General features: G+C 55.6%; 1 protein-coding gene and 1 long non-coding RNA gene across 8 annotated transcripts; both read left to right on the forward strand.

The window, feature by feature from the left end:
• The first annotated feature begins 9182 nt into the window (after nt 1-9182).
• Nucleotides 9183-36705, forward strand: SLX9 (SLX9 ribosome biogenesis factor). 5 transcript variants are annotated; one of them, XM_070795941.1, is made up of 9 exons: nt 9196-9716; nt 10184-10606; nt 11837-11894; nt 12527-12746; nt 16027-16135; nt 23136-23204; nt 31083-31233; nt 35247-35315; nt 36382-36705. In XM_070795941.1, exons 4-9 carry the CDS (start codon nt 12609-12611, stop codon nt 36503-36505), a joined length of 660 nt encoding a protein of 219 aa, XP_070652042.1. In that variant the 5' UTR covers nt 9196-9716; nt 10184-10606; nt 11837-11894; nt 12527-12608; the 3' UTR covers nt 36506-36705. The 5 variants fall into 5 exon arrangements, 4 of the variants coding, with proteins under 4 accessions (XP_070652042.1, XP_070652045.1, XP_070652034.1 ...); XR_011568437.1 differs by having other exon boundaries at nt 9183-10606; nt 35128-35315; nt 36382-36461; XM_070795944.1 differs by having other exon boundaries at nt 9196-10606; nt 35250-35315.
• A 10471-nt stretch (nt 36706-47176) lies between these two features.
• LOC109560751 (uncharacterized) lies at nt 47177-60399 on the forward strand. 3 transcript variants are annotated; one of them, XR_011568441.1, is made up of 6 exons: nt 47177-47375; nt 49641-49751; nt 50876-51091; nt 56927-57004; nt 59417-59609; nt 59828-60399. It is a non-coding gene; the product is annotated as an uncharacterized lncRNA (long non-coding RNA). The 3 variants fall into 3 exon arrangements; XR_002180990.2 differs by having other exon boundaries at nt 47180-47375; nt 57655-60399; XR_011568439.1 differs by having other exon boundaries at nt 47180-47375; nt 59417-60399.
• The last annotated feature ends 8362 nt before the right edge of the window (nt 60400-68761 follow it).

Below are 68761 nucleotides of genomic sequence, written 5' to 3' on the forward strand. Positions count from 1 at the left end.
ATTTTGCCTTTTTGCATTTCTTCATCTTGGGAATGGTTTTGATCATTGCCTCCTGTACAATGTTATGAACTTCCTTCCACAGTTCTTCAGGCACTCTATCAGATATAATCCCTTGAATCTATTTCCCCTCTTCATGTCTTTACAATATGTTGATGGTAATAATGATGACATTGTCTGGTGGGGTTTTCAATGTACATGGATGTTAAAATGGACTTCCCTGGAGGTGCGGAGGTAAAGAATCTGCCTGCAATGCAGGAGACACAGGTTCAATCCCTGGGTTGGGAAGATCCCCTCTGGAGAAGGAAATGGTAACTTACTCCAGTATTCTTGCCTGGAGAATTCCATGGACAGGAGCCTGGTGGGCTACAGTCCATGGGGTCACAAAGACTTGTGACTTGATTAGTGACTGACCGTGTACGCAGATGAAAAATAGACACAACTACATCATAAAAGGAGACCAGTGAGGAACACAGTTTTAACATTCCGGTTCATTTCACTTGCAATGGTAGAGTGGCCACTTCAAGTAGACAATGAGGTGTTTAGTATATATATTGTAATCCCTGGAGCAACTGCTGAAAAACTTATATAAAAAGATGTAGTTAAAAGCCTACTAATAAATTAGAATGTAATACTCAAAACCCTGATACAATAAAGGAATGCAGGAAAGTTGAACAGAAAAGTGAAAACCAAAGAGCAAACAGAAAATGAAGATTTGAACAACACCTAAATCCAATGATGTTAATAATTACATTGTGTAAACAACCTAAATACACCAGTTGCAAGACAGATACTGGCACATGGAGTTTCTAAAAATGTGGCCCAACTATATGCTGCCTGTAAGAAACACACTTTATTAATTTTTTAATTGAAGTATATAGTTGACTTACAGTGTTGTGCCAATGTCTGCTGTACAGCAAAGTGACTTGGTTATACGCACATATATTCTTTTTAATATATTCTTTACCATTATGATTTATCATAGGATATTGCATATAGTTTCTTGTGCTATACATTAGGACCTTATTTTTTATTGATTCTAAATTTAATAGAGAAACACACTTTAAATATGATAGTATAGGTAGGTTAATAGAAGATGGATGGGGAAGATATACCATGCACTAATAAAAAGAAAATTAGAATGACTGTGTGAATATCAAGCAAAGTACACTTCACATCAACGCACGTTACCAGGTGCATGGCAGGTCCTGACTTGAAAGGATCTATTTAACAAGACAATACAACAGTTGTAAAATGTGTATACATCTAATGACAGAATGTCAAAATATTAATACAGGAAGCAAAATTTGAAAGAAATAAAAGGAGAAATAGATGATTATAAGAGGAGGCTTCATTACTCCTCTCCCAGTAATCAATTTTTTTAAAAATTAGACACAAGATCAGCAAGTACACAGAAGACCTAAAAAATAGCACTGACCATCAGGACCCAAAGAACATTTCATCCGGAGTAGGAGATGTCCACAGCACGGCCACCAAGGAAGGCTGTGTCCAGGGCCACGGAGCAAAGCAGAGCACACTTAAGAGAACTGGAATCATGTGGGGTATGTTCTCCAGCTGCATGGCATTGCTAATTGGAATTGAACCAGAAAGCAAGCAACAGAAAGACACAGGGCACTCTCGGAAGAAATGATGTACTTCTAAATAATCCATGGATCAACAGAAGCCTCAAGGGAAATTAGAAAACATTTCGGATGGAATGAAACGAAACACAACATATTGTGTTTGTAGGAAGCAGCTAAAGCAACGTGTAGAGGGAAATTCATAGCAGTAAACCTATCCATTAGAGACCCAACAGCATGAATGATTCACAAGCATTGTGCCAAGTGAAGAAAGCCAGGAGGAAACACATAAGGCCGGATAGAGACTCAGTGTGCGCAGGGGAAGTTAACAGCAAAACTGCAGTGAGAACCGCTTTCCAACCATCACGGGGATGGATCTGAAAGACAAAGAGGAAATGGGGTGCAGCATCCTGTGTCTAGTGCACAACACGCACCCTGTTTGGTGCAGCACCCCAGCCTGACGCCCACAGGGTGACTGGAGGGTCTGTGTCTTCATGCGGCAGCATTCGTACGAAGTGTCGTGAAATCCCATCTTCCAGGGATGTGGCCTCAGCAAACCCTGGGCACATCCGTGCTAGGGGATTGAAGTGGTTGAACGGCTGGCAGCAAGAAGGCAGACAGGGAGCTCTGACAACGTGGAGCAGAGGACATCACTGGCTTTGGTGGGGAGCGACCAAGAGGGACAGGGCTTTGCACTACAAGGAAAACTGAAGCCACGGACAAGTGAGCTTCTGCAGCAGGAGTCTGGGAATAATCTTCTCCCCTAGGTCAGCTAAGAAAGTCCATCTGCAGGCACTTCCGCCTTCACCTTCCAGATAGTTGACTTTATTTCATCAGGTGCTCATTGAGGACTCCAGGGCTGGGGCCGGACTCTAAGCACAGAAGGTGCATGGCCGTGCGCTCAGAACATCAGGGCCTGTGAGAAGGCAAGCATGTCATGGTGACATAAAGCAGGATGAGGGGGCCCCCAGTGTTCTAGGCGTGGAGGTGGGCGGGCAGGAGGCAGCCAGGTGAGTATAGAAAGAAGGGAGAGATGCCTTCCCCTTGAGGTCCTGAACATCAGCCTGGGTGCCCCAGCCTCCTTCCCACCCAGTCACGTCCCCACAACACACTCCCCGAGAGCACGAGAAGCAGGCTCCTTTGAGACAGTGTGCAGGTTAAGAAATATTCAATGATGGAGCACCATGAGAAGGGTTCCTGGCTCACTGTGCAGAGGTTCCCGTGGCGGGGCAGCTGGCGTCAGACACTGCAGCCCATGAGGCTGTGCCCGTGGGGTGGACGAGGAGGCATGAGACCTGGAGAAAGAAAGAGCCTGCACCCAGCACCCAGAAGGCAGAATGCAGTCCCTTGAGAACTCGCCCCATGTGACGAGCGGGCATTTAAGTGAACAGCGAGGCTGCCGGCAGCTCTTCTCCAGCCCTCCCTAGTCCCCAGCTCCTGGCAGGCAGTGCCACCATCTTGCCTCCCTCGGCCAACCCCCTCCCAACTGGCCTGCAAGTTCCCCCACCTCCTCCTCCACTCCAAATCGTCTTCTCCAACCCTTCCCCCCATCTTTGCTTTTTTTCTTTTTTAATTTCTTCCCACCAGTAACTTCCTACTGAGTGTTGATTCAGCTGCTGCTCTTTTGTGGGGAGGCGGGGGTGGGAGGCGCTGGCAGAGGCAGCTGTGGAGGGGCGGGTGGAGTAGGCACACGCCACTGGGGGTGGGGGGAGCAGAGCAGGAAATAGAACTAGCCATGCAGGTGCTCTAAACAATTCCCGCTCCCTTGAATCCCCACAAATCCACACCAACAGGCAGAAGTCACCCAGCCAGGGTGATGGAGATGCCCAGCCTAATCCAGGCCATGTGTGTGCGGTGGGATAGCCAAGTGAACCTAGAAAGGAGAAGAGGTCTGAGAGGCGGGGACTGCTTCTAACTCTCCTGTCCTGAACACTGGCCACAGCACCGCCGGCCCCACTTCCCATATCTAAACAGAGGGCCCTTTCTCGGTGCCTTCCTCCTTGTAGCTTTCTCTGTTCGTGGGAGGAAGTTGAAGAGGTGACTCTCTCTCCCTGGCATGCCTGAAAGGAGGGTGTCTGAGCACCCCAGGGAGGCTGGGGTGGGGGCTGGCCTGGGCAGGGGTTGCTGGACCCTCCTCAAAGCACAGAGATGAACTGACAGGTTCGACGGTGTGGAAGGTCACACTGAGAAGAGTCCCTGGTGGACAGAGGAAGACTTGGCTCCAAGTTCAAAGGAGACTGAGCCAGCAGAAACGTTAAGCAACTATCAACTTGAGGGAAAACAAGAAAGCTGTGCCAAGATGAAAATGTAATTATCATGAGTGCACTTGGCTCAGCAGTGCACATTTACACAGTCAGAAGACGGGAAGCACTGAGCCAGGTTAAAAATAAAACTGTGATAACAGCTCCAGCCAGAGGCGAGGGGTGGGTGGGGGTGTGAGGCACTATCACCTCCTCTACCAGAACAGGAAGGACACAGTGCTTTCCCACACCGCTCCCCTCAGCACAAAGGCCGGGCTGATCTGTGGGGCACCCACGGGTCAGGGGAGGGCATCAAATCCTAACCCAGTCCCCTGGGTCGTTCCTCTCCTTCCTGGGACTTGTCACATTGCCATTTCCTGTTCAGTTTGTGTTTCCATTTGAGAACATCTTGGTGGATGCATGGCCATGGAAAGTCTGGGTTGCCTCCATCTAAGCAGGTTTTGTGTCTTCCATCCTGGATGGAGCAGCTCAGTTCCCACATTCGTTGTTTGGGCTCCTCCTTTCCTGGGGGCCCAGCTGCGAGCCTGGAGGCCGAGGCTAGGGCAGCCCTTGTGCTTGGGGTCTAACAGCTGGCCTTGGTTTCCTACAGTCTTCCCCTCCCCCAGGTTGTGAGCATAAGTGAGGACATGGGAAAGAGTCCTGCAGTGGGCCTGGCACACAGCAGGTGCCCAGTAAATGTAAAGATTAAATCATAAAGAGAAGACTGAGACGAGGTCCCAGCCCTCATGTAGCTTTCTTTTTTTTTTTGAAACTTCAGTTCAGTTCAGTCCAGTCGCTCAGTGTGTCCGACTCTTTGCAACCCCATGAATCACAGCACGCCAGGCCTCCCTGTCCATCACCAACTCCCGGAGTTCACTCAGACTCACATCCATCGAGTCAGTGATGCCATCCAGCCATCTCATCCTCTGTTGTCCCCTTCTCCTCTTGCCCCCAATCCCTCCCAGCATCAGAGTCTTTTCCAATGAGTCAACTCTTCTCATGAGGTGGCCAAAGTACTGGAGTTTCAGCTTTAGCATCATTCCTTCCAAAGAAATCCCAGGGCTGATCTCCTTCAGAATGGACTGGTTGGATCTCCTTGCAGTCCAAAGGACTCTCAAGAGTCTTCTCCAACACCACAGTTCAAAAGCATCAATTCTTCGGCGCTCAGCCTTCTTCACAGTCCAACTCTCACATCCATACACGACCACAGGAAAAACCACAGCCTTGACCAGACGGACCTTTGTTGGCAAAGTAATGTCTCTGCTTTTAAATATGCTATCTAGGTTGGTCATAACTTTCCTTCCAAGGAGTAAGCGTCTTTTAATTTCATGGCTGCAGTCACCATCTACAGTGATTTTGGAGCCCCCCAAAATAAAGTCTTAATTAAATAACTTTTGGCTGTGCTGGGTCTTTGCCGCTGTGTGGGCTTTTCTCTAGTCACCGTGAGCAGGGCTACTCTCTAGTTGCTGTACTTGGGCTTCTCAGTGCAAGGTCTTCTCTTGCTGTAGAGCACGGGCTCTAGGGCATGTGAGCTTCTTTAATTGCGGCTCCCGAGCTCTAGGCACACGGGCTTCAGTGGCAGTGGTGCACAGGCTTAGTTGCCCCTTGGTATGGGGGATCTTCCCAGACCAGGGATCGAACCCGTGTCCCCTGCACTTGCAGGCAGATTCTTCTTTTTTTTTTTTTAAATTAACTAATTAATTAATTATTTTTTTTAAGTTAGTTAATTTATTTTCGGCTGTGCTGGGTCTTTGTTGCTATGCGTGGGCTTTCTCTAGTTGCCACAAGTGGGGGATCCTCTTTGTTACTGCGGTACTTGGGCTTCTCATTGAGGTGGCTTCTCTTGTTGCAGAGCACGGGCTCTCGGTTGCAGGGGCTTCAGGAGTTGCAGCACACAGGCTCAGGAGTTGTGGCATGCAGACTTAGTTGCCCCACAGCACGTGTGGAATCTTCGAGGACCAAGGCTTGAACTTGCATCCGCTGCAATGGCAAGTGGATTCTTAACCACTGGACCACCAGGGAAGTCCTAATTTATTTATTTTTAATTGAAGGATAATTGCTTTATGATATGGCAGGCAGATTCTTAACCACTGGACCACCAGGGATGTCCCACTCATGGAGCTTTTGAAAACATTACAGATTTTTTTTGAGGGGAGGGTCTATATCTAGATTTACAGAGCAATTTCTCATTAAATTTCCTGCTTCTACTTCCTAACGTTGAGCTTGGGAGAACAATTTAACTTCTTTGCATTGGTTTCTTTTCATGTAATAACAGGAATCAGATTCTCTACTCCTTCCCTCCCAGAAATGCGGTGCAAAGGTGAACCTGGCTCCATGAGCTGAGAGAATGTATTAAGGAGGAGGCAGAGGAAAGCGTGGCAACTGAGGCCTTCCTGGGCCGGTGGGGGCGGTGGGGGGGGAATGTGGCACCACTGGTTCCTGCCCACCCCCAGGAGATGGTGGGTTTGGGGTTGTGAGATTTCGGGGGAACATCTGAAGAATTCTCTCCCTGCTCCCTGCCAGGATCCCTGGGAAGGTCCGTGAAACCCCACTTTCAACCCATTCTCCGCCACGGGGATCCCAGGCTTCAGCCACATCTCATTACCTGCCACATCCTTGTAGTCATCTATATTGTCACACCTGCATGGTTGGCTATGAGTCCACCGCCCCCCCCCCCCACCCACACATTCCATCCTGAAGGGTCCCACCTAAACCCTGCTGGCCTGTGGACCCCTTGTCCCTGCTGTGTTCCTTACTGGTCAGGAGCTGTCCCTTCCTCTGGCCTCAGGTGGCACTTTAGAGGCAGGTGTTGCATTGGTTGTGCAGAGGTGAAGGGCAATGGCTTGGGTGTGTGGCCTGGGACTCGGACTTGAAGCCAGACCCTTGCCCACCAATGAGAACATTGATCACAGTGCTGTCACCCAGCGTGGGGTTGCGAGCCACATGGTCACAGAGGAAGTGCAGTGGGTCTGGAGGGTGGCAAGAGGCAAACTTTCCTGGGGAAAAGCGTATAGCACCTATTTTTGGCCTGGCTGGCCTTGTGACCTGTGGTGTGACAGCCACAGCCCATCATGCTGTGAAGAAGCAATGGGGTTTAAAAATGGGCAGAGGGTCAGTCTGTGGGTTGGGGTTCCCAGAACTCACTAGAGACCAGCAGTTCTCTGGGAGTGAGGACACCGGGGCGAGGTGCCGGGGAAGGAGCACTTGGGTGCCTGCTGGGAATGCAGTGGGTGCATGTCCAACCCACTGGATCAGACTCACTGTGGGGCTGGGTGTCTGTGTAACACAAGTGGCAGGTCATCAGCAGGGGGGACAAGCCCAAATGGGACCCTGAGCCCCATGCCATGCTGGCCTGCTTGGGAAGGTGCTAGGCACTGGGGAGGAAGGAGAGGTGGGAACAGAGCCTGAGACCACCCGACGCTGAAGCAGACCCTAAGGGTCATTGCTGTCTTGGAAACCTCTCTTGGCTTTCCTTGTCATTTCAAGACTCCTCCTCTTCCACCCAGAATCTCCCAGGGTGCACTAGTGGTAAAGAATCCACCCGCCAATGCAGGAGTCACAGGAAACAAGGGTTTGATCCTTGGGTCAGGAAGATACCCTGGAGGAGGAAACAGCAACCCTCTCCAGTATTCTTCTTGCCTGTAGAATTCCACGGACAGAGGAGCCTGGCGGGCTACCGTCCATAGGGTCACAAGGAGTCGGACACGACTGAGCACACACACAGTTCTTCCTCCACTGCAGCACCTCACTGGCTCCCCAGTTCCCACTGAATCCCGAAGGTGGGTGTTGCTGTGCCTGGCCCACTGGGCTCCCCTGGCACCCTTGTGGGCATCTTCCATGAAGTGGCCATGTGCCCCCTCTGCACATCTGCTCCCTCCTCCTTCCCTCTCCCTCCTCCTCCCTCCCCTCTGGTTCTGGGTGCCAGCCCAGTGGCAGCCTCTTGGCCCAGCAGGACCTCTCCAGAAAGATCTCACATCCTCCATCACTGGGAAGCCCCTGCAGCTCAGGGTGGGGGGGGTGGGAGGGGTGGGGGGGTGAGAGGGGTGGGGGGGTGGCTGGGGGAGGGGTGGGGGGGTGGCTGGGGGATGGGTGGGGGGGTGGGGGATGGGTGGGGGGGAGGGCGGAGTCTGCGTTCTGACTTCTCCCGCTTATGTTTTCTGGCTCCAGGAACTAGCCGCATGGGCTCCATGGGTCAGCCTTGCTGCTGGCACCCAGAGGCGCAGGGTGAGTGAGCAGTCGGGGGCTCGGGGTGGGGGGGGGGTGCTGGGGTGGAGGACCAGGTACACCCCTCCCCCTCAGGGCAAGTAGCTCCAGGGTCTTAGGCCAGTTCCTCGAAGGTGCCCTTTTCTATCTGTAAAATGAGGGTGGGGGGTCCGCCTCTCAGGAAGCTGGGATGAAGTGCAGGAAGCTCTCAGCAGAACCTAGGAACATGGAGGCTGGGCAAGGTCAGGGCCAAGCCAGGTCTAGGTCAGGGCCAAGGCCAGGTCGCAGCCCAGCCAGGCTGCTGAGGGAGGCAGGGCAGAGAGGAGGAGGGGAGAGCGTGACACCCAGAAGGCGGCCACCGCTGGGGTGAGGCAGAGGGCAAGCAGGGAAGGAACATTTGCCTAGATCTGGGTGTGGCACTCCCACAGGGAGTGACCCTAGGAATCACGTGGGTGGGAGGCCGGCCTGGCTGACAGGCCAGCCAGCCGACCCTGGGCTACGTGCTGGGTGGGTACCAGGCAGATATAATCCCTTCAGTTCAGTTCAGTTGCTCAGTCGTGTCCGACTCTTTGTGACCCCATGAATAGCATCACACCAGGCCTCCCTGTCCACCACCAACTCCCGGAGTTCACTCAGACTCATGTCCATCCAGTCGGTGATGCCATCCAGCCATTATTAAAATTCCTATTGACTAAGGCTGCACTACCCCCGTGGGTGGGGGCAGGAGAGGAAAGAGGCTGCAGGCGCCTGGACACTATGGGGCACCTCTGGGAAATGGGATTGAAGGGGTTTTCACCTTAGAAACGGATTTCTGTATTCTCCAAATTGTCTATGAAAGCCATGTATTAATTTTATAATCAGAAAAGCATGCAACTATAAATTAAGTTAATGAAACGTAAACACAGAAATCAAGGGACCCACCCGCTCCCCCATCAGCGGGCTCTCTTCCTAGCTGCGGGAGGGCTGGAAGCAGGAAAATGAGCCTAGCTGGAAGCAGGGGCTGGCGGGCAACGGGCCAGGAATGCGACGGGCCAGGGCCCCCGCGGAGTCAGGTGGGAAGCCTACTGCCAGCCTCATCCTCTCGCCCCTCCCTCTCCACTTCCGATCACCCCGGCGACCACATTTAGGGCTCACTATTTTACCCCAAGAGTTTCTCATCGCAGCAACTCCACCACTCCCATAGTTTGCATTAGACCTTCCTGTCGCGTTGCTGGGCGTGGACGGGCGGAACCCGCTAGCCCCGCGGTGGCCGCCCGCGGAGGCGCACCGGTGGGGCCGCGGCCAAGAGGGATTCGTCCTCTTTCAGGGACGCTCAGACGACAGATGGCCCCACGAAGACCCAAACCGACCGTTTTCAACTCCAATGCCGGCCTCAGTCTAGCAGTCTGTAGCCAGTGGGGGAAGCCACTCCTCCGCAGCCTAGGGGGGTCTCAGTTGCAAGCCCCGGGATCCTGGAGCCTCCTTCCGGAACCCTTTCCTTAGGGGCCCTCGGGGCGGGGCAGGAAGGTCTGCAGTCGCGACTTTTCTTTTCTTTGCCCCCGCCTGGCTCAGGCGTCCCCAGGCCCGCACGCGGAGCCTCCGTCTGCCGCGGGGCGACCTGCCGGGTGCGGACAATCAGATCCTGAGCCTCACGCTCCACCGCGTGCGCTGCGCACCGGCTCGCGGCTCCTGCAATCTGAGCACCGGCCGCCCGCAGGTGCTTCCTGGTGCTTTACCTGTCGGCCTCAAAGAACCCCTACAGCAACTCAGTGTAGTGATGGGGAGACAGGCTCCTACCTTGCTCAGGTCACCTCCGAAACTGGCCAACTCCCCGGGGGTGCGTAAACCGGGCCTCCTCTCGGAGGAGAGGCCAGGCGGGGGCTGAGCGGAGAGGAGTGTGGCGGGGAATGGGGCAGAGAGGACGCATTCCGGGGCTGAGCAGGGCTAAGACAGGCTTATCTGGATTCACGCGGGGAGCTGGTGCAGCAGGACCACCCAGGACGGGCGTCCTGACACGGGGCACGTGGAAACGCGTAGGGACAGGGCAGCGTCCGGATGTATTGGGCCCTCGGGCTCCACATCCCAGCAAGATCGCTGGCCAGGGCGGCGCCCACGCTGCAGGGAGCTGGGCGCTGGGAGGGGCAGCGGGTCAGAGCCTGGCATCTGCAGCCCGGCTGTTCGCAGGTCCCCGTCCGCTCTCACGCGCAGCCCGGTGGGGTTTGGGAAACCCGAGAGCAGAGCTAGGGGCTGGAGATCATCAGGAAGTCCTTGCGGCGGGCCCCGAAGGACCGGGTGGACAAGGATGGACTGCGGGGTGTTTGCCCCGAGGCTTTCCCGGAAGCCATCCTTCCACGACTGCGTGGGACCCCTGGACCCGCTCGGAGGACCGCGTCCTGCGGAGGCTGAAGGCGTTCCGGGGCCGAGGAAGGGCCCGCGCTGGGATCCAACCATCCCCCCACCCCCAGCATCTCCGCATCTGCGCCCTCCGCACCCCAACTCCTCTGCAGAAACCCACGCGGGCCGTGGGCGCCCTCGTGCGACAGAAGAATTAACTAGCGCCGCCAGCACGAGGCGCAGGGTCTGTCCAGGGACCATCAGGACCGCGAGGTACCGCTGGGAGGCCCTCAGAGGGAACAGAGGAGCTGTGGCTCAGCGCTGGGAAGGGCAGAGCTGCTGAGGGAGCGGGGCGGCCGGGAAGGGCAAAGCCGGGGGTAGGCTTTCCAGGGTGACCATGGCCACGACCCCTGGGGAGGCAGGGGCTGCTGTAAAGCTGAAGGGGCTCCATCCTGGCCAGGGGTGGAGGGAGAGGGCAAGAGGCTCCAGTGAGGTGGCCAGGGCAGAAGCCCAGTGGGGGTGGAACCTGATGCTGGGTTGGATGTGACGGGGGACTGCATGCAAGCAAGGTGACATGTAAGCTAAGGTGGCACCCTGGTTTGGGGTTTGGGTGGCTATGTGAGTGCCAGTGCCATTTCTTCTGAAGGGGGATGCACTGCGGGGTGGTGGGGCAGGTTGGGATGGGAACCAAGAAGTACACTTTAAGATTCCCTCAGTTTCAGGTGGAGACCCAGAGAGAGGTGGAGGCTGCAATGAAAGTGTCAGGGTATTGGGATGTGACCTCATTACCCAGGAAGATGAAGGCAGAGACGGAAGGGGCCCCAGGATTAAAAACTAACATATCCATTTTGCAGCAGCTGGACAGTCTTTTCCTTTAATTGAGAAAGCACGGACTGCACAGAAAGGGCAAAAAGCAAACCTGAAGTGCAGGCTGCCTTGCGGGCCTCTGGAGCTGGCCAGGGGCCCAGCCACTGGGAGTCAGGCAAGGAAGCAGGCCTCCAGTCCAGGGGCCAAGCCCGGGCCTCCCTCCCTAGATGGCTCAGGAAACAAGCCTGATTGGATGCAGAGGATCCAAGTGTTGATGATCAGGTCCAGTGATGCTGGGACCCATAGAACAGAGCTGCTCCTGGAATGCATCTCCCAGTGTCTTGGCACTGGCTGCCAGGAGGTTGTTCCTGGATGCCAGCTGGATTAGCGTGGTGTCTGCATGCACCATGGCCCTAAGTGTACCCAACAGTCATTACTTTGTGTCTTCCTTAGATCAGGGCTTCCCTGGTGGCTCAGATGGTAAAGAATCTGCTTGTAATGTGGGAGATTTGGGTTCGATCCCTGGCTCAGACCTCTGGATCAGAAAGATCCCCTGGAGGAGGGAATGGCTACTCAGTCCAGTATTCTTGCCTGGAGAATTCCATGGACAGAGGAGCCTGGCGGGCTGCAGTCCATGGAATCATAAAGAGTTGGACATGACTGAGCAACTAACACTTTTTCACTTTCACTCCTTAGGCCTGGCAGAGCTGCAGAACGAGAGAATGTCTCCTGACACACTTTAAAGAAGTTGCAGGTGCCACCAGATGGGTGGGGATATGACTGGGTGGTGGGCTCGGCCTTTTCCACGCTCCAGGAAGCCTCCCCAGCAGTTCCATTAGGCTTGGTCGCAGGCTGGCAACAGGTTCTAGCCAAAGAAAGCTGGTCTAGCAGGCACTGGTCAGACATCCACCCTGGCCCTGCAGAGGCGGTGATAGCAGGACTACAGACAGGGTGGGAGCGCCGGACCTGAGAGCTGGCTTCTGGGGCTTCCTCCAGGGACATTTCTCTCCAGCCCCAGTCCAGATCCATGTTGTGAAGTCTCCCCTATAAGTCCTGGCATGATGTCTCTGAGGTGCCTGCAGCCTTCAGTCCTCTGCTCTCTTCCTCCCCCGAGGGCACTTTTGACAGGCACAAGCAAACACACTCGTGTACTTCACACTTGATCTCCTCCAGCGTTCTAACTCATCATTCCCCAGATCACACTGAGGGTGGGATTAACCAACCACACCTGCCCTGGGCGGCGGGGCGGGGCCGAAGGCGGGGCCAGGCGCCCCAGGACCCCGCCGTCTGTACCGCAGCCCCGCCCCTCTGTGGCCCCGCCCTACTCCTCTCTGAAGCCTAACAGCCGGCGCGGGCAGGATCGCGACTCCTGTTTCCGCCCGGCAGTCAGAGTGCCGGACCAGCTTCCGGCAGCGTGTGCCGCTTCAGCCCAGCGGCTTCCAGCCGGCTGTGAGTCTTCCCTGGGAAGATGGGGAAAGTGAGGAGCCTGAGGGCCCGGGTGCACCAGGTTGCCGTGAGGCCCACGGGGGAGGCAGCCCCCGGCCTCGCGTCCCCCGCCCGGGAGGTAGCCCCTCTGCAGGCCTCGACTGGTGGAGTCGCGGGGAAGGTAAGCTGAGGATACTGCGGGCGGTAGGGGTGGGAAGGGGGAGCGGGTGGAAGAAGGGGGCCGCGGGCCGGAGTCGGGCGCCACACGGTGCGGCCCTAGGGTACCCTGCCGCCCCCCGAAGCGTCCCTGCGGCCCCAGGACCGTCCTCGGCGGGCTTTGCCGCACGGTCTGTGAGCTTTCCCGGTCCACGAAGTGTCGTGGCCTCCGTGGACCGCCAGGCTCGGAGCAAGAGGTTGATTTGCTCCGCGTCTGGAGTTCTGCGAGGGAGAACCAGAAACCTTCCACCTCGACTTCTAGAAATCTGCGCGAAAAAGGTAAATATTCCTTTACGTCGTAGCTGCGCTCCAAGGAAAGGAAAGGGGATTCCCAGGATTAAGGAAAAAAGGAAGAGCAAACTGAAGAGATCATGCTGTACCCTGGAGCTGTTCCCTCCCCGTCCCCCATCCCCTGCCTCGACGGTCCCCTCAGCCCTCCCGGCCCTGAGCAGCCGCTCGTCTTTGCCTGTGTCTGTACGTTTCACATGGATGGGGTCATGTAGGTTTCCGCCTTTGAGTTTGGTTTTTTGGACTTAGCACAGTGTTTTCAGCTCTCACGCAGGTTGTGTGATGTTTAACAATGCTTCATTCTTTTTTATGGTGGAATCACCTTCCACTGTGTGGTCAGACCGTGTTTTGTTTATCCAGGTGCTGACCCTGGAGCTACCTGGAAGCATTTACTGGTGTTTGTAGTCAAGGGGCCAACACTTGGACAGTGAACACAATCCTCTTGGTTTGTGGGAACCGTGGCTTTGGGTCATTAATGCTGAAGAAAACAACCATGTTTGTTAAGCATTTGCTATGTGCCAGTCACCTTACATCTTTGTAACAGTCCCAGCCCTCATTTTGCAGGGAAAAAAACTGAGAGTTTAAATGAACTACCAAGGGCATTCAGCTGCTGATGGAGGAGCTGATGTGTGATCCCAGGATCTGGCATCAATGCCCTGGCTTTCATAAAACTTTATTGGGATAGAATTCATGCCATAAAATTCATCCATTTAAAGTGTACAATTCATTGGGCATTTTAAAAAGAATATTCACAGATTTGTGCAACCATCACTACCAATTTCTGAACGTTTTTGTCACCGCCAAAGGAAATCCCATACTTAGCATCAGTCATTCTGGCAACCACAAATCTGCTTTCTGTCTCTATATATTTGCCTCTCCTGGGCATTTCATATAAATGGAATTAATACAATATGTGGCCTTTTGTGTCAGGGTTTTTTCACTGAACATGTTTTTGAGGTTTGTTCTTATAGCATTATTTTCCTAGCACTTATTTCTCTGTTGTCCTCATTCTTTTTATGGCTGGAAAATATTCCATTGTCTGAATAAACCAGACCACTCTGCATTTTGTTTATCCATTCATAAGTTGGTGGATAGATTGTTTCTAATTTTTGGCTGTCATGCTGCTGCTCTGCACTAATTTTCCTGTGGATTCATGGGACGGAATTGCTAGGATGTACAGAATTCTAAGTTGAGCTTTTTGATGAATTGCCAGTTTACTTTCCACAATGGTGGCACCATTTTACATTCCCACCAGCAATACATGAGGGCTCCAATTTCTCCACATCCTCACCAGCAATGGTTGTTGTCTGTCTTTTTGATTATATCCATCCTGCTGCATGTCAGGTGGTATTCACTCTTTAGATTTGCATTTCCCTAAAAGAGTCGGACACGGCTGAGCGACTGAACTGAACTGAACTGAAGAGATAATGAATAATGTTGAATTTTTTTCTTTTTTTCTGGGCTTGTTAGCTGTTTATCTTTGGAGAAATGTCTTTTCAAGTCCTTTGCTCACTTAAAAGTTGTTGTTTCTCTTTCTGTTGAGTTGTCAGAGTTATATATTCCGGATACTAAACTTTATCAGATAAATATGGTTTGCAAATATTTTTTCCACTTCAGTGGGTTGTCTTTTTATTTTCTTGATATTACCCTTGGAAGCATAGAATTTTTAATTGTTGTAACATCAGTTTCTCCTGTTTTCCCTTGTTGCTTGTCCTTTGGGTGTTGTGAAATGTCAGGGTTTAGTTGAAAGGCTCAGGGGAGTCTGAGCAGTTTGGTCATGGCTCTGTCTCTTTGTTGGTGTTCTCTGATGAGACATTGTCATCGTACTTCCCTGGTTCTTTAGACATGCTCTCTTTCAGTCCTGTGGCTGAGATGAGGTCATTGCCAAGTCCAGCACGTGGGCCCCTCGGACACAGCTTCTGTTGCCTAGGTCTTTTTTCCAGTCTGTCTGCGTGTGTCCTGCTCTGTTGTTCTTGAAAGCTGGCTGTCTTCGGTAGTGCTGGTGTTTGCAGGTCATCTCGGTTGTTCCCTGGCCTGGCTCAGCTCCTGTGTAACAGACCATTCTACACCAGTGTGCACCCTCCTGTCTGCCTATTATGTTTTCTTGTTTTTGTGTTGTAGCCTGGCAGCCTGGGTCGGCGCAAGCCTCTTACTGTCAGATTGTGCTTCAGCCCCCGTGGCCATAGAAACCTTTGCCCTTTACCGCTGGGTGTGCCTGTGTGGCTGGGAGGCTGCCTTCACAGTTCAGTCCCACCTTCAGCAGGGACTGGAGGCTTTGCGAGTGCAGTTGGTCACTCCTGAGCCAGTGCAGCCTTGAGCTCACACTGCTTCCAACCTGCCATCATGCCGCTTCCTGGAAGCTACCCCCAGGCCAGGGCAGCGTGGTGCCTGGCCAGTGTCTGCTCAGAGGTTGTGCCTAAGCTGCCGGGTTACTGACGCCCCTTCCAAGGCCCCCGTCCTGGAGCTTGGACCTGAATGAGGCGGCTGGGCCTTGGAGGCCGGGTCTGGGGTAGCATGGTGTGCCGGGCAGAGTGACCTGGAGGGTTGTGAGACCTCGGTGTGGGATGAATGTGGTCAGAGACCCAGAGATTGCTGGGAGAGTGTGGAGGTGGAGGAGCAGCCATGAATGACAGGAAGAATAAGATGGTGGGAGGTTTGGGAGGAAACCTGGGTCCCCTCTCGGAGGCTCCTGAATGTTGTGATTTGTAATTGTTACTGATCCTGGGTCTAGTCTCAGATGGTCCCGAGGCTGGAGCCAGGCCCAGGGGCGGGCGTTGGGGGGTGGGGGATGAGCTGAGGCTGCAAGGAGTATGTGACCTGAGAGTCCTGGGGCCTGGGGTGGGGCTGGGCCTCGGGTTCCTCTCCAGCTCCTGCTCTGGAGAAGCCAGGGTCTGGCCCTCGCTGAGGGGTCTTGAAGCTGCAGAGCGAGTCTTAAGTCTCCCGTCTTGCCTCTTCAGGAGTTGGCTTTCCTGAACGCTGATGTGTTTGCTGGGACCACGATAGATCCCAGTGCCTTGGTGCAGCAGCTGGATGTGGAGACGAGGAGCGTCACCTCCATCAGGAGAGGTGAGAGCTGAGAGCGAACAGCATGGACCTCGGGGTGGGGAGCTTTGGTGCAGGCGAGCTTCCACATGCCCACAGGCACAGGCCGGAGCGCAGCTCAGGTCGCCCTGTGCACCTTTATGTGCTTTTATTTATTTATTTGGCTGCTTCGGTGTTAGTTGTGGCATATGGGATCTGGTTCCCTGACCAGGATGGAACCCAGGCCCTCTGCATTGGGGTCATGGAGTCTTAGCCACTGGACAACCAGGGAAGCCCAAGAGGTGTTTTTTCTTTAGTGGAAAGTTTTAAAGATGTGCTGAACAGAAAGATGGTATTAAACATTCCATGTGCCTATCTCCTGCCTTTAGCACACAGCGCTGGGCTATTTTGAGGCAAACAGCATTTCCGTCAGGAATCCTTTAGTCTGTATTTCTTAGGGCTCTTAGAAAAAAAAGACATACACGCCTACAGGGCTGTTAGCACACCTGAACACGTCGGTTGTAATAACCTTATTTCAGGTGAGCAAAGTAGAAGGAGCCCCCGTCTCCCTTACGCCTCAGGCAGGATCCAGGGTGCACTGTGGCCCCCAAGCCCCTCTTCCTTCCCTTTTGTATCATGGGGAGAGGTCTTCTTTCCGACTGCACGCCCCCCATTTCGGGCTTTGTGACACTGTTAGCCCGGTGTCCTGTCTGGGCTGGTCCTGGAGCAGGGGGCGGCTCTCCTGCCCTGGGCAGCCACACCTCGTCCGTTCTCGGCAGGTGAAGCCTTCATACCACCTATGCTAGCTGCGTGTTTACGGCTGAGCGATTGAGAAAAGCGTCCTCAGTCCTGTTGAAGCACTCTGGCCTCCAGGGCAGGGCTTCCGGTGTTCAGCATTATTTTTCTGAATTTCCATGTACAGTCTGTGAACTGCTGCTGGAGTTGTAAGTTGTAGTTATTTCACAGGTAAGCCTGTGTCAAGTGTTTCCTGTGAGATCGTGTTGTTTGCAGCTTGGTTTGGATTTTTTTTTTTTTTTAATTTCACTGGAGAGTTATCCAGATCTCCTTGCTATTCTTTGTACATTGAGACTGTAGGGAGGGAAGCCTTCTCGTCTCTGCCCTCCTAGATTCTCAGCTAGGACCCTGCAGGTTAGACTAAGAGAAGACAGATTAACAAGAGAAAAACAGAAAAACTGCTGTGTGCAGGTCACATCCCGTGACCGTGTGCAGGCTTCGCCCAGGCCTCAGTGACAGCTCAGAGGCGTGGTGAGGCCTGGGCCTCTGGAGCGTCTGAGGAGGAGCAGCAGTGCTGTGGGTGGTGAGCATGGGGAGGTTTGTGTGTGCGGCTCCCTGTGGTCCTGATTCTGGCGTCCGCATGGCGTTAAACCTCCCCGGAGGAGGGGACCCAGGCAGACCTCACCTCAGAAGCTCCCAGCTTAGGTCAGATGAGGGGAGTCGCAACCTGCTGGCTCTGTTGGCTCCAGCCCGGAGTAATCCCGGCTCCCAGAGCGGTGTGTTTTCAGCGCCATCTTCTCACCCTCAGACCCTCCTGCTGCTTCTTGGGCTGGATCCTGCAGAGCTCTGGCTGCGTCCTGCCCGAGTACTTGCCCGTGCTCAGGGGTGGGGATCGGGGGGTACCATGGGCGCTTGCCGTCGGGAGGGCAGGAAGGGTCTGGAGTCACGGCCACTCAGGCCCCTTTGGTGACGCACACGATCCAGCAGTTTTGTGTGTTAACTGGTTCTCCTGTGGTTTGTGTACTGGGCAGTTTTGATCACTTTTCTTAATCATGAAGAATTTATATGTGTTATGGAGGGCAGCTCTTTATCATTTTGGGCAAAAACTCTTCCAGGGTTTTTGAGTTGCCAAGGGAGCTAGTCCTCCAGGGAGCCAATGGGTGCTGCCGTCCCTGCCCTCCTGCGTACCTCTGTCTTTCTCACTCTCTGTCCGTTGGCAAGTGCTGGGCACTTGGTGCTCAGCGTGGCACTCGGACATCTCACCTCCGTCCGGGGCTCGGGGGAGGGGCTGCTGAGCAGGAGGCTTGCATTCCTGCGGCAGCTGACAGACGTCCCCTCGCTGTGAGCCATGTCCACAGAGGCACAGCACACGGATCCCCACTTACCTGAGAGGGTGGGTCCCGCAGGGAACAGCCCACAACCCAGCACTGCCTCTGACCCCCCTGTAGCGGGACCTCCATGTGGGGCTCAGGGGACCCAGCAGAGAAGCCGTGCTGCCACTGGCGTCCCTGAGAGGTGTGCAGGGAGTGGAGGGACACGGCCGTGCTCTGCTGGCGCTGCATCTTGAGCGTCTGTTACCTGCGTCCGTCAGGCGAGCGTGGTGTCTGCCGGGCAGGTGTGCTGTGGGCCTGCTCGGGACTCGTCCGGGCCCCTTCAGCCTCGCGCTGGTGAGGGGCTGATGCACACGCACTGTATCCTGTGCAGACGAGGCTGCGGCACCAGGGGGTGGGGGCGACGTGTCCGATCTCAGAGCCACGCAGCCGCCCTGGGAGTGACCGCGGGCCTGCCCCTGGCACAGCTGCGGTGCTGTCTCAGCTCTTGCTGTCCTTCCCCCATGCACCGTGTGGGTGGGGTGGGTCTGAGGCTTTGCACCCAGTTCGGGGAGGCCTGGGCCGGCACCAGGACCACTGGGGCCCCATCCCAGACCTGCCGAACCTTGTCTTCACACACCCCTCCAGAAGTCTCTGATGCTGCCAGGTTTAGGATACTGGCCCACAGCCTAATGGGTCCTGCCTCTCAACTATGGGAGCACAGAAGTGCCCATCTCCTCCTGGACCCAGGGTCCTCTTGGTCCTGAGCTGTGATGGGCTGTCATTGGGTCTCCTGATCAGTCCTCGTGGTCCTGGTCGCTGTCTCTGAGGTGGCAGCGCCTTGGCGCATGCCTGTGGGCATGACAGCCTGTGCTCATAGGACTGTCTCAGTGCGCCGGAGACACTCAGTTACCCTGAGCCTTCACGCTGAGTCTGAGGGGTCGTTGGAAAGGCCGCCACAGACAGCGTGGGCTGCCCGGGGAGCATGGCTGATCAGAAAGATGAGGTGTCACTTCGAGGTGGAGGGGACACTAAAATCTGAGTGGCATGGCCTGAAAACCACAGGGGTGCTAGAGGGGCAGGGAGAGAAGAGAGGAAGGTGTTTTCTTCTATGGGCTGGTCAGGGAGGAGAAGGAGCCACGGAGGAGAACGTCTCTCATAGTCTGAGGGGCTGGCATGCAGGGCCAGGAGGCAGAAGACGGGGACTGGCCGGCTCTTGGAAAGCAGTCTCTCCCCAGTCAGAAGCCTTTTTGAAAAAAAAAAAAAAAAGTCATAGTGTACAGAAAGCTAAAGGAGAATGGCAGGAGGAGAGGGCCCAGAGCTTGGAGCTCAGCAGCGGGCTGTGTGCCTGTGGCCTTGCGGCTGGCAGAGCCCCGAGAGCCCCAGTGCCGAGGGTGGAGAAGGTGGGTGGGCGGCCTGAGGCCGTGTGCTCAGGAGCCTCCCGCTGGGGGTCGGGGTAATACCAGGCCTTATTTCTGTGTTGGGGTTGAGACAAGTCTGTAACTGTGGAATACTGGGAACGGTGCCTGGGCCTGGCCTTAGGATGGGGAAGCTGTGGGCCTGACTGGCCACACGTCCCGTTGAGTGGGCCTCCTCTCTGCAGGCCGAGGCGCCTGGTTCCCAGTGGCAGGTGTCTGTCACTGTGCCCACACCTCCCTCTGCAGCAGCAGACTTGCTTCCGCATTGACCCGTGCCTTGGCTCCCTTGGGCGCTGGGCCTGGCAGCCCCCTGGGTTTGAGCTGGAGTGGTGGCCAGGGCAGACACAGGTCATGGGGAATGTGGTGTCCAGTGACTCAGCTCTGCTTGTGACCTGCTGGGCCGTGCAGGCAGGGTACCTGTCCACCTGGACTAGAGCGTCCTCACTGCGGGCTGGGGGCAGGCAGCTCTACTGTCCGCCTCCCTGGCCCCTGTGGGCACGTGCTACACTGCCCTGTGGTCATGTGGTCCCAGAGCCTGGTGGTGCCCCCCTCCCCGGGGTCTGCTGTGCCCCCTCCCCTGCAGCCTGGACTCAGTGGGGCTGGTGGACCCCAGGGTAGGGGGGCTGGTGGGCCTTGCTGGTGGCATCTCTCTCAGGGCTTCCTTTGGGAGCCCTGCCAGCCAAGGACTGCCCTCTTCTGATTCAGGCAGGGGCTCAGCCTCCTAGGGGGAAGCACTGGGTTCTGAGGTGATGGGCCTCCCCACCCCACAGACCGCCCCCACCCACCACCAGCAGGACTCAGCTCTGGGTGGGGACCGGGGACTGGAGGGCCAGTAGAGGTCTGGGGCCCTTCTGGGCTCTCACGTCCTCTTCCCATGGGGTGCCACTGGCCAGTTCTGTTTCTAGTTCTATATTCCCTTGCACTGCGACCATGCAGGAAACAAGCTCTGTGCTCAGATAAGCGCCTGGGTGTCCCCAGTCCTCTGTACCCTGGGCTGGACAGTCCCCACCCCTAGACTCAAGCGGAGGCATGAGCAGGTGGAGGACAGGCCTGGTCGGGGACGCAGGAGCAGAAGGACCAGAGAGAGGAGGTGGCCATGCAGCGTGTCTGCAGGGGCTCTGGGCGGAGAAGTTGGGGATGTGACGGTGGTGAGTGGCCCTGCTGGCCTGGAGGTCGCGGTGGAGGGACCGGGTTTTGGGGGCTCCTGTCTTGTCTCCCGGGGGCCCCAGGCAGAGAGCTCTGTGCCTGACCTTCCCTCTCTCTGTAGCCGAGCTCCCCCTGCTGACCGGCTACCACGGTCTCCTCTGAAACTCAGGCAGGTGCTCAGCAGAGGGCAGCAGTGCTGCATCTGGTCCTCAGGCCTGTCCTGCCTGGGGGAGGAGAAGAGGCTTGGGCAGGCTGAGCTCAGGCATTGGAGGATCTGAGCACCTCCCAGAGGGGCTTGAAGCTCCCCATCAGACCTCCCCACCTTTCCTGCAGCTGTGAGGTCAGGGCTGTGACAGAATCCAGTTCTCCTCACTCCTCTCCAAGTGGAATAGGAGGTGTCCAGGCTGAGAGGAAGCTGCCATCCATTGCATCCGGCCCTGGGTGGGGTCCGCTTTGGGTTGGAGGGGTGGTGGTTGGCTCTCCCCTTGGTCCCCCTGACCTCCAGAGGATGCGGAGGGGAGGCCTGGAGGTCTTCGGTGGACAGCAGCGTGTGTGGGTCTGGGGGCTGGAGGATACCACACTGTCCTGGTCCTGGCTGTGGCGCTGGTTGCCTGCTGCTGGAGGCGCTGTGACCTCTGTGGCCGCAAGCTCTGTGCGCCTCCCCATCTTGCCCAGGCTCTTGCCTCCTTGCCATGGGGAGGCCCTGAGGGGAGGAGCCCACAGCTTCTGGGGACACCCTGACCCTGACTGGCAGGGCCTGTGTTCTGGGTGCTCGACCAGTGAGTTGGAGGGCACAGGCCACTGCGTTGGGCCTGCTGGCAGCTGGAGGCAGGGAAGGCCACTGCTGGGCTCGTCTTGCTGTCGTCTGGTCAAGCCCGTTCTGCCTCACAGGGAAGTTGGGAAGGGCAGTCAGATCCAGCCCGGAGGACTCTGCCTGCATGGCATCAAGGGAAGGGCTGGGCCCTCGGGCCAGTGGGAGGAGGAGGAGGACAGATGTTTCTCAGTGCCTCTTCTTGGCTCTGGGTGGGCTCTTGGCTGGTGCCACAGGCAGGAGGATTTGGCTGTGGCGTGGCTGCATGAGGATGCATCCGGACAGGCCCGGGGTGCCAAGGAGCTGGGTGCACTGGGACCTCCAGGGCCCCGCAGGCAGTGGGGGTCAGAATCACGGGGCAGGAAAGTGGATGGTTGCTGGCCTGTTGCATACAGCACAGGACACAGGTGGTTAGAGGGGGAGACGTTGGCAGGAAGCGTCCAGCCTGGCACCAAGTCCCTGCCCTCCTCCTCCTCCTAGTGGGAGGGCCGCCCTCAGGCCACCCTCTGGATCAGCCCTGAGGTTGGGTTCAAGTCACTGGGCTCAGGTCTCTATAAGGAGCCGTGCTTCCCCAGGGAGCGGGCTGGGCTTTATCGGCCATTCCTTCTGTCCCAGTGAGTTTTCACTTGAAGTGACCCTCTCACCTGAAGCATCACTAAGATGCTCACGGTTCTGCAGCGCAGGTTTCACAGCAGCCGATGTGGAGGTATGCGTTGGTCACCCTGCCTTCCCCAACGCCTGGGCCTCACAGGGTCGGCATGCTGGGACCTGTTTCCTGAGTGTGAGTCGGGGGTCCTGGCTGCTGAGAAGGGGTCCTGGGTGGTACAGGGTGGGCTTGACCCACCTGCCAACTTGTCCCTTGATCACAGGCTGCAGACTTAGGATTCCATCAGTCTCCATGTGTCGTAGACTCTTTTTTTTGAAATGATTTCAAAATCTTAGAGAAGTTACGGGATTGGGGCAGAAAGGTGGCTTCCTGGACCTTTGGGGACAGGTGTCCGGCTTGAGTCTTGTCCAAGGTCCCCATGTAAGGCTGCCCTCTGCCTCCTGCCACCGCCCCCCTTACTCAGCTCCCCTCCCGGACAAGCCGTCCTCATCTCACCCCTGTAGCCTGGCACCCGCGTGGGCCCCGCCATGCAGGCCCTCTGTCCCGCCTCCCTGCCTGGGCACCTGCAGCCCGCTGACCAGCCCCGGGTGACTGGCGGCCCTTCCTGCTAGGGATGAGGGGCCAGGGTGAGTGGGGAGGAGAGTGGGTCAGCCTGGGGCACGGGCAGAGGTTAGGCATGAGGCTGTGGGTGTGGGCTGTGACTTGGAGAAGAGGTGGGAGCCCCGTGGGAGTCCTGGCTTCCCTGAACTGACTGAGCAGTAGGCCACCCTGACAAGCGTATGTCCTCTCAGCTTCTACTTAGATGCCGGAAGTCTGCGGCCATTGGATCTTGGAGAGTGCACCCGCCGGGTGTGTGTGTTGTCCCTGGGGAGACCAGTGAGAGCCCAGTGTGCGGGCGGCTTGCAGCCCCTGGGTCCCGGGTGTCCCGCAGCCACGGCCAGGCGCGGCGGCGGGCGCCCTGAGCAGAGGCGCAACCTGGACTCCTGGTCTGTCCTGCTCACACGTGTTCTCTTGGCAGGTGCTGAGGCCAAGACTGTTCTGCCCAAGAAGGAGAAGCTGAAGCTGAGGCGCGAGCGGTGGCTGCAGAGTAAGCTTCCCCGTCCTGTCCTGTCCCGTCCCCAGTGGACCCTTGTCCTGGGCTGGCTCAGAACCCGGCCTCTGGGTGGTCCGGGCCCTGGAGGAGGCAGCCTGCACTATAACAGGCAGATGGCAGCGGGGTGGCCCTGTCACCCATGCGAGGGTCTGCACGGCCTTACCTCACTCCCCACCAGGAGTGTCACCCACTCTCGGGGGTAAAACGTCAGAGAGGGAGTGCCTGAGGGTCAGGTGATTTATGACACGAAATTTCTCAGATCACCTTCCCGGCCTGTGTGTGGCCCTCGGGGTCCCTGGCAGAAGCTGCCGTTCACCCACTGGTGGGGTCAGGGACCCCGGCCTTCGCCCTCTTATGGGGGTGCCTTGGCCTGCCTATCAGGGTGGGTTTCTTCTTAATAATTTTGGAAAATATACTTATTTTTCATGATGCTGAATATTTGCTGGTGTTTTTCTGAAGGTTTTCTTGTGAACATTGTTTTGTTGTTTTTTTTTCTTACAGTTATCTTTTTAGTCTGATTTTGCTGACTTTTAAAACTATTTTGAAATGTTTTTTTATGTTCTCACACCGTTAAAATATGACCAGCATTATTTTTTTCCTTGAAGGTTTTAAACAAATTATATGTTTAATAAATTCAAAATTTTTAGAGAAATGTATCAGTTTCATCCATAATTGTTAATTTTAAGTTTTCTTTGAGTTTTTGGATGTGTCTTAAGGAAATGTCCATTCATGCATTTTCTTTTCCACGGTCTGTAGCATGGGGTTGTGCAAAATATTCTTTGTAAAATGGATTTGGAAAGTTAATAGGCCGGGACCACTGGACCCCTGAATATTCTGGGCTATAGTTCTCTGATGATGTTTAAGTTTTCTTCTGTGACGGTTGGCCTTTTTTTAACTACTTGAGCTAATCTTGGTCACTTACTCATTTTCCCATAAAACCATCTAATCAGATCTCAGCCTTTATTGGCAGAGTTGCTAGTTTCTCATTATTTAACCTCTTTATTACTCTTTATTTGTATCCCCTTCTCTCTCTTCTGATTGATTTCGTCTTATCTGTTCCAGGAATGCCTGTCTTTAGTTGTCGTCTCCTGTTTTGTTTTCTAAATTGTTAGTTTCTGTTGTTTTAATACCCTGTTCTTGGTTTCTCCAGGTTTGTTTTAGTGACTTAGTCATTTATTTTTGAACAAAAGGCTAAATGTTAGCCTCTGACTGTAGCTTTAGCTCCAGCTCCCAGATTTCTTTCACTGAGTACTTTATTATGAAAAGTTTTGTACAGAAAAGTGGGAAGAATTTTACAGTGGACACCCATTTGCCCACCATCCAGACTTTACCATGAGCGCATCACTTCTTTATCACGGCTGTCTGTCTGTCTGGTCCAGCCACCAACCCTTGTTTTAGCTGTATGTTCCAAAGTGGATTACAGATTGAGCACACTTTCTCCCTAGTAACTCTGCTAGAGGTCAGTATTTGTTTACGGTTCTTTTTAGTTTTGGTCTTGAGGTGACGTTTGCATGTGGTGGCCTGGGCCTTCAGTGTGCTGTGTGGTGACTTGGGGCCAGTGCGCACGCACACAGCAGAGTCCTCTCGGGACGTCGGCCGGGCCCCGCCCCCAAAGGCAGCTCCGTCTGCTCTTTTCAGGTCGAGTTCAGGCTTCGCTGCTCTGGACGTCGGGTAAGGGCAGTCTTTGTGTGTCTGGGTTCTCCTGCTCAGCTGGGTGTTGGGCTCATCTGGGCTGGGTGGAGCTGTGGTCTGGGCCTGTGTGTTGCTGAGAAGTGTTTCCTTATGTGGACACACTGCTTGGTATCCACTTTCCTGTGGATGGACACCTGGTGTCTTTTCTCTTTTTAGCTGCTGTGAATAGGCTGCGATGAACATTCTTCACAAGTCTTTTTGTGGACATATGTTTTCATTTCTCCTGGGTAAACACTTGGAATGGAATGCTGGGTCATAGGGCAGGTGTATGTTTAGTTTTACAAGCAGCTCCCAGACGTTCCTCTCCTGTGGTTGTACGCTTACGCCCCCGACAGCGCGGGGGAGTTGGGGTTGCTCACAGCCCCTCCAGCACGCCAGTCCTGCAGTCCTGGCCGTTCTGCTGAGCGTGAGGTGCCTGTCACTGTGGTGAATGGGCGTTTCGTCTGCTGCTGCCCATTGGGGCGTCCTGACGCCCAGGCCTTGTTTCCCGAGGCTCCTGAGGGCTCTTTATTATTGAGCTCCAGGAATCCTCTGTCCTGGAGGTCAGTCTCCTCAAATGTGTTTTGCAGATAATTTTCTCCCAGACTGTAACTTGCCTATTTATTTTCTCAACACTTTTTTTTTTTAAACTGAACAGAAGTCTAATTTTGAGGACACTGATTTTGTCTCTTTTCTTTGCATGTTTAGTGTGTGAGCACGTTCATATGTGTGTGCACGCGTGCGTGTGCCTTGTTTAAGGAGACTGCCCAGTCCCAAGACAGGACGATAAATCCTACCCTTCTGAAAACTTTATGGTTTTAGCTTTGATATTTAGATTTCTGATCCATCTTGATTTATGTTTGTCTGTGATATGAAGCACTGGTTCAGGGTTTTCTTTCCTTGCGTTTCATCAGTGTTTGTCATAAACACTCTCTCCTTGCGCAGTCATCCTGATGTCTGTGGAAAGCTAACGCCTCTCACCATGGTTCTGCTCACTGACCCTCCTCGGTTCCAGCCTGTTGAAGCTGCAGCTGTGAAGCAGGTCCTGGGGTTGGACAAGGAAGTCCTATGTCTGTCCCTCAGTTTCAAGACCGCTTTGGGGGGTCCAGGTTCTTAGCATTTCCGTGTGACTCTGATCACAGGCTGGTCAACGTCTTAAAGCCGCCACCTCCACCTGGTGGTGTAGTGACCTATGGATCATGGCTTTGAACCCGTTCATCAGTTCAGAAGCGCTGTTTTAACAAGGCCGGGTCTTCATCCACGGACACAGTAATTTTTCCTTTAGTCTTTTGTTGTTGTTCAGTCACTAAGTTGTGTCCTGCTCCTCTGCCCTTCAGTTCAGTTCAGTCGCTCAGTCGTGTCCGACTCTTTGCAACCCCAGGAACTGCAGCATACCAGGCCTCCCTATCCATCACCAACTCCCAGAGTCCACCCAAACCCATGTCCATTGAGTCTGATGCCATCCAACCATCTCATCCTCTGTCGTCCCCTTCTCCTGCCCTCAGTCTTTCCCAGCATCAGGATCTTCTCAAATGAGTCAGCTCTTCGTATCACGTGGCCAGAGTATTGGAGTTTCAGCTTCAACATCAGTCCTTCCAATGATCACCCAGGACTGATCTCCTTTAGGATGACTAGTTGGATCTCCTTGCAATCCAAGGGACTCTCAAGAGTCTTCTCCAACACCACAGTTGAAAAGCATCAATTCTTCGGTGCTCAGCTTTCTTCACAAACTCTCACATCCATACATGACCACTGGAAAAACCATAGCCTTGACTAGACAGACCTTTGTTGGCAAAGTAATGTCTCTGCTTTTTAATATGCTATCTAGGTTGGTCATAACTTTCCTTCCAAGGAGTAAGCGTCTTTTAAGTTCTTCTTCACTTTCTGCCATTAAGGGTCTTGTCATTTGCAAACCTGAGGTTATTGATATTTCTCCCAGCAATCTTGATTCCAGCTTGTGCTTCCTCCAGCCCAGCATTTCTCATGATATACTCTGCATACAAGTTAATAAGCATGGTGACAATATACAGCCTTGACGTACTCCTTTTCCTACTTGGAACCAGTCTGTTGTTCCATGTCCAGTTCTAACTGTTGCTTCCTGACCTGCATACAGGTTTCTCAAGAGGCAGGTCAGGTGGTCTGATATTCCCATCTCTTCCAGAATTTTCCACAGTTTATTGTGATCCACACAGTCAAAGTCTTTGGCATAGTCAATGAAGCACTGCCCTTCACTGTCTCCCAAAGTTTGCTCTGATTCATGTCCATTAAGTTGGTGATGCCATTCAAACATCTCATCCTTTGTCATTCCCTTCTTCTCCTGCCCTCAATCTTTCCCAGCATCAGGGTCTTTTCAAATGAGTCAGCTCTCTGCAGCAGGTGGCCAGAGTATTGGAGTTTCAGCTTCAACATCAGTCCTTCCAATGATCACCCAGGACTGATCTCCTTTAGGATGGACTGGTTGGATCTCCTTGCAGTCCAAGGGACTCTCGAGAGTTCTCCAACACCACAGTTCAAAAGCATCCATTCTTCAACATTTAGCTTTCTTTGTCAACCAACTCTCACATCGGTACACGACTACTGGAAAAACCATAGCTTTGACTGTATGGACCTTTGTTGGCAAAGTAATGTCTTTACTTTTTAATACGCAGTCTAGGTTTGTGATAGCTTTCTTTCCAAGGAGCAAATGTCTTTTAATTTCATGGCTGCAGTCATCATCTGCAGTGATTTTAGAGCCCAAGGAAATAAAATCTGCCACTGTTTTCTTTGTTTCTCCCATCTGTTTGTCATGAAGTGATGGGACCGGATGCAATGATCTTAGTTTTTTGAATGTTGACTTTTAAGCCAGCTTTTTCACCCTCTTCTTTCACCTTCATCAAGGCCTCTTGAGCCTTTTTAGTTCCTCTTCATCTTTGCCCTTAGGGTAGTATTATATGCATATCTGAGGTTGTTGATATTTCTTCTGGAAATCTTCATTCCAGCTTATGATTCTTCCAGCATTTCGTGTGGAGTACTCTGCATATAAGTTAAATAAACAAGGTGACAATACACAGCATTGTCATACTCCTTTCCCGACTTTGAACCAGTCAGTTGTTCCATGTCTGGTTCTTCTGTTGATTCTTGAGCCGTATACAGGTTTCCCAGGAGACAGGTAAGGTGGTCTGATATTCCAGTCTCTAAGAATTTTCCATAGTTTGCTGTGATCCACACAGTCAAAGGCTTTAGCTTAGTCAGTGAAGCAGAATTTTTTTGAAGCTCCCTTGGTTTCTCTATAATCCAACAAACGTTGGCAATTTGATCTCTGGTTCCTCTGCCTCTTTGAAACCTAGTTTGTACATTTCCTTTCATGTAAATTTTTCTCAATTTCTGTCATCCTGTTGTGTGATTTTCAGAGTAGAGGTCTTAGATTTTTTTTGTTTGGATAAGCTTATTGCTAACTGTTCATTAGCTTATTGCTAATAGTTTTTGAAGCTATTATAAATGGAATTCACAAAAGTTTCATTTTCCAGTTTTTACTATGTATTATTATATTATCATTTATTAATTATTATTAACTCTGTACGCTCTGATCTTGTTAAAATTGTGTGTTCTGGTAATTATCCTGTGGATTTGGTAGAATGTTTTACATAAACGATCGTGCTACAATACTTAAGATAGAGACAGTTTTACCTCTCTTTCCAGTCTCTGTTTTATGTCTTCTCTTCCTACTGCAGCAGCTAGAGGGGGTGAGGATTGTTTCTAGTCTCTGGGAGCCAAGGGCCCATGGTCACTGTCCTGTGAGCTTGCTTTGCTCAGGGTCAGTAACCTCAGGCCACGTTGGGGCATAAAGCCGGTAGTGCTCACTCGAGCTCTGTTTGTTATGGGTGAGCTGATGCAGGCAGGGAAGCAGGGGAGGGTGACCAGGGTGGACGGACCCTCCGGGGAGCTGTGCCTGATCTTCTGGGCACCACGTGGACTGCAGGCCCTGTTGGCACTGCGGCAGGCTTGAGGCGATGGGGGGAGGAGCTGCTTGCTCCTGTCGCCCACTCCGGGCTCGGAGTCGCCCTCACCTGGGCTCGGCTGGGTCAGCGTGGGTCTGCGCCGTCCCTTCTGTGGCCTGCTTCACCAGAGAGTGGTGTGTATGAGACGCGGTTTCTGGTAGATAGTGTCTCAGATCGGGGAAGTTCTTCCTGTTCTTGGTTTCCTTGTGATCTTTATCCTGAGTGGGCAGTGAATTCTGTCAGATTCTGTGGACACTTCTTGTGGTAACTGCGGCCTTTTTTGAAGCAGCCGCTGCAGTGACCCGCCGGCACGTGTGCCCGTGTTGTGCCGTCGTTGCACACCTCAGATGTGTGCTGGGTGGACCCCACCTGTTACTAACCTAAAACGCTGATATGCTGGCTCCTCTGTAGGCAGACAGGTGTCCTGTGTCCTGCCAGGAGCCAGGCCTGCCCTGCCCTCTTTGGTCCCCTGCAGCCTTGGTGCTGGGCCTGCCAGCCAGGAAGGGAGCTCCCTGTCCCTTCCCCTGCCTGACCCCTGACCCCCAACTCCTCCTGGGTGCTGGGCTCCCAGGGAAGAGGCACCAGCTTGACGAGCTGAATAAATTGCCCTGGCAGCATGGAGAGCCCTGGATCGTTGCCTTTAAATCCTGGTGTCCCAACACTGAGGGGTGGCCTGGGCCAGGGCCCAATGACCCGGAGGAAGGTGGTCTTTGTCCCACAGCCCAGCTCTCTGGAGTGAGGTGCAGGCCCCTGGACTGCGGCAGCCTCCTTGCGGCTGGGGCAGGTGTGTCCTGCTGGGCTTGTCTGGCTCGCCCTTGCTGGGCTTCTCTGGGCCTCTGGGGGTGACTGCTAGCTGGGAGGGGCTGCTCCTGCCAGGCTTCCCAAGTGGTCAGTTTCTGGAAATTACTCTCTTTTGGAGATGCCTGTGGGGGTCAGCACGCACCCCTCACATTTCACACACACCTCTCGCACTCGGGGTGGGCTGTCCTGAGTTGTCCAGCCCCCGTTTTCCTGGCCTGCCCTGTGTCTGGTGTCATCACCGCTCCCCTGGTTACCGTGCCCACCTCCATCACCTCTCACACCTGCCCTGAGGGGCAGCTGGGCAGCCACACACCCACATCCCCTTGCAAGGAAGAGGTCCCCTGTCGGGCCCGCCTAGGCCGCTGGCTGTCACCTCTCTCCTGGCTTCTCCTGGCCCCTTGGCTGCACTCAGTCCACCGACCGCTCGTCGGGAAGGTGCTTCCAGTTTTTTTTTTAGAGGAGATTCAGAGTCTGCAGCTGGTTATTTATAGCCCAGTAAAACTCGCACAGTAGGGAGGCGGGGAGCGTCTCTGCTGTGGTCCAGCCGTCCCAGATCCATCACAGCCTCATTTCCCAGCTTTTTAGAAGCAGAGCTTTTTTTTTTTTTTTTAAGGAATCTAATACAGAACAATTAACAAATCGCTTTTCACAGATTCAGGCAGCCTCCCGGAGCAAGGTCTGCACACAGACTAGTGAGCTGCCGGGTCCGCACACCACACTGTGGAGACAACGTGCTTGAGAGCGTGTTTTATTAACAGTTTCAGAATACACACTGCTTATAAAATGGAATTCAGATCTCGAGGCCCTTCCGTGTGTGGTGGCCACAGCCCTGCTGGCCGACAGCGGTCTCACCCAGCGGCTCACCCATGCCCTGCCCTCCACCTGGCACCCTGGACCTGGGCCCTGTCACCCTGTCTCTCTGGCCAGTGCCCCTGCCCCTCCTCACAGCCCCCACATCGTGCAGGAGCCCCCTTGAGACCCCTCTTGCTTTGCACCTGGCCAGTGTTGGGGACCCTTCACCCTGTCACCACCTCCCATGGGGACCACTTCTCTTTTCTGGGCGCATCCCCAGGAAGCTGACTGGGGGGCAGAGGGGAGGGTACCAGCTGCTCTGACTCTGCAGGCCCCTCTGTCTGCCCACCCCTCCGTCCACCCCCTCCTCCAGGCCTCAGGGCCCTGGCCTCCCCAAGGGCAGCTCCTCTGCCTGCAGCCCGTCTCCCCAGGCTTGTAATTCCACAGCCATCTCCAGGATTAAGGGGAGCAAGTCGCTCGGGCTGCACCCCTCTACCCCCTCCCACCCTGGGTTCCCAGCTAAGCTCTGGCTATGCAGGCTGGGAGCCGGGACCCTCTGCTGCTAAAGTCCATGGCCGAACACTTATCCTCCTGGGTCCTCTCTCACTGACTCTGTGTCCCTCTTCCTCAGAGATTGAAGCCATAAAGCTGGCGGAACAGAAGCTCAAGGCGGAGAGGAGGCGGAGGGCCACGGTGGTGGTGGGGGACTTGCAGCCCCTGAGGGACGCCCTCCCTGAGCTGTTGGAGCTGGAGGCTGGCGGCTGGCGGCCCCCTACCCCACGGTGAGTGTCGTGTCCCAGGAGAGGCTGAGCAGTGGTGTGGCCGGGCTGGGCACTGACCCTGCAGAGGCCCGTCTTGACTTGGGACACCCTTGTCTCAGGCCCAACCATGAGGTGGGGGCCCTGGGCCTTCTCAGGAGTGGGTGCCCAGTGGTGCATCGATGGCCTCCCACAGCCACTCAGCCGGGCGCTATGCCTGGGGGTCCCTCCAGCTCCATTTTCCCACCCGTTGCCCAGCCACTGCCCTTGTCACCCCAGCCCCCTGCCCCAGGCTGGGCCTTCCTCCTGGGGCTCGTCCTGCTCCCCTGGGACCCCGTGCTGCAGAAGAGTGTCCTGCTGTGCACCAGCCAGGTGTGACCGTGGCTTGGCTTCAGGACGAATGGGGAGTTGGAGGCCTTCCTGTCCTATCATGGTTCCTGGACCTTCATCATTTCCTTTGTCTTTGATTTTGTCTTTTTGAAATAATTCTTTTTCCTGCTGAATACCCCTCTGAGGAGGAAGGGTTGGGGTGGTGGGTGACAGGCTCAGGGCCCCTTGGCTGCAGAGTTAGGTGGTCAGTTCTAGCCAGTCTGGGATGGGAGTGCCCAGAGCGTGGGGTCCAGACGAGGAGTGGCCATCGGAGCTGAGGTTTGGTGATGGAGCTGGAGCCCGAAATGCACATTCCATTCCTGGTTCTTGAACAAAAATGTGACCCGGTCAAGCGTCCTCACCCTGCTTGCAGTTTTCTCATCCAAAAAATGTGCTTGGTGCTCCCAGAGGGGAGAGGGCTGCGCAGACACCGGCCTTCAGCGGAGGAGGGCCCTGCGAGGCGGCCGGGGCGGGGGGCGCTCTCCCGGCCACTGTCACCCCGCCCCCAACCGCCTCTTGGCACCAGGAGCTGTCTGCCAAGGTAAACGTTATTCTAGAGCAGAGTTTGATGATAGAAAAGTTACGGTGGTGATGCCCAGAGTCACACGGCTCTCCTTACGTCTGACGTCAGCCTGTGCATTTTTCATAGTCAGGAACCAGCTTCATTCATAAATAATAGTCGGCTAAAAGCTCAGTCTGTTCAGACTCCTCAGTTTCCCCTACTGACCTTCTGCTGCCCCAGGGCTCCAGCCAGGCCCCCAGGTGACATGCAGCCATCGTGTCCCCTCAGAGCTCCTCTGGGCTGTGACAGTCTCTCAGACCTTCCTGTCTTTAACAACCTTGACGGTTTGGAGGAGGAGCCAGACGTTTTTCAGGACGCCCCTCAGGGAAGACCACAGAGGGGAGGGGCCCTTCTCACCACGTCCCGTCAGGGTGCGTGCCGTCACGTGACCTCCATGGTGGACGCTGACCGTGGTCGCCCGGCTCAGGCGAGTCCGTGGTCGCCCGGCTCAGGCGAGTCTGGCAGGTGTCTGCACTGTGCTGCCACCACCTCCCACCGTCCTCTGGAAGGAGGTCACTGTGCCCGCCCCCCTCCTGAGGAGGGGCGCTCCCCTCTCTGAGGACGGGACAGCTGCAGAGCCACGTGGATCCTCCTGGTTTCCTTCTCTGTCACTTGTTTACGTCAGGCTGGCCCCGGGGGTATTTATTTATTTTATGCTTTGGGCCGTGATCCAGTACGACTCTGTTCTGCTGCTGAACCGGCTCTGGCGCTGGCCCTCGGGAGTTCCTCGCTTGGCTCTGCTGTCCCACCCCGACACTCCCATTTGTGGGGGCTGTTGTGTTTTGTTTCTGAGTACGTCCCTTCCTCGGGCACAAGATGCTCCAGGCTCATCTAGGCATTTCCTGTTCCTGTCTGAGAGTCAGTGTTCCTCCAGGGAGCCTAGTCCCTTCCGCTGGAAATGGTGTAAGAGACCACGATCTGGGTGCCGACGTCTGACCACGGCTGGGGAGTCCTGGCCCCTCTCCGCAGGCTGGGGTCCCCAAGACCACTCTTAGGCTTTGCGATTCCCACGGATCTGTTACCCTCACAGTCACGATTAGAGTGAGCTGAGGAAGGAGGGATGTGGGGAGGGCCCAGGAGAGTCACCGCCGTGGGCCCCAGGGGGCAGCCCCGGAGTCTCGCCCAGGACCGCAGGGGCCCTGCCACGCTCGGCCCTGGGGTGGGCTGCGAGGCCGCAGGCTTCGATCCCTCCCCTCCATCCTGTGCCCTCCTCCCGTTGGCAGGGTGGAGTGGGATTGTCAGCCACGGAGGTCTGCTGGGCCGGGTGTTTGGCCTCTTCCTGCTTCACAAGGGCAGGGCTTTCGGGGCCTGGTGCAGGAATGCCCACCCTCCCAGCTCCCCCCGGCATCAGAGTTGGGCAGGATATGTTGTGGGGCAGCTTTGTGCCTGGGAACCCAGACCCCAAGTGCCTTGCCTGGGTCCAGTCACCTGCTGGGATACCCCAACAGAGGCCCTGGGCTGCCCCAGGTTCATCCCACATCTGGGTGGTGTGGGGAGAGCCCGAGGTTCTGAGTGGGCCCAGTGGGCTGTTGGGTGTTCCCCCCGACAGGTGGCACTGCCCAGCACTGACCTGGCCCTCAAGCCCCTGGAGAGCCTGAGGGGCCCAAGACCAGAGCAGGTGGTGCTCTGCCAGTGGGCTGCGCTCACCAGGGAGAAGGGTTGAGTCTAGAGAACGTGGTTCCCCCATGGTCCAAAGGTTGTAGAGGACGAGAGCGGGTGGCCTGACACAGGGGGGCCTGACCCTGGGAGCCGGCGCCTGTCACCAGCTGGGCTTCCTGGACCTTGGGGCCTCGGGATCATCCACCAGTGCTGTGGATTGAGACGAGAGTCCCATTTGGTTTTGGGCCCCAGTCCCCTTGGGGTGGGTGCCACAAGGGTTTGTTCACATCGGAGGGGTAGGGATGGGGTAGCACAAGAGCCCCGAAGCTGAGAGCCACCTGGGCCCACTTGCATCCCCAGGCACTGGGTGCCAGCTGAAGGGAGCCTGTCAGGACAGCACTGGCCTGTCTTGCATTCTGGGAAACAGACTTCTGCTGGAGCAACTTCCCCAAGGGTTACCCCAGGGCATTCAGCACCCAGAGCTGCAGCCCCCAGTGCTGGCAGGGCCAGGGTCGTCTTCCAGCTCCGTGGGTCTCGGGAGTGGGCAGCTGCTTCGGTTCTGGCAGGAAGGTCTCTGTCCACTCTTTGTCGCTTCCCAGTGCGCTCGGCCCTGCAGCAGAGCTAGACCCAGGTGCTGGGTGAGCTGGGGCCCCAGCCTTTGAAGCGGGTGGGCAGGACCTGGGCTGGTGTCTGGTGTGAATGTCCCCGCCCTGGGCCGCTGGGGTGAGCACGGGGGGGTCAGTTCCCTGCGCCCCCGTGGCCTCCGGGAATCCACCCTGCCTGCCTTTGTCCAAAGTGGAAAACCCCAGCGGGGAGGGGCGTGCCATTCCCGTGAGTGGCCTGCCAGGCCCTGGACGTGTCCTGAGGCTTGGGTGAGGGTCCTGCCTCTCCTTGCCACCCTCCCCATGTCACCCTAGGCTGCCTCTGGACCCTGAGGGGACTCCCAGGGGTGTGCTTGCACCTTGGGGCCCTTGACTGTCAGAGCAGGAAGAGGCTGTGGGAGGCCTTCTTACCTGAACTAGATGGGGATGAAGATTCAGGGCATGAAGTCCCCAGGCCTCCTGACTTCCCAGCATGGAGGCGCCACCTCCTGGGTGGGGGGCGTGGCTGGGGGAAGGGAGAACCAGGCCCTCCGGATCGGCAAGGGTGGGGCCTCCGGGAGCTCTGTGGTGGACACAGAGAGGGGTCAGTGGTGAAAGGAACAGGGCCACAGTGTCCGGGGGCTGTCCTGGAGCTCTGGAGCGGGAGGGAGTCGGGATGAAGTAGCCCCAGAGCAGCTGAACAGGGAACAGAGGGAACATGAATAAGAAATGGGGGCTCCTGGTCTGCAGGCCAGAGTTAGGTGGTGTTTCAGGACTCACAGGTTTTCTGGGTTCCCGTTCTGCCAGGTCCTTCCTGCCGTGTGGCACCTGTAGCCTTCCAAGCCAGCCGAGAGTCCTGTGTAGACTGTGGCCTCCAGTCGAGACTCGAATGTGTGCCATGCTGACCCCTTTCTCCGTGTCCCCAGCAGGGTAGCCAGCAGGCCCCGGCCCGCCGAGCTGAGCCGGATGAGTGCCGTGCAGAGACTCCAGCTCCTGTGAGTACTGCACGCCCTGCCCCCTGTCCCCAAACACATACCCGCAAAGGATGCCTGGTGTCCTGCCTGCCTCCACACGGCCCATCCAGGGCTTCCCCCACCTGAGTCCTTGGTGTGTTGGGGCTCAGCCTGGGGGGCGTGGACGACTGTCTCCAGGGACCAGGAAGCCTCTTCCCCTGGAGTGCTGAGGGCAGCCGCTGCGTCTTGGGGGGCCGCCCTTGGGACCCGGGTCCCAGGTGTCTTGGGAGTGTGGACACCTGGCCAATCAGTCAGCCATCTGTTGGGGTCTAAAGTCTCCCTGTTAACAGCACAGAAAGCTGGGGCATGGTGGGGTTTGACCTTGTCTTTGGGCACGCACCTGTGGAGGGTACAGGCTGGGCTCTCCACCCTGCCTCGCCACAGTGCCGTGGCAGGCCCGCCACCCTGAGGTCTGGACCAGGTCACCTCAGTTTCAGTGGCAGAGATGTCCCTAGAGGCACCTGACCAGGTCACCCATGGCTGTGCTGGGCTGCAGGGCCGAGGTGTGAGCTGGCCCTGGCGCCTCGGGGAGGTGACGTGGCTGGCTGGGCTTAGGGATGGGCACAGAGAGGCAGCCCCCCCGTGGACTCGGGGCCCAGGGCCTTCTGCAGGAAGGGTGGGCCCACTGCAGACCCCCATCACCCCCGGGCCCGGCACCCCTGCTCCTGTGGGACCAAGCTGGCGAGGAGCTGCCGTGTGAGGTCTTGAGTGTGCAGTGTGCATTCCCCGCCTTAGACAGCAGCTCCTTGTCACAGTTGTGGCGAATGAGGGGCCTGTGTGCCCACCAACAGGCCCTAGGGCAGCCCCTCCCCTCCTACCTGAAGTGCCCCCTTCCCCGGGCTTCAGACACCCATCTGCCCCCACACCCAGACCTACCAGGCAGAATCTCATAGCCCCGCAGCCTGCCTCACACCCCGCCCTGTCCAGCCCTGGACCAGCCCTGTGCTGGTGTCCCTCCCTGCGGGGTGGCTGTGCCGAGGATGGCCCTGCGGTTGCTGGTTGCTCCGCACCCACCCTTCCCACTGACCTCCACTCTCCATTCTTGCAGCGAGGAAGAACGGACGCGGTTCCAGGAGCTGCTGGCCAGTCCGGCCTATAGAGCCAGCCCTCTGCTGGCCATCGGGCGGCAGTTGGCCGAGCAGATGCAGCTGGAGGGCGGTGGGCAGCCCTGACCCCGTGGGGTGTGTGAGAGCGCCGAGGCCACCCACGAGGAGGTGCCCAGGGCCGGCTTGGCCACTGTCCCCTGGGCTGCCAGCCCCTTCCTCTGCGACACGGCTGCTGTGCTTGGCAAAGGTGGGAGACAGGCAGTTGACACGGGAGTATTGTGACGACACATTTATTTTTGCAATAAAAACACTGCTGGAAAACCCAAGGTGTCCATGGAGCTCAGTGCCCGCCCCACAGGAGGTGGTGCAGCCATGCGGCCGGCCTTCTCCTCGCTTTTCTCTTCCGTCTGGGTTTGTGGGCAGTGACTTGCACACATGTGTCATATTAAGAGACAAGCCTTCTGGCTTGGTCCTCTGGGGGCTCCAGGCTGACTGCGGCTGGATGCAGCTCGGCCACCTTCTCGCGGTGCCCTCTCTCAGGGCCTCTGACCTCTGCCTGATGTCAGGACCTTCTCCTTGACCTCACATGTGGGGCTGGGGGGAGGACGGGGAGGTGCGGGGCGAGCCCGACGCTGCCATCCTCTACAGCGGCCATCCACTGCCCTCCACTGCGGCGGACTCGCCGGGAATGTGGCAGAGAAGCCGAAACCGTCTGGGGATGCCGCCCGCCCCCAGCAGAGTGCCCTGCCGCCCAGACGGTTGGGGGTGGGGTGGGGGAGGAGGGCAGGTGGGAGAGACCCCCTCTCCCTCCCCACTCTTGGGAGAACTGCTGGCTGCCGTCTCTGACCCGGAGGGACTTCTGTGCTGCTTACCTTGTTTTTAATCTTCATAGAATGCGCTTGGATTATTTGGTAATAAAATTAAGTGACAAACGATTGGGTGGTTTTCATGTGCGTTTTAAACTCGGTTTGCTTTCGGGCTCTGAAGGCTGGTGAGCCTGGGCTGCGGTGTCCGCCCTACAGGGCCTTTGAGGGGTTCTGGTCATGGATGGGGCTCCCCAGCCAGGTGTTCTGCGGCTCCCAGCAGTGGGCGGAGGCAGGGGCAGAGTCCCGCGAGCCCCCAGGCCTTCCAAAGTGTGCAGCCCCAGGCCTCGGAGAGGGAGTGGGGGCTGGGGGAGAGGGGAGTGGGCCAGTGGAGGAGCCCCCTGAGGGGTGTGGACGTGTGGCAGAGTGGCCTGGGCAGTGGTGTCACTCAGCAGAAGGAGCAGCGGCTGCTAGGCGGAGGGAGCGAGGGCTCCAAGCAAGACAGATGGGACGCCAGGGCAGAGTCCGTGGCGGCGGGGGTGGTGGGTCCCCTAGGAAGACGGACCTCAGTCAACATGACAAGCAGTGGGCACCTGCTGCTGGCCTGGAGGCGCAGGGGGCAGGATGTGAGCATCAAGGAGAGGGGACTTGAGAGTGGGGACAGCAGAGCCCTGGGGGGGTGCTAGTGTCCTGGGTAAGGCCCTGGTCAGCGTCGCCTGGGGCCCCCAGTGAATCCCTCTGCTGCTCTGTGGGGCAGGGCTCAGGACAGGGGAGGGAGGGGTCGGCCTGGGGACCGGGGGGGTGGAGGGCTGGCTCGTGTGGGGGCCACACCCTCTGATGTGGGTGCTTAGTTGCTCCGTCTCTTTGTGACCCCACTGACTGTAGCCCACCAGTCTCCTCTCATGGGATTCTCCAGGCAAGAGTACTGGAGTGGGTAGCCATGCCCTCCTTTAGGGGATCTTCCCCAACCAGGGATCGAGCCCAGGTCTCCCGCATTGCAGGCATTCTTTACCAGCTGAGCCACCAGGGAAGCTTCTGTGTCCCGCATCAGTTCTGGTGTCACCCAGCCTACAGCAAGCCGGCCCTGTTTGTGCCCGGCATTGGGCATCTCAGATTCGGTGTCCTGGGTGGGCATCCACCAGGTGGGGCCCGTCAGGGAGGGGACGGTGCACAGACAAGGCTCCCGGGATGACTGAGGTCCCGAGCCGCCTTCAGCCAGGTTTGCACGACTCCAGATGTGCCGCTGCTTGAACGCTCCTTGCTCAGTGATAACGCCGGTGACTCAGCCTGGCTGAGGTCATGGTGCTGAGAGGCTTTCAGGGTTCCCAGGGTCAGGAGCTCCGGGGGCAGGGGTGGTGGGGGGTGGTGAGGGGTTGGAGGGCTTTCACAGCGGCTGCCGCCCTGTCCTGTCTTATCTCTCTAAAGAGGCTCAAGTGACAGGTTAAAGTGTCGCTACAGGCGTACTCCTGATGTTGGATCATGTTTCTAAAGTCTTCCTTAAGGTTAAGAAATCTTTATTTTTAGATTCTGGGGAGAAAGTCTGTGATTATTTGTATCTCTGAATCCAAGTGTTTCCTCTGGTGCCACAGAGGCTTCCAGACCGTGGGCCTCCTGCTGGGCCTGAGCCTCGTCCCTCCTGTTCCTCTGGTCCCTTCCCTCCAGAGGGAAACTGAGCCTGGAGACAGGGGCCTCTTTCCAGCTGGTGCTGGCCACCCATGACCCCACTTACCCTTGACCTCACCCTCAGTTTAGGCCAACACCAGGTGTGCCACAACACGAGGCTCGGTGTACCCCGGGGGAGCAGCCCCTTTGCCCCCCAGCGCCCTTCTGCCTTGGGTCTGGTTTCTAGCTCAGCGGTAATTACTCCCACCTCAGCGTCTCCTGGGCTGGGAGCAGAGTAATTACATAATGATGTTTAATTAGAGTGCCAGGCCCAAGTCAGCCCTCCAGCTGCAGAGCTCCTACAGGGAACGAGTGGGCCGGCCTCCTACAGCTGCCCGGGCCTGAGGACCTGGCCTGGATGACCCAGTACCCCCCCCTCCCAGAGCTGATGCACCCTCATGCTCGTCGCATCATCAGCAGGGCGCACCTCCAGCTCCGTCTCATTTGGCCAACCCTTGCAGGCCTAATCTGTGGCCAGCCGAGCCACCCCACCAGGTGAAGAGACCCCTCCCTACAGGGACCTCTGTCTGGTGGGGCAGGCCCAGCTGTCCTGTCAGCCTAGTCTGGGGCTGGAGGAAGAGGCAGCGGGGCAGCAGCAAGTGTGAGTGAGGGGAGTACCAGCTCTGTGCTTGCGGAACTCACACCCCAGAGCAGACAGCGGCAGAGGCCCCGGGCAGGCCCCTCCTGGCTGTGCGTCTGCATGGATGGGGCCTTCCTGACTGTGCACAGGTGGGGTTCTGGAGGCATTGGGCTGGGTGGCCAGTATGCAAGGGTGGGTTTGTCCTGGACCTGGGATTACCGCAGAGCAGGCTGGGGACACTGTCCTGCTGAGGCCCAGGATGAGGGGTGCCTTGGTCATCTGCTAGTCCCTACTACAGACTGCTAGTAACAAAGAACTGTGGCTGATGATGTTTAAAATGGGAAGGGTTGCCCCTCGTATGATGAGGGTCTGGAAGCAGGCAGTCCAAGTCTTCAGGGTGTCATCAGCAGCCCAGGTGCCACTGTCCTCTACTCATCCTGGTGCTAATGAAGCTGCCAGTGCCCCAGCCATCACGTCACACTCCAGGCAGGAAAGGGGGAGAGGCAGAGGGCAAACAGCAAGAGGAATGGGGAAACCTGCTCTACTCCCATTTTAAGGTCTCCTCAGAGTCCCACCCAGGGATGTCCCTTCTCAGCTCACTGGCCAGGACTGGGTTATGTGCCCTCCCTAGACTCCAGGGGAGCTGGGCAGGCAGGGACAGTCTCTGCTATGGAGAGCAAGGCTCTTGCACCTCTGTGTGGGGGGTGAGTTGAGATTTGGACACCAGGCAGGTCTGGGACACTGCTCTGGGCCTGCAGAGACCTCAGCTATGGCTAGGCCATATCCTGGGGAGGAGCTGGGCATGGCCCTGTCCTTGCCCCAGCCCCACTCAGGTGGCCCAGCTGTCTTCCCGAAGGCCCCGTCCACTCGACCTGTGGCCCAGGGCTCTGCTCACGCACAGGCCCTCTGGGGCCTGGTCACTGTGACAGTGCCCCTGGGTTTCCTGCCTGGCCACAGGAGAGTCTGCCTGCTGGGCTGGTCTCCTGAGCCCCTGCCAGGCCACCTCCTTCGTGGAGCCTGCCTGTAGCCCCTTGGGCAGACCCACCCTCCTTCCCTCCCTGGCTGCCCTCCTCCTGTCCCCTGGGTGGACCCCAGGGCTCCTTTCCCAGAGTCAGGTCAGGCTGACCTGCTGTCCTCTTTGGGGCCCCCCTGCCCTGGGTCCCAGGCTCTTCCAGGAGAAGCTTACAGACTTGACCCAGTGGATTCCCGTCCACTGTTAGCTCTTCCTGCCTGAGGCTACACGTCTGAGTGTCATCAAGCATCCCTGGGGTCCCATCCCAGGGTCTCGTGTGTGTCCTGTTGGAGTCACTTCACCGAGTTCTGAAGTCACCAGGATACGTACTCGCTCTGACTGTGTTGACCGGACACAGCCAGCTTCGCCTGCCTCATCCGAGGCTTAGGAGTTGCTTCTTACATATTTAATGTTGTAACAACATGTTAACATTCAGTTACATTGTAAGGGTCTGGACTGCAATCAGGGTGGGTGGGCTTGCTCCTGTTCTGGTGGAGGACGTGTTTAAAAGCCGCACCTGTGTTGTAACTACAGGGGCTGACACTTCAGTTTAGAAGCAGACGCTGCAGGCACAAGGTAGGTGTTTGCTCTTGCCCTCGCTCCGCTCCGAATAGGAAGGAAGCCCCCTGTTCCTCTCTCGAGCACTTCTCCCGGAGATGCTGAGTTTTACTGAATTCCTTCTTGGCTCCTGCTCAGAGTCATGTGTTTTTGTTATTACTTTTCCCGCTGGGGGGTGGATGGCGCGATCAGTTTTCCACGCGCCACACGGCTTTGCATTCCTGGGGTCACAGCTTGTCTGCTCTGTTCACACGTGACCTGCACCCTTCCCTGGCTCCTTCCCGAAGCCGAGAGGTGGGGCACTGCTTTTGAACCACGAGACTTTCTTGTGGGTCCCCAGGAAGCTTTCCACAGTGTCCACAAGCTTCCTCTTGGTGGACTGGGGAGGGGGCGTTTCCTCTAGCCCCTGTCCCACCCTGACCCCGAGGCTGGACCTCGCCCTGCTCCCTACAGAGGGAGGGGCTGGGCCTCAGCCCCTTCTGCTTCAGGCTCCCCTGGAATCCCAGGCAGGGCTTTGTCCTGGTCTGGCCCCCACCCTGAACTCCCCCTGGGGTGGATCCTGCACAGCCACCCTGGCCCGCCCCTTGGATGTCCTGTTGTCTGGCTGATGTCCCGGTCCCAACATCTCAGAAGGAGCAGATGGCTATGTTGGGACCGCCACCTGCTCTGGGGTCCCACAAGGTCCCTAACCAGGGCCCTCCCCTCCTGCTTGGCCTCTGGAGCCTGCTGGTGTCCCTTGTCATCATGTGACAAAACCTGTTTCGCAAGGAATTTTCCAAGTCCAGTGAACAGTGGGCACCAGTGCCCTGGCCACATCAGGACAGACATGACTAGCCAATCACCAACACTCCCAGCACGATGGAACCTCAAAGCTCGCCTCTGTGGGTGGCCTAGAAGCAGCTCCTCGTGACTGGGGAGCAGGTAGGGCACCCGCCCCTTCTGTCCTTGTCTCTGTGGTAGAGAGCCCCTATGGTCCGTCCTGAGGCTGTGCACTGAGCCCCCTCCTCCCCTGGCTCAAGGTGGGCCTTTGTCCTCTGCTCCCTGGGGTTGGGACAGCCCCAGACTTGATCTGGACATGACAGCATGTAACACACAGCACTGTGGGGGCAGCTTCCAGAGTCGGGGCGACCCTGCATGCCACGCACTGAGCTGTGTGGTCACCCCCAGCGCTGCAGATGGTGGCCTGTCCCCCAGCTTAGTCCTGTATGAGGGTGGCTGGTTCACAGTGGCCTTGCTGTGCCAGCCAGGGTCCAGCCTGACTGTGAGGCTGCGACCTTGGGAGTGTTTGTCACAGCAGCAGAACCTAGCGTCGTGTGACAGATACGCCTCCTCCTGGTTCCCACCGGGGAGACCTAGGAGAAGACACAGGTCGTCGCTGAGGCCAGGGCAGGGCACCACCAGCAGGGCTGCCAGGAATATTGGGAAATAAGAATTTTCTGCAAGAAAGAAACAGCAGATCAGACGTGCTTCCAGGAAACAGAGGCTCCCTTGGGTACTTTCATGCTGAAAGTCTGGCTGCTCCTGTCTGTCCCTGTTAGAGGCAGCACCTGGGGTGTGGGAAACGTACACCAGGCCTGTAGAAGAGATTCCGTGAGCTCTGAGTTCTCCAACACGCACGGTGGAGCCAAAATCAACCTGAGTCGCACTCAGCTCACGTGTGTGTGCTAAGTTGTGTCCAACTCTTTGTGATTCCCTGGACTGTAGCCTGCCAGGCTCCTCTGTCCATGGAATTCTCCAGGCAAGAAGAGTGGGTAACCATTTCCTTCTCAAGGGGCTCTTCTGGACCCAGAGATCGAACACGTGTCTCCTGCATTGCAGGCAGCTTCTTTACCGCTGAGACACCTGGGAAGCCCTAGAGCCACACTCAGACAGCATGCAAAAAGAACAGATGTTCAGAGAGCCTTGAGCCCCAGGGGGAGCCATGGGGCATGACGGAGGCCTGGAAAAGAGCAGCGCAGAGGACACTCCCCAGGGAAGCTTCAGAAGGCAGCCAGAAATGCACTCGGAGGAGAACTTATCACTGTAAGTGTTTTCATTATACACAAGAGAGAATAAAAAATACATGAACTAAGCTTTCAATTCCAGACTGGAGGGAAGAAAAATAAGACAGCCCGAAGCCCAAGGAAGCAGCAGAAATATGTGAAAAAAGGGGAAAGTGGCTGGTTTGGCAAGTAGAAAAACCATAGAATTGGTACGCCTGAGACCTTGAACGTCCCCGGGGAGCTGCCTCTGGTGAGTCGGGTGTCTCCCCTGGGCGGCCGTCAGGGGAGGGGCACCCCCCACTCGCTCCCCCAGGACCTCTATGCTGCCAGGAGCTCCTTCCTTGCTGTGCTTTCCAGGCACTGGTGGGGGCTTTGGTTCTTGGCTCATCCTGCCGTTTCCAACAAGGAGAAAGATTCGACTGCGGCACAGGGAGCTGGGCCCCCAGGACAGAGCAGGGGTCACTGGCCGCCCAGGGATTGGTTGTTTCCCATGGCCGAGTAATCACGCAGTGGTTTGGGAAGAGAGCCAGGGCTCTGATGGCCAGGCGTCTGGAGGCCTGAAGAGCCACGAGGGCCGGGAAAGACCACGGCACCTCATCCAGGGCCAGCCGAACTGGGGGCCTGAGCCCACGGCTAGTGCCCAAAGGCACCGCACCAGGGTGAGTCCCAGCCGCCCTGCCCATCCTGGCCGGGACAGCTGTCTACAGATGTCAGGTGTCCAGGTGCCTTGGGAGTCCACGGCCACATGTCAGGCCCCCAACACAGGGCCCCTGTCCTGAAGGAAACCAGGCACTGTTCCCCCACCTGCGCCCCAGAACCAAGCTCGGCTGGCTGAGCCCCCTGGAGGAAGCAGGGGTCTCTCTGGAGCCCTTGAGGGGAGCATCGGGGGCGGGCCCTTGGCTGGGGACCCTCGTCCCTGCTGTGGCTCCTCTCCCTCTGCCTCTTGGCGTCGGCCCGGCTCCGGGGCCGCGAGCAGAGACACACAGCTGCTCGGAGCAAAGCGAAAGTTGTTTGTATGAAGCTGAACAAGACTGTCATATATTAAAGGCAGCTGTAAAACAGGACTTAGCCTTGTAATAATATTTTGGTTTTATTTGCACTATGTGCATCCTGAAAAATGTGAGTGTGACCTCAGCCCAGGGGTGGTCACACTCCGAGCCCTGGAGTGTTTCTGCTGCCGGTCAAGACTCTGGGGCTCCCAGTTCCAGGCGCCCCTACAGGGCCCTCACAGACAGTGGCCTCAAAGGGGTGAAATGTGGCCAGGCATCCTCCGTGGCTCACCTCTGGAACTGCGGCCCATGGGAGTTAACACAGGAGGCATCAGGTGTTCCCCATCCCCAGCTCTGGACCGAAGGTCGTCGTGTGCCGTCTTCCTGGATTCCTTCTGGCCCCTTGATGTAAATGCCACCGTTGTCCTGGGTCACACACAAGGACGCCGAGGCTCAGGGAGGTCGGGCCCCTCTTCCACTGAGGGGAGCCTGAGGCCCGGGTCCCCAGCTCACGAGAGCCTGCTGGCATGGCCCCCACGGCGCTGTGGCCTCGGGACAGACAGTCACGCGACCCTGTCCACACCGGGCTCTGGGAGGCCGTGCAGCCCCCACACAACGGGAGGAGACAGGCAGCTGTGGGCAGGTGCACCGTGAGGCTTCGGCCAACTCGTGTCCTGGAAACGGACCCTCTGGCCTCCAACCTTCAGGCGGAGCAGCCAGAAACCATGGAGACCAGGCGAGCGGCTGTGTGAAGCTGCTGCTTTTGGGGCAATTTGTGAGGTGGGGACAGATAGCTCATACCCCAGAGTCCTGGACACCTGAGTGAGGGGTGGCTTCAGCAGCCAGAGCCCAGCAGGCTGCCCCAGCCCTGTCCCACCACAGCCAACCCTCGGCCCCCCGAGGCGGAGGCCGACCTTGACCTTCCCTGGAGCTGGCTGCCTTGCAGCCCCGAGCTCCCCAGCCCAGCCAGGCCCCAGCCAGTGTGTCCATGCATACCCGGCTCCTGTCCGGCGCAAGCCCCTCGACCCCTGGCCAGGCCCACCCCCGTCTCCTCCTTCCTCTCCCCAAGCCCACCCTGGGGCCTGGCCGTTCAGGGTGTCCTCACTCATGGCCCTAGGCCCCTTGCTTGCCAATGTCTCCTGGGACTTCATCCTGGCCTCACTCGTCACCCTCCCCCACCCCCAACTGCCCTTCCCGATGCCTCTCCTGGGACCAAGGGGTTTCCCTGGATCCCAGCCCTGCCCAGAGGCTCCAGAACCCAGGCAGGCTCTGTGCATCCCTCCCCTCCTCCTCTCCTGACTCCCACACCTGCCCAAGCCCCACGCCTGTCCTAGTACCCACACCTGCCCCCTCCCCACACCTGCCCCTCCCCACACCTGTCCCATCCCCATACCATGCCCCATCCCCTGCATCTGCCCCCTCCCTACACCTGCCCCCTCCCCTGCACCTGCCCCCTCCCCTGCACCTACCCCCTCCCCACACCTGCCCCCTCCCCTGCACCTACCCTCTCCCCACACCTGCCCCCTCACCTGCACCTGCCCCCTCCCCACACATATCCCAGCCCCACGCCTGCCCCCTCCCCATGCCTGCCCCCTCCCCACACATATCCCAGCCCCAGGCCTGCCCCCTCCCCACACCTGCCCCCTCCCCACGCATATCCCCTCCCCATGCCTGCCCCCTCCCCACACATATCCCAGCCCCATGCCTGCCCCCTCCCCACACCTGTCCCATCCCCATACCATGCCCCATCCCCTGCATCTGCCCCTTCCCTACACCTGCCCCCTCCCCACACCTGCCCCCTCCCCACACATATCCCAGCCCCACAGCTGCCCCCTCCCCTGCACCTACCCCCTCCCCACACCTGCCCCCTCCCCTGTACCTGTCCCATCCCCACACCTACCCCCTCCCCACACCTGCCCCCTCCCCACACATATCCCAGCCCCACGGCTGCCCCCTCCCCTGCACCTACCCCCTCCCCACACCCCCCCTCCCCAGACCTGCCCCCTCCCCTGTACCTGTCCCATCCCCACACCTGCCCCCCCACATCTGTCCCATCCCCATACCATGCCCCATCCCCTGCACCTGCCCCCTCCCTACACCTGTCCCCCCCATACCTGTCCCATCCTTACACCTGCCCCTCCCCACACCTGCCCCCTCCCCACACCTATCCCATCCCCATACATGCCCCCATCCCCAGTGGGCATGTCAAGCTACCATTCAGGCTACAAAACCCAAGTCAGGCACCACGGAACACCATGGGGATGACGGAACTCCAGGTGCAGTGGAGTGAACCACGCAGCCCCTGCTGGCCATGTACTACGAAGAGGTGTGAGGTGCCATGTGGTCATGAGCACTGGACTCTGCCCATGGTGATGCCGCCAGGGAACCCTGGGGCTGGGATGATCTTTTTCCGCCCTTAGATGAGTCCTGGAGATTCTGAGACTCTGGAGGGAGTCTTGGCCAGCCAGTGACTGACCCAGGGGAAACCTGGGCCCTCCCTGAGGGTCCCCATCTGTTCAAGCACAGGGCCAGGTCTCTGCCTGTGTCCCCAGGGCTGCGGGCTATAGGTGGGATGGCTCAGGACATCTGGGGAGGGGAAGAGGGGTGACTGGGGGCGGCTGTCAAGCACAAGAGGCTGGGTGTTTAGTCAGTGATTCTGCATTCCTGCATGCTATAAACAGAATTCCCACTTGACTTTTGTTTAGGAGACTTTATTAATGATTTACATTTCTGCTCAATTGTTTATTAGGTGTTAAGTTGATATTCCTACAACTGCGCCCTGCTGCTGAGACTGGGGCCTCTGAGTGTGTGCACGAGTGTATATGTATACTCGTATGTGTGTGTCCAAATATGCGTACACAGTGCATTCACATGCGTGCAGGCTCACACGTGCCCCTTGCACATGTGTGTGTACACATGTTTGTGTGTGCTTGCTCTTGAGCTCCTGGGTCCTGGTGTCTGTTTGCTTGAGGGTTGATGACCTGCAGAGGGGGATTCTGCAGCAGTTGATGCCGGGGGAGCCATGCTCTAAGGGAGGGTCCCCCTAGCTCTGCCATTTCCTGTTTAGAGCCGCTCCCAACCTGGAGGACTGAGTGGCCCCGCCATCTGCCTCAAGGGGCCCACGTGAGCTGCTGCCTTTGACTGGCAGGTCCAGACAGAGCCTGTTTAATCAGATGGTGTTTCCAGGAACAAATAATAAACACACTTTCTGGAAGCAGCAGGAACAGCCTGTCTCCCTGGAGAGGAAGGAAAACAAGAAGCTGCTGGGGGCCACAGCCAGGACAGCTGGAGCCGCTGGGGCCTGAGCTCACCAGCCGGCTTGTGGGAAGCTCCTCTGCATGTGCAAAGGCCCTGAGCACGGCAGCCTGCAGCCTGAGTCTGGGGGCCCAACCCCAGCCAGAGCAGGCAGGGTGAGTGGGTGGGGTGGAGTGCGGCCGGGGCCAGCTCTGGGCTGGAGAAAGGAAGAGCAGGGACCCAAGACTTCATGTGCTGCTTCTGTGACCTGGGGCCTTCTGGGTGGGGCTGGCGCATGTGCATTGTGGGGGCTTTGCGGGCTCTGGTCGGGGGCAGAGCTGCCCCTGCAGGGCTGGCCTCAGGCATCCGCTCCCCAGGCAAGCTCCTTGGAGGTGCCTTGCTTCCAACATCCCTCCAAGCCCAGCTGTGATGTGGGGGAGGGGACCTTGCCCTCAGAGGTAGGTCTGTGGCCTCTCCCCTCCCCGCCCCTGACCCCCTCACAGGGAGGAGGGCAATGTCCTTAGGCAGCAGGGGCTCCTGACCCAAGTCCTGCAGGATTCACGTAGAACATTCTTTAGAAAGCCACAGATTTCCTTCTAAATCTCAGTCCTGCTGAGAGTTAAGAGGAGGCTGTGCCCACGTAGCCCTCTCTGCTTCTTGGAATTTGACCTGTTCCCATTGTGCACCCAAGCCACCCCACTCAGCTTAAGCCATCTGCTGAGGCCACAGCCCTGGGCAGGTTGAAGCAGCCAGGGGGTGGAGGGCTCCTGTGGGTGGGCTCAGGGGGCACCGTCTGCTCTGCCCACCAGACAGAGATGGGAGGGGTGAGCAAGGGTCTGTAAACAGTGAAGTGCTCTGCGCACACTGTGCTCCCAGGGCTAGGTGGCTCAGTGGGGGGCGGGGATTGGGGGGGCTCCCCTTGGGGGAGGGGAGGGGCAGGGGCTGCAGTGTCCGGTGGCCTTCTCATGGTGTGGTGCCTGGTGGCCAATACTCATGGTGAAGGAGGAGATTTGGGGCCCTGGAGTCTGTCCAAGGCCGTGGCTCCCAGCTGCGTGCAGGCCACCTTGGGCCTGGGGTATGGGTTCCCTGGGGCTGGGTGGAAACAGAAATCCAGATCTGAGACCTCTTCCGGGTGATTCTCAAGTGCGGTGGGTGCGAGACCCCTTGGCCAGCATGCAAGTCAGGGAGAGCATGCTCTAGTGGTGTTTCTGGGGAGGCCGGGCTATGGGCCCCGGGGGTGCGGGGAGGCCAGGAGCCGCTGGGCGGTTGGAGGCCAAGCCTTCCAGCCTCTAACCTGGATGGGTTGTGGGTGAGTTCTCCTCGCCGTCCCTGTGTGACCTGGAGGAGCTCGGGATCTCTCTGTGGTGGGGGCATCATCACAGGCCTGGTGCTGGGCGCATCCGGGTGAAACACCTTTTATTTTTAGTCTGGGTTTTCAGCTTTGCAGGCAGCTGAGGACTTGGTGATGCTGTCACCTGGATCTCGCCTCTGAGCTAGGAGCTGGGGTGTCAGCCCTGCGCGCTTGCCTCCTGCCTAGAATCGTTGGTTCCTGAGGACACACTGGTGTGGGGAGGAAGAGGGCCACGGGGGTCAGGAGCCAGCCCTGGGCGAGCGGCCACGGGGGCAGTTTGGCCGCAAACAGACAAAGCCCCTGCAGGCCACGGCCCCTGGCTCAGCAAGGGAGGCTGTGGGAGGTACCCCAGGACTTGAAGGGGCCCCCAACCCCTGCCTGGGGCCTGGGGACGGGGACACAGGGAACTGCAGCCCTGAGTCTGCTGGCCTCTGCCAGCCTCAGGCGCCTCCCTCCTGGTGCCCTGGACCCACGGCCACCCCGAGGCCAGCAGAGGAGGGGCCACTGCAGAGGGCTGGGGGTGCCCAAGGCTCAGATGCCCCGGCTCCAGGTGGGCATCAGGCCTGGCCTCTCCTGGCTGCTGGAACGGCCGGGTGCTCTGGGTGCTGCCAGCTCTGGGTGCTGGTTGGGCCCTGCCCCCCTCAGCCCCCACAGATGGAGAGGTGATCTGAAGCCAAGGCCATGAGCCCCAGAAACCTGGCTGGGCTGGCACCTGGCTCTCCTAGCCCCAGCCTCCCATGGGTGTGACCAGTGCCGTGAGAGGTGTCTCTGAGGCCGGTGGTGGCAACCGTGGGGACTCAGCCTCCCCCCACCTACCTTCCCCTGCCCCCTCTCCACGGAGCTGCCCTGCGCAGGCCAGCTGCCTGGTGATGGCGTGGGGACTCGCTGACCTGGCCCCACTTCCCGAGGGTCCTGGATGTGGGGTCCAGCAGAACCCCAGCTGTCCTGGCTGGAGGCGGGCCCCCATCAAGTGCTGCTTGGCTTCTTTGGGGGAAGCTGTAGGGGCAGATGAGGGCTCCAGAGGGGGAAGCTCACCCCAAAAGAGTGTTTGGGGATGTCCCCCCTCAACTCCAGTTTCCCTCATCTGCAGGGGCTGGACCACACGGCCTTGGAGCCTCCCCAGTGCCCGCCGCCCTCTGCCACGTTCCTGAGGACCTGCGGTCTCCATACTCATTGACACTGCAGCAAGGACCCTGACGAGGTGACAGCCGCCTCCTCTCTTCCTGCTGGTTTCGGGGCTGGGGGAGGGGGCACGGCTAGAACCGGGAGAGTGACTCTCGAGCTATTTTGTACCCAGTCAGGTGCATCTCAGAGAAGGCGTTTGCTTTATCGCTGGAGGAGCAGGTGAGGGTGTGGGGGCCACACGGCCCAGAGCTGGGGCCAAATAACCTCGGCCCAGGGTCTGGGCCCCCCACCTTGCCTGCAGAAACCCCAAATGGCTTAATGATGCAAGACAAGCAACTCAGGCCACCCCTCTGTGCGTGTCTGTATCCTCACCTCTTCTTACGAGGACACCATCCCTGTTGGCCTGAGTGCCCCCCTAGTGATATGATATCATTTTAACCTTTAACCTTTTAAAGGCCCTATTTCCTAATACAGCCCTGTTCTGAGTCCCTAGGGTTGGAGGCTTCACCATCAGCTTTTGGGGGCACAGCTCAGCCCATGATAGGGGCGTTAGCAACCTCAGGTTTGGGGTGCATTGGCTGCCCATCTGGCTGCTGGCATGTCTGGGCTGCAGGAATGTTTAGGATCACAGAGGCTGAGTGTCTGAGGTGAAGAGAGGCCAGTTGGGGGGCATCTTGCCTGTGGGCCTGTCCTGAGCTGGGTTCACACCCCCACCTTGTTGGTCTCCCCAGCCCTCCCATCTGTAAGAAGAGCCACGCCCGCTGTTGAGCAGCTCTGCGAGCCCTGCCCACCACACACACAAGGGCTGAGCCCACCCACTCAGGACGGGGACACTCAGAACAGGTGTCACAGGCCCCCTCAGCATGGGGCAGGGCCCTGTGTCCTGTCACCTGGGTCCATCTGCCCACTGCTGGCCCTGCCTTCCTGTAGCCACACTTCACGCTGTTTGGGGGGCTACAATCTGATGACTCAGATTGTAAAGAATCCACCCGCAATGCAGGAGACAAGGGTTCGATTCCTGGGTTGAGAAAATCCTCTGGAGAAGGGAATGGCTACCCACTCCAGTATTCTTGCCTGGAGAATTCCATGGACAGAGGAGCCTGGTGGGCTACAGTCCACGGGGTTGCATAGAGTCGGACATGACTGAGTGATTAGCACTTTCACTTTCCTCCTCTGACTGTCTCTCTTCTGTGTTTCCAGGCTTGGTGTTCACTTTTCTCTGCTGGGAGAAGGGGCACCATCCAGCCCAGAGCCTAGAGAAGTGGAGAAACAGCCATCATGTGGCCCACATATGAGGGAGGTTTCAAAGTCCTGTTCTGAAGGAAGCCACCATCAGGAGGCCAGGACCTGTCTGACTCACCCTCTGTGCTGTTATTCTGATGCAACTTCATTCAAAGTCAGTGTCAGGAGCTCTGGGTCAGTATCAGCTGTTAGGTGAAAAGTGGATTCTTTGGCCAAATTAGTTTGGGGGATGCAGAGTTAGCAAGGTTGAAAACAGGCCCTGCAGCAGCCTTAGCAGTGCCTTTAATGGGCCAATGCGAACTCTGAACCTCGGGGGAGGGGGGTGGCAGCAGGATTCTCAAACTAATTGGTGTTTTAATTTTGGGGGAAAATTTCACGAGGCCAGTGTCTTATGAACATATTTTGATAATGCTTCTTTAGAACAGCCAACAGTGGAAAATATAGGGCAGAGATCTTTAAAAAACTACACCTTAACTCTTCCTCACTTTCTTCTTATTGTTTAAAATCTGAGAAGGGACTTCTCAGTCCAGCCTCCCGCCTCGCCTGCCCCTCTCCTGCAGATGTGGTGGTGGGGGGTGGGGGTGGGCAAGGTCCCTTTCTGCCCAGGAAGAGACCAGCTGCCAGGCATTCAGGCACCTCCTCTCTCTAACTGGATTCTCGTTGGGTTTCTTAGGTCCTGAGGATGCCCTCGACGCTCCCTTGACTTCAGTGACCCCAAATGCTCTTTTCTTTAAAAACGTCGCAAATACAGGATTGTTGGATTTGAACCAGTGTCCACAGGTGCTGGACACGGGTGTCAGGATGCCACAGCATCTGGCCACTTTCTCCAGCGTGATCACGGCAGGGGATGGGAGTTTGTGTGGGTGTAGATGGCCTGCCACGGGGTTGCAAAGAGGTGGATATGACTTAGCAACTGAACAACAACAAAAAGGCAGCCTGCCACCTGCGCCCCCAGCTGCCCGGCAGAGGCCAGCTCCACTCCGTCTCTTCAGCCCTACTTGTGTGCGGCTTTCTGATTCCCGTCTTTGCATCCTGGGGTTTCCCCTAAGGACTGGAGGAATTACCATGGGAGCCTTGCAGGCCGGTGAACCAGGAGGGTCTCTGGGACTCCGGCCAGTGCCAGCTTCAAGGCTTGGCCCTGCCAACACAGTTGATTAGAAGCCCTCCCACAGGCACCACTGTCCTTGACCAGGGGGGCCTGGGGCACCGGGCCAGTCTCCTTTTGGCACTGAAGCTGGAGACAGTGAGAGGTCAAGGACAGGCAGAAAGAGCAGCCCTGTCGCTCCGTCCACGGTGACCTCACTTTCCAGATGCCTCCACAGTGTGGGCAGCGGAGTGAGACCCAGGACAGTGGCCAGTGGACCCCAGGACGCATGGTGCCACCCTGTCTCCTGCCCGCAGCCTTCAGGCCCGTCGGGGGCCTGGAGGCGGCGGGTCTGGGCTTGGCGCTGCGCCGGTGGGAAGGACCACGAGGAGTTTGAACAAAGGCAGTGGAAGCATCCATCCAGAGAGTTCTGAGCTGTGTTTCTGCAAAGCTGTGCCTAAATGGCATTTTGATAAGTTAATTTCCCATCGGCTTGTTGGAATTTTGGCAATACTTTCTCTTTTTCTCATCACAGTTGCGTTTCCCGGCTCATGGTAGGCCCCTGAGCGGCAGGTGCACGCACAGCTGCCTGCTGGCTGTGTCCTCGCCACGTGGGACACCCAGCGAGGTCATCATAAGAGGGCTTTCCTGAAGGAGCGAGGACGTGCCAGGGGTGACCCTGGGGGCTGGGGTCCAGGTTGGGCTTGGCTGTGGCCCTGTGGGCTCCTCCTGGGTCAACCATGTCCCGGCTGCATTAAGGCTCAGGGTCAGAAGTGTCCTTCATGTGGGAAGTGACCACAGGCTCTGGGGAGTGACCACAGGCTCTCTGAGACCCCACCCCTGCCCTCCAGGTACCAATCAGCCTCAAACCCCACCTTCCTCCTGGTCCACTGTGGCTCCCTGACCCTGTGGACTGTTGTTCTCCAGGTGGCAATCTGGCCTTTTCAAGTTGAGCTGCTCTGAACCCAGGCCCCACCTACCCTGTCTCTTCCGCATGCACCCCCTGCCCCATTCTCTCTGTCTGGTCCTGGGGGGCAGAGTCCAAACCCCCGGCTGTGCTGACGTCTCTTGGGCAGCAGGGGGTCCCAGAGGCCTCAGCTTGGCGCGATTAGGGCTGTCACAGGCACCCAAGCCCCCTCCTTGCTGGCTGCATTTCCTGTCTGCTCTGCCATGGCTATCAGCCTGCTTTGGCCCAGAAGAGAGTGTCTCACTTCTAAACAGAGGTGTTCAGGGCCCTTGTGTGGTCAGCAGTGTCCTGCTGTCTCCTGCTCTGGCCCTAGAGTAACTCCCTGGGCAACCATCCCAGGCAGGGAGTGTGGTGGGGGTGGGGGGCTGTCGTGAGATCTGGGGCCTGCTGGGGACGCAGGGTGATCCAGCCCACCCAGGACACACTCGGAAATCAGGAAGGTGGCCAGACACAGCTCCAGTCTCAGGGGACCATGGCCCAGAGGCGCCTGGGTTTTTAAAACTGCACTAGAATGAAACCGGAGCTCCGCCACGGGCCTGGATCTTCAGATGAGCGTGGCCTGGACTTTCCCTGTTTCTTTCTTTCTCCAGAAGTTCTTGGCGAGAGAGCTGATTGTGTGAAATTTTTTCCGGGCAAGGGTAATTTCCAATTATTCTATGATATTTGCAAACACTGCAAGAGCAAGCAGATCTGTGCTGTGATGTTTTCCAAGAAATAAAGTCTCTCCAAGTGGCCCTAACTGCTTCCTCCAATGGCGCAGAGAGAACGGGGCCCTCTGCCCGCTCGCTCGGCACCAGTCCTGCGGGCAGTGGTGTGAGCAGGGTCTCAACAGGCGTCTCAGGCCCTGGTCTGGGAACGTGTGCGTTCCTTCTCTGAGTTCTTTGTGGAAAGGCAGAGCCCAAAGCTCAGGTACAGTCTCAGCACAGCCCACCTGTCACTCAGGCCAAGGTGGCTTGTGGCCTGGTCCCTGTCTCCTGTCCCCTCCAGCTGTCCCCAGGTGGGCTCTGTGGTGCGTGCTCCTCTTCTGGGCTGATGCCCCCGCCCCAGGACTGCCACCCCCCAGCCCCCTGCCATCTGCCTCAGCAGGCACTGCTCCCCTGAGATGACCGGCTTCCAACAGTTCTCCAGATTTAAGATGGTATTTAGTCCCCACTGGCGCACATGTCCACAGTCAAGCTAATGCATTTGCCCAGGTGAACTCGGCAAGTTCTCCGTAAGGATGAGAATGCGGGAAGAGCTCAGGTGCCTCCAGCAGGCACCACGTGCCTACGGTGGGGTCGTTCATAGGACAGGAAGGACCACGCTGGCCTTCACACGGCATGGACCAACCTTCAGTGCATTTTTCCAAGTGAAGGAAGCCGGAGCCCAGAGCCCACTTCCTGTCGGAGCCCATTTCTGTGACATCCTGGGGAACGTAAGACTGCCGCCTTGGAGAACAGGTGTGACTGCCCTCTGCCGGTTGGCGCTGGGACAGTCTGACCCCACAGGAGCCGGAACCTGGAGCCGTGGACATTCATGTGACCAGAGGCCCAGTGGCCGTAGCTTGGAGCTGGGACACAACCTCTGGGCACGCCATTCACTGTCCTTGGCTTGTGCATAAGCAGCCAGCTCCGTGGGTTCTACATCTAGAGTCGCCATCCTAGCCCCCTGCTCATCTTCCTAGAAGAGGCCATGTTTCTGAGTTGGCCTCTTACAGAGGGGAAGCTGGCACCAGCTCTAGGGCTTGGGGGACCTGTGATGTCCGGTCCAATGGCTCTGCCAGGTGCAGGCACGGCGATATGGTGGCAGGAAGCCCAGAGCGAGTGGGTTGGGGTGGGGGCACTCAGGAGCCAGACCTGCCTCTAAGGTCATCCTGTCCAAGTGGCTCGGCTGGAGGGGATAAGACTTGTGGGGATGCAGCTGGCTCATGGCTCAGTTGGGCCCAGAAACCTCGGCTCCTGAGATCCTCCGCTGCCCCACAGTGTCTGTAGAAGGAAGAGCCCCGGATCCAGCCAAGGGCATGAGGGGAGGCTCCTAAAGGTGGGGGCCCAGGGTGGCTTACTGCAGGCATCTCAGAGACCAGCAGTGGCCCGTGCAGGGGCAGGTGGTCCTGGCAGGTGCTGAGCTGGGCAGTCAGGACCTTGAGCCGCTGCTCTGCACTCAGGCCTCAATCTCTGGCCCTGAGCCTGACAGTCTGACTGGCATGTCCCGGTGGGGTCTCAGCTAGCTGAGCAGGGGAGCTGGCATGCTCGGGTACGTGGGAGATGACCCTCCCACCTCTGCAGGAATGAATGCAGGAGTCACGTCCATCTGTCCTGATGTTTGTGTGCCAGGGAGGGCTGTGGACAGACGCACAGACCTCTGCCTGTCTTAGCACCTCCTTGAAGAGGAGGCCAGGGATCACAGAACCAAAATTCTCTAGGTCTCCCCAGCTGCATACCTTCTGGGGTGATGGGTGCACAGGGGAGCCAGGTGGCCCTAATATTTCAGAGTCAGAGGATGCGTTACATGTGGGAGTCTATAGCAAGCAGCTGCTAGAGAGATTCAAGGAGACTGAAGGCTGCCTCTGCCTGGCGGTGGGGCCTGGCCGGGCTCCCTCCTCCCGCCTCTATGCCTCTTCGTACCCTGACACCAGGCCCTGGGACCCAGGTCAGACTCTGCGGACATAGGCACAGTAGCCGAGGGCCAGGCGCACCCGGCACACTGCCTCCCCCACCCCAAGGTTGACTCCTGCGGTCTGCTCAGCTTACCACACTGTAAACACAACATACTTCGAGTTAGAAATCAATGGCAGATGTGAGCAGATTAGGCCTCCGAGGGACAGGCATGGGGGAGGGCTGGCGGCCAGCCAAGGCCAGAAGAAGCTGCAGCTGTTGCAGCAAGATGCCAGGGCACCCACGGCATGAGGGCGTCTGGGTCAGGGCAGCCCAGACTGCTCCTTGAGAGCTGCAGAGGAGACCAGCTCCTGGCGGCCCTGGGCGCATACTCCCCAAAGGTGGGCACAGGCCTGTCCCTTGGCTCTGGAGCACAGCGGACATGCATTGGCATTCATGCTCATTTTAGCCATAGTTGTCATCTTTTAAAACAATCCTCTCTTTCAGAATTTAAAAAAATTGAGGTATAATTCACATACCTTGCAATTCATCCTTTAAAAGCGTCATTCAGCATCATTTCGCACGTGCATACTGTTGTATGAAGGACACCGTCCCCTCTCTAGTTCCAGAACTTTTCCATGACCACAAACACAAACCCAGCTTCCCTGGTAGCTCAGCAGTAAAGGATTATTCTGCAATGCAGGACCCACAGGAGACCTGGGTTCAATCCCTGGGTCAGGAAAGATTCCTTGAAGAAGGAAATGGCAACCCACTCCAGTATTCTTGCCTGAAGAATCCCATGGACAGAGGAGCCCGGTGGACTACAGTCCATAGGATTGCCAAGAGTCAGACATGACTGAAGTGACTGAGCACGCACGCACACACGCAAACACAAACCGTGCTCACTAGCCATCCCATCCATTCTGCCCCACACCCAGCCTCGCCACCACGGCTCTGCTATTTGTGTCTATGGGTTTCCCTATCTGGATGTTTCCTATGAATGGACTCAGACAGTGTGGGATTTTCTGAGCCTGACTTCCTTTCCTGAGCATAGACTTTCAAGGCTCCTGCAAACTGTAGCACGTCAGTGGTGTTCCTTTTCACGGCTAAGTAATGTTTCATGGATGGACCACACTGTGTTCACCCCTTTATCGCTGATGGACATTGGGGTTGTTTTCACCTTCTGACTATTATGAATGATAGTGAAGTGAACATTCTTGTACAAGGTTTTACGTGTTTCTCCACCTAGAAGTGGAATTTCTGGGTCGTACAGAAACTGTTTCTAACGACTTAAGTCTGTAAATGGAGAAATACATTTGTTCCATCTTTTATCTTTACCTTTCCCAATGTTCTTTAATTTTTTTCTTTCTTTTTGGCTGTGCCAGGCTGCATGCCAGCTGACCAGGGATTGAACTCGAGCCTTCTGCATTGGGAGTGAAGAGTCTTAACCACTGGACCACCAGGCAAGTCCCCAATGTTCTTTCCTTTTTAATGTCAATTCCAGTGACCATCTAGTGCCCTTCCATTTCAACTCAAAGTCCTCTCTTTAGTGTTTCTTGTAGGGTAGGCTTGCTAGTGATGGGTTCTGTCAGATTTTATTTACTTTTATTCATTTTGTTAAAATTAAGAACTGTGTGTATCATCAGTTCAGTTCAGTTCAGTTCAGTCACTCAGTCCTGTCCAACTCTTTGCGACCCCATGAATCGCAGCACGGATCACCATTTCCCAGAGTTCACTGAGACTCAAGTCCATCGAATCAATGATGCCATCCAGCCATCTCATCCTCTGTCGTCCCCTTCTCCTCTTGCCCCCAATCCCTCCCAGCATCAGAGTCTTTTCCAGTGAGCCAACTCTTTGCATGAGGTGGCCAAAGTACTGGAGTTTCAGCTTTAGCATCATTCCTTCCAAAGAAATCCCAGGGCTGATCTCCTTCAGAATGGACTGGGTGGATCTCCTTGCAGTCCAAGGGACTCTCAAGAGTCTTCTCCAACACCACAGCTCAAAAGCATCAATATTTACAAATGTGTGTATTCTTTCTTTTTATCACTGAATCTTGTTATTCTGTTTGTGTGTCTTTTGTGTTCTCACTGTTGTCCCACCGCTCGGCTTGCAGGGTCTTAGTTCGCTGACCAAGGACTGAACGAGGGCCATGGCAGCGACAGTGCCGAGTCCTAACCACCGGACCACCAAGGAAGTCCCCATTTACGTGTCTTAGCTTCCCTTTCACTTTGCGGGGTGGTTTCACTGTACATAAAATTCTTGGTTGACCGTCTGTCTTCCAGCACTGTGAATGTGATCTCCATGGTTTCTGATGAGAAATTAACGCTCAGCCTTTCTCACGCTCCCTACTTCTCTACTGCCGCTTTTAAGATCATTAAGTATGATGTATCCAGAGATGGGGATCCCTTTGAGTTTATCCTAGAGTTCATTGAGCTTCTACAGTGTGTAAATTGATGTTTTTCATCAAATCTGCGAAGCTGTAGGTCATTAGTTTTTCAAGTATTCTCTCTGGTCCTTCCTTCTGCCTTTTTCTTGACCCTTTGATGTGTGTTTTGGGTGCTAGTGGTGCCCTCAGGTCTCTGAGGCTCTGTTCCTTTTGCTTTCTTTTCTTCCTCTGTTGTTCTGCTCCTCACCTATCTTCAAGTTTGCTGATTCTTTCTTCTGCTGCTCAAATCTGCCAGTGAGACCCACAGTGAATTTTCTATTTCAGTTATTGTACTTTTCGACTCCGGAAATCCCATCTGGCTCTCTTCATGTCTCTTTGTCGATAGTCCTTACCTGGTGATCCGTTGTCCTCATGCTTGTAGTTCCCCTCCCAGGCGTTTATTTATTTGGCTTCACCAGGTTCTAGTTGAGGCACATGGGATATTCAGTCTCCATTGCAGCAGGTGGAGTCTTCAGCTGTGGCGTGTGGGGTCTTCAGCTGTGACAGGTGGGGTCTTCAGCTGTGGTGTGTGGGGTCTTCAGCTGTGGCCTGTGGCATCTTCAGCTGTGTAGGGTCTTCACTTGTGGCATGTGATATCCAGTTCCCCGACCAGGGATTGAACCCAGTTCCCCTTGCATTGGGAGCTCAGAGTCTTAGCTGCTGGATCACCAGGGAAGTCCCTCTTCTAGTGTTTTTACTTGGTTTCCTTCAGTTCTTTGAATATATTTAAAACAGCTGACTTGAAATCTTTGATAACTTTAGTGTCTGGACAGCGCCAGGGACAGTGTCCATTGGTTGCTTTGTTCCCTGTGTATAGGACATGCTTTCTTGTTTCTTTACGTGTCTGTTTTTTTTTTTTTTAACTGGACGTTTAAAATAATGCAATGGGGCAAGCCTGGAAGTCAGTTTGTCTTCCCTCCCCAAGGTTTGTTGCTGTCAGATTTGTATTTTGGTGGTTCTTGTTTCTGATTTTCTGAGTCAATCTGTAAAGTCTGTGTTCTTTGTCCTGTGTAGCTACTGAAATGTCTCCTCAGCTACCTTAGAGGTCAGCTGATGGCTGGACAGAGAGCTCCTTAAACTGCTGACCAATATGTCTCAGTCATTGCTGGGGGGCTCTGTGTGTGTGTGCTGGGGCACCTTCAACACTCAGCCAGCAGTTGCCAACTCTGCCTTAGCCTTCACTTCCTACCTGAAGGTTGGCCAGAAGTGAGAATGCAGGGCTTCATCAAACAATGCACAGCGCTGGGCATGTTCATGGCCTTCCAGGCTCCCAGGAATACATGGGAGCTTTCCAAATCTCCCTGTGGACATCTGACTCCCCAGTGTCTCCTATTAAGCTTGTTTGTTTGTCTTTTTCTTCCCCCAGCTATTTATGGGCTGGCTTAGGCAGCTACAACGTTAAATGACTGCCTCTGGTTTGTTTTCTTTTTTTTTTTTTCTTTTTTGGCAGTGCCGCACGTCTTGTGGGATCTCAATTCCCCAACCAGGGATTGAACCCAGGTCATAGCAGTAAAAGCCCAGAATCCTAACCACTTGCTTTTGATTAAGAAACAAATGCCCTTGGGGATATGGCTGTTCCCATTGGGTGAGCTCCAGCTCAAGTCAGATGAAGATGGCCTTGCAAGCGTGGTCTTCAGGGACAGGTCAGACCGTGATGATCTTCTGGGAATTGATGGTTGGGGGCAGCACCTCCTTTCTGCCCCCTCCACCAGCTGCCAGGTTTTCAAGGCTACTGTGGAGGTGGGGGAGGCAGACGGGAGGAGGGCAAGTTAAAATGCCACAGAGCTCGCTGTTCTTACTGAGATTCAGCTGTTTTTCTTGAATAAACATTCCTCATTGCAAGTCTTTGGTTGATTTCCAGAGGTCTGAAACAGTTGATTCCGATCATTTTTGCCAAAGTTCTCATTGCTTTTATGGATAAGAGGCTTTTTGGATGTCCCCATTCTGCCATTTTACTGATGTCATTACTCAGAATGTTAAAAACAGCCTTACGGAGGTAAAGCTGACATATTAAACTATACGGATGTAAAGCACAACTTGACAAGTGTTGAACATACATGTGTACCCGTGAAGCCATCACCACAGTGGAGCTGATGAACCGTCCAGCCCCCCAGACTCCTCATGTGCCTCTGGGGTCCCCCCTTCCTACCCTCTGCACTGCCCTTCGTCTCCAGGAAACCACTGATCTGCTTTCTGTCACTGTAGATTAGTTTGCATTTTCTACAGCCTTATGTAAGTGGAATCATTCTGTCACTCGGCATCAATATTTTGAGATTCATCCATGTTGCTGTGTGAACCAGTTTCATTCCTACTTAAAGCTGAACAGAACCCCATTGTTCGGAAACGAGAGTCTGTGTGTCTCATCCCCTGTTGATGGACGTGTGGATCGCTTCTTGTTTTGGGCCATGACAAATAAAACTGCTGTGGACATTATGCACAGGTCTTTGTGTGGACATGTTTTCATTTCTCTTGGGGAGTGAAATGGCTAGATCATACGCGAGGAATGTGTTTAACTTTTTAAGAGACTGTTCGGTTTTTTTCAAAAGCAGTCATATTCTACACTCCCACCAGCAGAATGTGAATTGACCCACATCCTCGTCCGTGCTTGATTTGGTCGGTCTTTTTATTTGTAGCCATTCTAATAGGTTGACGGCGGCATCCTGCTGCAGTTTTGTTTTCCCTGATGGCTGATGACATTGAGCGTTTCTGGTGTTAATACGCTGTGTTGTTCAGTCTCTACGTGTGTCTGACTCTGCAGCACACCAGGCTCCGCCGTCCTTCACCGTTTCCCAGACTTTGCTCAAATTCACGTCCATTGAGTCGGTGATGTTATCTAACCTTCTCATCCTCTGCCGGCCCCTTCTCTTTTTCCCTTCAACTTTCCCCAGAATCAGGGAAATTTTACAAACTATATCAGTGTTAATTTGCAAACTGTGTATCTTCTGTGGTGAATCATCTGTTCAAATCTAAAAAAGGGTTATTAGTTTTCTTATTATTGAGTGTTGAGAGTTCTTCACATATTCAGGATTAAAGTAGAAATATAGTTTGCAAATATTTTGTCTCATTTTATGGCTGATCTTTTTATTCTCTTAATAATGTCTTTTGAAGAGCAAAAATTTAAAATTTTGATGAAATCTAGTTTATCAATTGGTTCTTTTATAGATCATCCTATTGGTGTTGAACCTAAGAAAATTTTGCCTAAACCAAAGTCACAAGGATTTTCTCTTGTGTGTTCTTCTACAAGTTTTATAGTTTTAGGTTTTACATTTAGACCTATGATCCATTCTCATTTAATATCTGTATATGGTGCAGGGTATAGATAAACATTCATTTTCCCCCCATATGGCTAGTCAATTGTCCAGACACTCTTTGTTAAAAAAGAGACTCCTTTCGACTGAACTGCCTTGGAATTTTTGTCAAAAATCATTTGCATGAGGATCTAATCTGGATTTTATATAAACACTCTATCTTGGCTACAACCTTTATAAAGTTTTAAATCAGGTTCAGCATAAGTCCTCAAACTTCATTCTTCTCTTTCAAAATTACTCCGGCTACTACAGGTCCTTTGTATTTCCTTATGGATTTTAGGGGACATCTGTCAGATTCTACTGAAGAAAGAGAGCCTCCTGGGACATTGGTTGGGTGTTTTTTGACTCTATAGATCAACTGGTTGATATTGCAAGAACATCACTGCTTCCAACCACGATGCAGAGTAACCTCGAATTTCTTTAAGTCCTCTGCAGTTTTCCTCAGCAACGTCTTATTGTTTTCTGTGTACACATCTTACACATCTTCTGTCAGTTTTATCCTTACATATTTTAAACTCATGTGACTATAAATGGGGTCTTCCTTTTCATTTCACTTTCTGGTTGTTCATGGCTCACCGCAGAAACTCACACTGACCTTGATCTCACGACCTGGTAGGCCCCCTCCGCTCCAGTCACTTTTTTTGTGGATTCCGTTACATTTTCTGCATAGATGAGCCAGTCATCTGCAGACAAAGACAGCTTCATTTCTTCCTCTCCAGCCGTGACCTCAGACTTCCGTTCCTTTTTTTCCCGCCCCAGCGGGACGGACTGTGAGAGCAGACCTCCTCTCCTGTCCTGATCTGAGGCGCAAAGCATGCAGTCTCACCCGTAAGTATGACGTCAGCTGCAGATTTTTCTAAATGCTCTTTATCAATGGAGGAAGTTCCTGGCTATTTCTAGTTTGCTGAGAGTTTTTATCAGAATGTATGTTGAACTTTGTCGAGTGTTTTTTTCTGTGTCTATGAGATAATCATATTATTTTTCTTTTAGTTTTAGTATGCTGATTTACACGGATTAAATTTTGAATGCTAAGTCAACCCTGAATTCTTGGGCTAAACTGTGTATTACATTTGTTGTATATTGCTGGATTTGATTGAGTAAACTTCTTTGGGATTTTTCATCTATGTTCATGAAGGATGCTTTCTGCATCTGTTCTTGGTGACTTCTTGTCTGGTTTTTTCTCTCAGGATAATGCTGGTCTTATAGAATGTGTAGCTGTTGTTCAGTTGCTCAGTTGTGTCTGACCCTGTGCACCCCCATGGACTGCAGCACACCAGGCTGTCCTGTTCTTCACCGTCTTCCCCAGTTTGCTCAGATTCATGTCCACTGAGTCAGTGACGCCATCTAAACATCTTGTCCTCTGCCACCCTCTTCTCCTTTTGTCTTCAGTCTTTCTCAGCATCAGGGTCTTTTCCAGTGAGTTGGCTCTTTGCATCAGGTGGCCAAAGTATTGAAGCTTCAGCTTCAGCATCAGTCCTTTCAGGGAATATTCAGGGTTGATTTCCTTTAGGATTGACTGGTTTGATCTTGCTATCCAAGGGACTCTCAGGAGTCTTCTCCAGCACCACAGATCGCAGGCGTCAGTCCTTTGGCATTTAACCCTCTTTGTGGTCCAACTCTCACATCCAAACATGATTACTGGAAAAGCCACAGCTTCAACTATACGGCCTTTATCAGCAGTGATGTCTCTGCTTTTTAATATGCTGTCTAGATTTGTCACAGCTTTTCTTCCAAGGAGCAAGCATCTTTTAATTTCATGGCTGCAGTCACCACCTAAAGTGATTTTGAAGCCCAAGAAAAGAAAATCTGTCACTGCTTCCACTTTTTCCCCTTCTATTTTCCATAAAGCAATGGGACCAGATGCCATCATCTTAGTTTTTTGAATGCTAAGTTTCAACATAGTCTCATAGAATGACTTGGGAATTACTCTTTTCAATTTTATGAAAAATTTTATGTAGAATTACTATGAGTTCTGCCTTAACTATTGGGTGGAATCCTCCAGGCTGCCATTTAGGTTATTTGTGTGGGAAGGTTTCCAACCTCAAATTCACTTTCTAACCTGTGCTCTTCTGCAGATGCAGGGATTCTGGGTCTCCCTGGGGTCTGTGTGCAGCTCCATCCTCACGGGTACATGACTAGAGCTGTCGCTGCCTGGGTCTCCCTGGGTTCTCAGTACCCTCAACCTGGGAGGTCCACCAGCCTCTGCTGGGTGCCCTGTGCTGAGGCGTGGAAACTCTGTACGACAGCGGCCCAGGGCTCCTCTGTCACCACCTCCCTGGCTTCGTGGCTCTTTGTGGCCTGATGTCTGGGGCCTTGGAAACCCTGGTGTCACGTGTTCCGTCTGTGGTGGTGGTTTCAGGTAGGAAAGTAATCCAGTCCCGGTCACTCCATTTGGTGGGAAGTATTGTCCTTTTATTAGACAATAAGATGTTTATCAGGGAGTAAGAACTAAAGAGCCTCTTGATGAAAGTGAAAGAGGAGGGTGAAAAAGTTGGCTTAAAACTCAACATTCAGAAAACTAAGATCATGGCATTCGGTCCCATCACCTCATGGCAAATAGACAGGGAAACAATGGAAACAGTGAGAGACTTTATCTTTTTGGGCTCCAAAATCACTGCAGATGTTGACTGCAGCCATTAAATTAAAAGACCCTTGCTCCTTGGAAAAAAAGCTATGACCAGCCTAGACAGCATATTAAAAAGCAGAGACATGACTTTGCCAACAAAGGTCCATATAGTCAAAGCTATAGTTTTTCCAGTAGGCATGTATAGATGTGAGAGTTGGACTATAAAGAAAGCTGAGCGCCGAAGAATTGATGCTTTTGTCCTGTGGTGTTGGAAAAGACTCTTGAGAGTCCCTGGGACTGCAAGAATATCCAAACAGTCCATTCTAAAGGAAATCAGTCCTGAATATTCATTGGAAGGACTGATGCTGAAACTGAAACTCTAATACTTTGTCCACCTAATGCAAAGAACTGACTCAATGGAAAAGACCCTGATGCTGGGAAAGATTAAAGGCAGGAGAAGGGGACGACAGAGGATGAGATGGTTGGATGGCATCACCGAATCTATGGACATGAGTTTGAGTAAGCTCTGGGAGTTGGTGATGGACAGGGAGACCTGGTGTGTTGCAGTCCATGGGATTGCAAAGTGTTGGACACAACTGAGTGACTCAACTGAACTGAAAAAGTTAATTGTAGGAAACCTAGAAAATGCAGACATAGGAAGAAACAAGTCGGAATCACAGACAATCTCACTGGCAGCTGACATGTTTGATGTTCTTAATGGCATAATGTTTCCTGTGCCCACCCCAGGAGAGGGATGCCCCATCTCCAGCCTCCTGGCACCACCAGGCCAGCGCTGGACTCAGAGAAACCAGGTGGGCCCAGGATTGGTAGGCTGAGGCGCAGCTCCCCTCCCTGCCTGCTGCCCCTCAGCCTCTGGAGCCCGCAGCGCCTGTCCAGACCTTGGCCCTGCCCAGGCCAAGTCCTAGCTGGTCAGAAAACCCTGCAGGAGGGCTCCCCACCCCATCTGCAGAAACTGGGGAGCAGTTTCTTGAACTTCGGATGGGTGGGGGTCAGGCTTCTTCCGTGTGTGTAAATGGGTCTCAGTGTGGCACTTCCTCAGGGCAGATCTGAAAAATGAAATTCCTGAGTCCAGGTGTGCTAAGCACATGGGCTCCTGTTTACCGAGGTCTGGGTGTGCAAGCCGTGTGGGCTCCTATTCACTGAGCTCCGGGTGAGCAAGCAGAGTGGGCTCCTGTTCACAGAGAGGCCAGGTAAACCCAGACAGCAGCGTGGGTGCTGGGCCCCAGAGATGACGTGGTTTTCTGGCCATTTATGACCTCTTCTTGTCCAGAGATGGCTCTTGGGGTATCTCCCGGCTCCCTGAGGCTGGTGGGTATTCTGTTTCCTGTCACGGGGGCTGCAGTTCTCAACACACCCCTTCCGGTCACGTTGAAACTGACAAACCCTTCCTCTTGCCCCAGACCCCTCCTGGCCAACCCCTCTCTGCGTCCACAGCTGTGGGGCAGGACCTGGCGGTGGAGGTTGCCAGGAGTGAGGGGGAGGGCCCCGTGGCACACCGCCCGTCACCAAGCTGTGGAAGGTCAGCTTGTCCTGATGCCACCTTCGTGGAGCGTGTGCTTTTAGTGGCTTCATCCTGTCCACGAAAACCTTAATCAATAGTCAGTCTAAGAAAGAAATGGACGCTTGTACATGAGCCAAATCGAGCACTGGCCCCGTGGGCAGCCTCTCGTAACTTTGAGATCTGTTCCGAGGAGGTGACGGTTGTACACGTGTGGCTTGGTGGAGGAGTGTGTGTAACCAAGCACACGTCTTGGTGGAAGGCTGCTGCTGGTCCCCGGGAACAGACGTCTCCATTAGTGGTTTAGTGCTTTTCTAAGCATGGAATCTGCAGGAATCCAGGATCATAAACATTTTCTCCTGAAGATGTCATCTGAGGGCCAGTTCTGCCTGTCTTCCCGGAGCACAGAGAGCCTCAGCCTGTTCTTCACCTTGAACCCCCGATGACCTGATCCTCATAGAGCTGGAGGCGGGGGAGTAATGTTCCTTATTTTAGAATCCTCTCCCTTTCAGTCTTGTGATGTGTGCTGTGCTTAGTCACTCAGTTGTGTCTGACTCTGCAACCCCACGGATTGAAGCCCGCCAGGTTCCTCTGTCCATGGGAATTCTCCAGGCAAGCATACTGGAGTGGGTAGCCATGCCCACCTCCAGGCAATCTTCCCAACACAGAGATAGGACCCAGGTCTCCCACATTGCAGGCAGATTCTTTACTGACTGAGCCACCAGGGAAGCCCAAGAATACTGGAGTGGGTAGCTTATCCCTTCTGCAGGAGATCTTCCCGACCTAGGAATCAAACTGGGGTCTCCCGCATTGCAGGTGGATTCTTTACCAACTGAGCTACCAGGGAAGACTTTCAGGTTTAATTTCAACCAAAGTTTGGAGGCATTTCATGATCAGTTTGTCCCAAGGCCCTCGGGGGCTCATTCCCGGGTCAGGAGAGGATGTTGTTGCGAGGCTGCTCCCTTTATGTGCTGTCCCCAGATGAGGCCCAGAGCCTCTGGGCTGCCTGTCCTACTGGTCTGTTCAGGCCCAGGAAATGAGTCCCTCATGTTGCTTCTTCCATGAAGCATTGCACGATCACAACCATTGATCTTTATGTTCAGAACTTCCAGCCCAGTATCTCCCTGGGTGTCTGAGCAGTCTGTTCTAAATCACTGCCTTTAAGGGGAATGACATACTGGCATTTTACTCCAAATTCACCGAAGATGTCTGTGTACAAGGCCAGTGTGTGTGTGTGTGGGGGGGGGGGTGGTCACTGTGACCTTGTACAGGACTGAGAAAGGGATGTCTTCTCAGAAGTTACATGACTGGTGTCAGGAGGAGAGAAGTTAAATCATGGCTGAGTTTCCTGTCCTTGGGGCGGTCTGGTCAATGCAGGTGAACACTGAAGTCCAAAGGGCAGACAGAAGCTTTCTGCTTCAATTTTTCTTATCTTGCCTCAAAATGTGAATTTAAAGTTTGAATCAGCAGGTATGGGAAGCAGTGACTGGTGGCCGAGGGGTAGCAGAGCCCACCCAACACCCCACATGATCCCACATGGTTGCTTGGCTGGGCCATGCGACCCTGGTCCCCTGAGCCCCCTCACTGTAGGCAGCTTGGGTCTAGGGGGGTGGCTCTCTGCAGGGAAGGGCAGAGCCCTCAGCTCTGCAGCCTGGCCTCCCCTTCCCTGGGCACCACACACCCTCTGTTCTTCAGCTGGGCAGACAGAGGGTCAGGCCCCTGGAGCCTCCTGAATGGGAGGTGTGCGCGCTCGTCACTGGGGATGTTCTGACAGAGCCCCCGGCCGCGCTCCCAGAGACTGGCGCTCCGAGGGCCTGGTCCTCTGATGGGAGCTCTGAGCTCCTATTCTAATGGGGAGTCAGGCAGCCAAGACAGAGGACTGCAGGGAGCAAAGGAACCACCCACAGGTGTTGGGCAGAGAGCCGGCAGTGGAGCCTCAGGGGCTAGGGGGAGAATGTTCCCATGGGAAGGGCATGACCACCGGAGGGAGGGCAAGGGGCTGTGTGAGCGATGGGGAGGGTTGGGGACGGGAGGGACAGGAACCACCCTAGTGTCCCGGGTGTCTGGGGATGTTTAGGTTGGACTGGATGTGACAAGCACCCTGCAAGTTTCCAGCCAGGAAGAGAAGATCCCACCTAGCTCAACAGTGCACGTTCATGAACCGCTTTCATGCCCATTACACAGGAATGGTGAGTGAAGTCGGAAAGGCCACCTGCAGAAGCCTCGGAAGAAGATGGCAGCCCCCCTGCCAGCCCACCGACTCTGGGCCGTGTCCACCCCACAGCACAACGACCTCTCTGTTCTTTCCATTTTTGCTGGCCGGATGCGTGGAGGCAGGCTGTTTTCTAAGTCAGCAAACCCCTAGCCTCTGTGAGGCTGAGAAGCCAGATGTTCAGGGAATCACCCACCCAGAGATGTGGCCTCATTCACCCAGCAGCCCTGCTGGAACTCGGCCTGGCCTCAGGCCCTGCGCCCCGGCAGAAGCCCCTCTCCCAAGAATGGCTCCGCCCAGGAGGCGCAGACCAGCAGGCAGCCCATTTTAAGTAGCTCTGTTCATTTGCCTGATGGATGTTTGACCAGAGAATTCAGAACTGAAGTGTAAGCAGTGTCTGCTTTAAGTGAATTATTCATCAGAGCAGACCAGGCATCCCATGAGATCAATTTTTGGACTCCTGTTTTTATTTTCCTACCAGAATCATTTAATACTGGCAGGAGGGCAGCAAGGAGCCAGGGAGGTGATCTGGGAAGGGACTTTGAGTGGGGTCCGTGGCAACCAGGTTTCGGGGGGCTGTGACCCTGCATGGAGGCTGTGACCCCGTGTGGAGGCTGTGACCCCAGGTGGAGGCTGTGATCCTGCATGGAGGCTGAGACCCCAGGTGGGGGCTATGACCCTGCATGGGGGCTGTGACCCCGTGTGGAGGCTGTGACCCCGTGTGGAGGCTGTGACCCCATGTGGAGGCTGTGATCCTGCATGGAGGCTGAGACCCCAGGTGGGGGCTGTGACCCCGTGTGGAGGCTGTGACCCCAGGTGGACGCTATAACCCTGGGTGGAGGCTGTGGCCTCATGTGGGGGTTGTGACCCTGTTTGGAGGCTGGACCCCAAGTTGGGGGGTGGCTGTGATCCCAGGTGGAGGCTGTGTGTGTTTCTGTGACACCACCAGACCTCTCTTTGCTTGGTGGAGGGGGTCAGGGTCCTGCTGACATGTCTCAGCAGCTGGTGAGTGGTGGGAGGGGGGCATCATGGGGAACGTGCCCTCTGCTCAGGGCAGACAGAGGGCCTGACCGGGTGAGGCCTGGTGTGAGGTCCTGGGCCCACGGCTAGGGAGACGGGGCCTCTGTGAAGACCCTGGGTGTCTGCAGTCCTCATTTCTCTTCTGCATGGAGGATGACCAGCTGGCGCGC

Source organism: Bos indicus, chromosome 1 (genome assembly GCF_029378745.1).
Source record: "Bos indicus isolate NIAB-ARS_2022 breed Sahiwal x Tharparkar chromosome 1, NIAB-ARS_B.indTharparkar_mat_pri_1.0, whole genome shotgun sequence".
NCBI classification, from domain to species: domain Eukaryota; kingdom Metazoa; phylum Chordata; class Mammalia; order Artiodactyla; family Bovidae; genus Bos; species Bos indicus.

Bases quoted from the DNA above. Each gene is read 5' to 3' on its own strand.
- SLX9 (XM_070795933.1), top strand. From the start codon at position 12,609: ATGGGGAAAGTGAGGAGCCTGAGGGCCCGGGTGCACCAGGTTGCCGTG. The intron at 16,136-23,135 runs GTGAGAGCTGAG...TTCTCTTGGCAG, and splicing joins CGTCACCTCCATCAGGAGAG to GTGCTGAGGCCAAGACTGTT. The intron at 31,234-35,246 runs GTGAGTGTCGTG...CCGTGTCCCCAG, and splicing joins TGGCGGCCCCCTACCCCACG to CAGGGTAGCCAGCAGGCCCC.